Genomic DNA, 72,089 nt, shown 5'->3' on the forward strand with positions numbered 1-72,089 from the left:
ATCACAATGAATTTCGTTTCAGGTTTGCCGCGAACACAACGAGGGCATGATGGGTGATCGTCGACCGGTTAACCAAATCGGCCCATTTCTTGCCGGTAAGCATGAAGTATTTCATGGACAAAATGACCCAGGTGTACGTGGATGAGATCGTAAGATTACATGGAGTTACTGTGAGCATCGTTTCGGATAGAGATCCCCGCTTTGTATCTAGATTTTGGCAGAAATGTTAAGAGACTTTGGGGACTAAGCTTAACTTAAGCACCACCTATCACCCTCAGACGGATGGACAGTCGGAGCGAACAATTCAAACTCTCGAGAATATGTTAAGGACCTGTGTTCTGGATTTTGGAGGTAATTAGGGTCAACATATGACCTTATTAGAGTTTGCTTACAATAACAGTTACCATTCGTCAATTCAAATTGCACTCTACGAAGCGCTATACGGGAGGAAGTGCCGGTCACCGATCTATTGGGACGAAATCGGTGAGAGAAAGGTGCTAGATCCAACCACTATTCCATGGATGGAGAATGCTCGAGAAAGAGTCAAGTTGATACGACAAAGTCTCCAAATAGCTCAAAACCGAAAGAAGAGCTACGCGGACAATCGAAGAAAAGATCTGGAGTTCGAAGTTGGGGACAGTGTTTTCCTTAAAGTCACACCATTACGAAGTGTCACGGCGGGTAGAGGAAAAAAACTTCAACCGAGATTCGTCAGACCTTTCAAGATTCTCCAAAGAGTTGGTAAAGTAGCGTATCGACATAAACTACTGTCAAGTCTATCCAGAATTCACAACGTCTTCCACGTCTCGATGCTTAAAAAGTATTATCCTGATACGTCTCACATCTTACAGCCAGAGGAAGTCGAGATAGATGAATCCCTCACCTACGAAGAGAAGCCAGTACAGTTGCTTGACCGAAAGGTTAAAGAGTTGAGAAATAAACGAATACCTTTGGTGAAGATTTTGTGGAGAAATCGCGGAATTGAGGAGGTTACCTGGGAGGTGGAAGAAGAAATGAAAAAGAAATGCCCTGAACTGTTTGAAAATCAAGATGAGAAATTTCGAGGGCGAAATTCTTTTAAGGGGGAGAGAGAGTGTGAGAACCCGTAATTTTCTTATTTTCTAAGTTTTATTTTATTTAATTGCACACTAATTCTATGGTTTCTTTGTTAGAAAAATTTTCTGGATAATTTTTATGAGTAAATATGGTTTTTAAATTATTTTTCTACTATAAATTAGTTCATGAGATTTTCGACAGGGGTATTACCAATTATTGATTAGGAAAGAAGATATCCCGAAAACTGCTTTCAATTCGAGATATGGGCACTACGAATTCGCAGTCATGCCCTTCGGACTAACCAATGCCCCTACCGCCTTCATGGATCTAATGCATAGAATTTTTAAACCCTACCTGGATCGATTTGTCGTTGTCTTTATTGACGATATCTTGGTCTACTCCAAGACTTGTGAGGAGCATGAACAGCACCTAAGAATTATTTTACAAACCCTAAGTGAGCATCAGTTGTATGCCAAATTTAGTAAGTTCGAGTTTTGGCTGAAAAGAATTTCTTTCTTAGGGCACGTAATTTCCCAAGAGGGTATCTCGGTTGAGCCGGCGAAAGTAGAGGCCATGACTAATTGGAAGAGGCCAGAAAATTCCATGGAGATTCATAGTTTTCTAGGGTTGGCTGGGTACTACAGGCGTTTCATTAAAGATTTTTTCAAATTGGCCGGTCCTTTAACTAACCTATCGAAAAAACATGGTCGATTCGTGTGGGATGCTCGGTGTGAAGCGAGTTTTCGTGAGTTAAAGAAAAGATTGACCATGGCTGTGAGAACCCGTATTTTCCCTAATAATTTTCCTAGGGTTTTTCCCCTTTAATTGCATGTTTTCTGCATTTTCTGGCTTAGGAAAATTTTCTTGGTGGATTTTATGCGTTATTATAGTTTTTAGATGATTTTTCTAGCATTGGGTAGTTTTTGAAAAATTAAGGATATATAACGGACGTGGGACCCACTAGTGCGAAAAGTTCGGAAAAATTCGGCCAATAAGGTTAAGTTCCAGATACTGAGTGAAATTTATCGGGTGTTAAGAGATAAGTAGAGGAGGTGAAGTGATTGATGTGAGAGGAAAAGAAAGGGATATGAATGCATTGAATGGAATGACAAGTGTCACTCTTCCATTGGTTGAAGCCTAAGACAACTATTCACCTTTTGACCTTTCTTTACCATTTGATTAAATATCACAAAATTACCACAAAAAAATCACCATTTCTTTCTCTATGTTGGCCGGCCACCTTGAGCTCAAGAAGGAAGAAACCTCTTCAAACTTTTAGCTAGCATCTAGTGCAAATCATCCAAACCAATTGCTGAAATTTGTTTCTACTCCATAAAATCCTTCCATTTGGTGCTAGTAAGTGATTTTCTGGAAGTGTTCAAGGAAGCTAAGGTGTCCTGACGAGGTTGTCTTAGCGTTGGATGATGAGTGTTATCACCTAGACCAGACGGTCGAGACTTTGCGGGCGCAGCTGGCGGAGGCTAGAGAGTTTAGCCGCTGGCAGGCGTTGCGCGTTAGAGACCTGGAGCGGGATCTCCGAGACACACACCAGCACCTCTTCGCTATGAAGAGGCAGCTCAGGGAGAGGGCCCGGAGTATCACGTTTGATTGTGGGGTCTTACTAGATATGGCCGCGGAGGCACCCCCACGAGCTACCGGGCCAGAGCAGATAGGTGAGATAGGTACTTTAGGTTCCGTAGGGAACCGGGGCCCTAGGGGAGGCATTTAGGGTCGCTTTCGTATTTTGATTAGCTGGCAGATTACTTTTGTTAGAACTGGCCTGGCTAATTTCTTTTGTTATCTGGTTGGTTGACTAGATTTTTGGAGCCGGAGTGCTCGTGTGTATATTGGGTTTTGACCCGACTGGAGGTCGGGTAATTTGTATATCTTTTGGTGTGACTTTGTATTGTACCTATCCTTTGCGTGCCTTTCGTGTATCTGTTTTGTGTTTTGTGTTTTCGTGTATCCTTTACGGCAGGTTTCGAAGGTACGCTTTGACCACGGATTGAATTTCGAGGACGAAATTGTCCTAAGTGGGGGAGATTGTGAGGCCCCAGTCCGTTCGTAAGCTGATATGAGGGTTATTCGGTAATCGGTGGGATGGAATTCGGGTTTTAAGGCTAAGGAGTAAAACCCTAACCTCGGTTAAGGTTGAAAACCCTAGTTTATTTTATTAGAAAGTTTAAGTGGGGTTTTTGTTTCTTTTCTTTATCGCCCGCCTTTTCTACATTTTTCTTTACTAGAACTTTCTCCAGATAATTTTTATGAGTAAATATGGGTTTTAGATGATTTTTCAAGTATCGGTTAGATTTTGAGAAAATAAGAACGTATATCGGATGTGGGACCCACTAGTGCGAAAAGTTCGGAAAAATTCGGCCAATTAGGTTAAATTCTGGATACTGTGTAAAATTTATCGGGTGTTAAGAGATAAGTAGAGGATGTGAAGTGATTGATGTGAGAGGAAAAGAAAAGATAAGATTTCATTTAAGGAGTGACAAGTGTCAACCTTTTATTGGATTTGACTTATGGAACACTATTCATGTTTTTGACTTTTGACCAAAATGGTTAAATATCTTAAAAATTGCACAAAAATTACCATTTCTTACCTCCTCCATAGCCGGCCCTCTCTCTTGCCAAGAAGGAAGAAAACTTCTTCAAACTTCAAGCTTTCAACTAGCTCAAATCATCCAAACCAATTGCCTAAACTAGTTTCTACTCCATACAACCTTTCCATTTGGTGTTAGTGGTGAGTTTGGTGAAGTTTTTGGAAGAGCTAAGGTGGTCTACAACTCCTTTTCTCTTGTATACTAGGTAAGTGATGATTGAACATACTCCTACACCTAATGATGCTTAAGTTATGCTTAGTAGTGGCTAAAGTGATGATATTTGTGATTTATTTCTTGATTTGAAGTGATTTGGTTAAGTTTTTATATTTTTGAGGAATTTTCTGGTTTAATATGAATGTGATGTTGTGGTCATCTATGATGGTTGATAATGAGGGGGAATGACTCTAGTAGGTGTGAATTAGTGATAATTGCAACCAATTTTGGGTTTGGATTGAATTGTGGAAAGTTAGGGTTTTATCACCCCTTATTCTGTCCGGTTTTGGATCATAGGGTTAGAGGCTGAATTGGATTTTTCTTAAAACCTGAAAGTTGTAGGTATGGATGTGTTTGAGGTGCCTGTAAAATTTCAGGTCATTTGGATTAGTGTAGAGTGAGATATGTCGATTTTACTGTGGCTGTTCTGGGTTGATCAGGATGGCAGAACTGCGTTTGTATTTGGCTATTTTGACTGGAATTACTTTGGATTTGGATGTTGGTGTCTTCTGATGAAATATAGAGGAATGTTTTAGCTACCATATACCTTTTGAATCAATGCATTTGGACTTGTATAGACTGAGTTGGACTCATTACAGCATTATGTGATTTGCAAACCTGTTTTGGTAATTCTGGTTTCGTATTTTGCATATTTGACCTAGTTGTACTAGGATTTGGACTGAGTGGCCTTCTACATTGTTGTAGCCCCTTAAGTCCTGGATATGCCTGTAAAATTTCAGGTTAAACGGATTAGTATATCCTGAGTTATAAACGAAATACTCAGACCTGTTTTGACCGTCAAATTCTGTTACGTTTTTGGAAAGTTTCTGACCGTGACTTTTCGATTCTGATAGAGTACGATCTGGGTGTCGACTATGTCATAAGAAATATAGATCTTGGCCACAGATTTGAAACGCTATAAAGTGCGTCAAAATCCGAGTTCCGTAGCTCTAGTTATGATCGAAATAAGAATTCATGTCAGGATTGTTCTTATATCCGGACAGTTTACGACTGGAACTTTGGCTTCACATTTGACTGGGTTACAAGCTGTTTGGGCTTGCGACCAAAACACCAAACTTATAGCCCTATATCAAAGCTTTCTAACTCCCTTGGAATTTCATGAATCGGATTTATAAAACCTGAGATATAGCCGAGCAAACAAGGCCTGCCCGTGGAAATGACCATTTTCTGGTCAGATCTGTTTTGGTCCTGATGACCAATTTCCGTTCCGAATTTGGATTGCCAACCTTCATGAAAGTTGTTCCATTTGGAATGAACCATCTAGCTGCCAATTTTCAGCTCTTTTGACCATGTGTAGCATGGACAACAGGTTGCACTCAAAACTGACCATTTGTGCATTGGCCAGATTTCGTAAGTGATTGTGTTTGGTTCATTTGGGACTGAAGCCTCCAGTTTCAGTTCTGGATGTCTTCATAACAGTTGTTGTTCATCCTTTAAGCTTCGATATGGCATCTCATACGCCTTAATCCGATATTCGTAGCTCAACTTATGAGTAAACTAGAAACGAGTGTCAAATCTGTCGTTTCCGCTAACGGCCGTTTCCGTTTCCGTCCGTCATATTTACGTGCGCGCGTGTCGTTTTTTCCGTTTTGCTTGTTTTAGGAACGATAGTAGCCGTTTGCGATATTATGTGACACAATCTTCTATTTCAGACGGTAGTGAGTTGGGCGGAACTGGTGGGGCCCACTACTAGCTGTTCATTTCGATCCGACTTCGTGTTTTTGCTATTTCAGATTCTGAGTAAGTATTCAGGCCAGTTTGGTGTGTTTTCTTTGCTATGTGTTTGAGATATGTGAAAAGGGTACTTAGGCGAGGGTGTACTTTATCACACTCGACCTAAACCCTAATTTGGCTGTATAATTGTACTTGGCATATGTATATCAACCTTTTGGAACCAAAACCCTTGAGCTTGTGGCTCGGGGCGACTTTCGAGTAAAGTTTGTGAAGTTTGCAAAGTTTGTGAGTTCGTGGGCCCGATCTAAGACCTGTATGGACTGTTCGAGCCGGTTAGGGCTTGGTCGAAATCAGTCCAACTTAGTCTGAGGTCACCAAGTTTGTAGGTTCATGTTATGAACCAATTTTGTGAATCCGGTTCACCGAGAAGGTGACCAAGTTTGTGACCCGAGCTTGTGACTCAAGCTCAAGTTTGTGATTTCGTTCGCCCGGGCAAGTTTGTGAGGTGACTGGCCAGTGAGGGTGATAAGGTGTCGGTGGGTGTACAAGTGAAGTTCTACGGACCATTGAGTGTGGTCGACGGAGTGTCGGCAGGAGATCACACATGGCATATGAATTGGCTTTGGAGCCACCTGTATCCTTATTATGTGATGTTACTTTTCTGCTTTTGCTTTACTCTTACTGTGTAACTGTTGTTACGTGAAATTTATGCTTTCGCCCCTGTTTACTTACTAAGCATATAGCTTACCCCTTTCCTTTTGTTTTCCTTAGCAGGGGCCGACGCAGGGACTTTTGGCTCGTACACTAGTATAGTTAGATTGGCTTGTATTAGTTAAACAGTTAGGATGTTTGTTTTAGTTTTGGTGGTTTGTATAAGGACCCTTCTTAGGGTCTATCTTCTGCTGGTTGTGGTTATAGTGTTTTAGAGTGGTTTGACTCGAGACTTTTGAAGATGTAAATATAACTTTTGGGATTGTATATATTGTATATAGTGCTCTTTCGATTTATCTAGTTTTATTGCTTTAAGTTTTGAGTCCTGGCGCGAGCTAGGCAGGCGGCCCGCCGATACCCTTGGTTTCGCCCTTGGGAGAAGTGGGGTCGTCACAGATGGTATCAGAGCCATATGCCGACGGTTGGGACTCTACGTCCTTTTACTGGAAAGCCCCGAGCCTCTCGTTCGTGAAGAGTCACGGAGCGAAACTCTCCGTAGGAGATGCCCGCGTGCGGGTGGCAAGCTGATAGGTACCTTGTGATGTGACCCTGAGAACTGTCACAGTTGGTATCAGAGCGCCTAGGTTAGAGGACTTGGGCAATTGTGGGACATACGTGATAGGTTCATTAGGATTACGTGATTCTCTTTAAGTTGAATGATATATTTTAAGTTGAAATGTCGGTTAACTAACGAATTAATGTTTGTAGGTATGGATTTGGGCAGTTCTAGCGGCGTGGGACCGGGACCGAGACCTCCGAGTTGGAGGGGCCCGGATGACCGGATTCTGCGTAAGCGGGCGATCCGCTATCGGAGGAGGCTTGGGAAGCCCTATACTTTGTATTCTCCCTTCGGCCAGGTGTCGCGCCGACCCTGTGCGTGCTGGTATACCTATAGCTATCCTGACGAGGTTGTCTTAGCGTTGGATGATGAGCGTTATCACCTAGACCAGACGGTCGAGACTTTGCGGGCGCAGCTGGCGGAGGCTAGAGAGTTTAGCCGCTGGCAGGCGTTGCGCGTTAGAGACCTGGAGCGGGATCTCCGAGACACACACCAACACCTCTTCGCTATGAAGATGCAGCTCAGGGAGAGGGCCCGGAGTATCACGTTTGATTGTGGGGTCTTACTAGATATGGCCGCGGAGGCACCCCCACGAGCTACCGGGCCAGAGCAGATAGGTGAGATAGGTACTTTAGGTTCCGTAGGGAACCGGGGCCCTAGGGGAGGCGTTTAGGGTCGCTTTCGTATTTTGATTAGCTGGCAGATTACTTTTGTTAGAACTGGCCTGGCTAATTTCTTTTGTTATCTGGTTGGTTGACTAGATTTTTGGAGCCGGAGTGCTCGTGTGTATATTGGGTTTTGACCCGACTGGAGGTCGGGTAATTTGTATATCTTTTGGTGTGACTTTGTATTGTACCTATCCTTTGCGTGCCTTTCGTGTATCTGTTTTGTGTTTTGTGTTTTCGTGTATCCTTTACGGCAGGTTTCGAAGGTACGCTTTGACCACGGATTGAATTTCGAGGACGAAATTGTCCTAAGTGGGGGAGATTGTGAGGCCCCAGTCCGTTCGTAAGCTGATATGAGGGTTATTCGGTAATCGGTGGGATGGAATTCGGGTTTTAAGGCTAAGGAGTAAAACCCTAACCTCGGTTAAGGTTGAAAACCCTAGTTTATTTTATTAGAAAGTTTAAGTGGGGTTTTTGTTTCTTTTCTTTATCGCCCGCCTTTTCTACATTTTTCTTTACTAGAACTTTCTCCAGATAATTTTTATGAGTAAATATGGGTTTTAGATGATTTTTCAAGTATCGGTTAGATTTTGAGAAAATAAGAACGTATATCGGATGTGGGACCCACTAGTGCGAAAAGTTCGGAAAAATTCGGCCAATTAGGTTAAATTCTGGATACTGTGTAAAATTTATCGGGTGTTAAGAGATAAGTAGAGGATGTGAAGTGATTGATGTGAGAGGAAAAGAAAAGATAAGATTTCATTTAAGGAGTGACAAGTGTCAACCTTTTATTGGATTTGACTTATGGAACACTATTCATGTTTTTGACTTTTGACCAAAATGGTTAAATATCTTAAAAATTGCACAAAAATTACCATTTCTTACCTCCTCCATAGCCGGCCCTCTCTCTTGCCAAGAAGGAAGAAAACTTCTTCAAACTTCAAGCTTTCAACTAGCTCAAATCATCCAAACCAATTGCCTAAACTAGTTTCTACTCCATACAACCTTTCCATTTGGTGTTAGTGGTGAGTTTGGTGAAGTTTTTGGAAGAGCTAAGGTGGTCTACAACTCCTCTTCTCTTGTATACTAGGTAAGTGATGATTGAACATACTCCTACACCTAATGATGCTTAAGTTATGCTTAGTAGTGGCTAAAGTGATGATATTTGTGATTTATTTCTTGATTTGAAGTGATTTGGTTAAGTTCTTATATTTTTGAGGAATTTTCTGGTTTAATATGAATGTGATGTTGTGGTCATCTATGATGGTTGATAATGAGGGGGAATGACTCTAGTAGGTGTGAATTAGTGATAATTGCAACCAATTTTGGGTTTGGATTGAATTGTGGAAAGTTAGGGTTTTATCACCCCTTATTCTGTCCGGTTTTGGATCATAGGGTTAGAGGCCGAATTGGATTTTGATTAAAACATGAAAGTTGTAGGTATGGATGTGTTTGAGGTGCCTGTAAAATTTCAGATCATTTGGATTAGTGTAGAGTGAGATATGTCGATTTTACTGTGGCTGTTCTGGGTTGATCAGGATGGCAGAACTGCGTTTGTATTTGGCTATTTTGACTGGAATTACTTTGGATTTGGATGTTGGTGTCTTCTGATGAAATATAGAGGAATTTTTTAGCTACCATATGCCTTTTGAATCAATGCATTTGGACTTGTATAGACTGAGTTGGACTCATTACAGCATTATGTGATTTGCAAACCTGTTTTGGTAATTCTGGTTTGGTATTTTGTATATTTGACCTAGTTGTGCTAGGATTTGGACTGAGTGTCCTTCTACATTGTTGTAGCCCCTTAAGTCCTGGATATTCCTGTAAAATTTCAGGTTAAACGGATTAGTATATCCTGAGTTATAAACGAAATACTCAGACCTGTTTTGACCGTCAAATTCTGTTACGTTTTTGGAAAGTTTCTGACCGTGACTTTTCGATTCTGATAGAGTACGATCTGGGTGTCGACTATGTCATAAGAAATATAGATCTTGGCCACAGCTTTGAAACGCTATAAAGTGCGTCAAAATCCGAGTTCCGTAGCTCTAGTTATGATCGAAATAAGAATTCATGTCAGGACTGTTCTTATATACGGACAGTTTACGACTGGAACTTTGGCTTCACATTTGACTGGGTTACAAGCTGTTTGGGCTTGCGACCAAAACACCAAAATTATAGCCCTATATCAGAGCTTTCTAACGCCCTTGGAATTTCATGAATCGGATTTATAAAACCTGAGATATAGCCGAGCAAACAAGGCCTGCCCGTGGAAATGACCATTTTCTGGTCAAATCTGTTTTGGTCCTGATGACCAATTTCCGTTCTGAATTTGGATTGCCAACCTTCATGAAAGTTGTTCCATTTGGAATGAACCATCTAACTACCAATTTTCAGCTCTTTTGACCATGTGTAGCATGGACAACAGGTTGCACTCAAAACTGACCATTTGTGCATTGGCCAGATTTCGTAAGTGATTGTGTTTGGTTCATTTGGGACTGAAGCCTCCAGTTTCAGTTCTGGATGTCTTCATAACAGTTGTTGTTCATCCTTTAAGCTTCGATATGGCATCTCATATGCCTTAATCCGATATTCGTAGCTCAACTTATGAGTAAACTAGAAACGAGTGTCAAATCTGCCGTTTCCGCTAACGGCCGTTTCCGTTTCCGTCCGTCATATTTACGTGCGCGCGTGTCATTTTTTCCGTTTTGCTTGTTTTAGGAACGATAGTAGCCGTTTGCGATATTATGTGACACAATCTTCTATTTCAGACGGTAGTGAGCTGGGCGGAACTGGTGGGGCCCACTACTAGCTGTTCATTTCGATCCGACTTCGTGTTTTTACTATTTCAGATTCTGAGTAAGTATTCAGGCCAGTTTGGTGTGTTTTCTTTGCTATGTGTTTGAGATATGTGAAAAGGGTACTTAGGCGAGCGTGTACTTTATCACACTCGACCTAAACCCTAATTTGACTGTATAATTGTACTTGGCATATGTATATGAACCTTTTGGAACCAAAACCCTTGAGCTTGTGGCTCGGGGCGACTTTCGAGTAAAGTTTGTGAAGTTTGCAAAGTTTGTGAGTTCGTGGGCCCGATCTAAGACCTGTATGGACTATTCGAGCCGGTTAGGGCTTGGTCGAAGTCAGTCCAACTTAGTCTGAGGTCACCAAGTTTGTAGGTTCATGTTATGAACCAATTTTGTGAATCCGGTTCACCGAGAAGGTGACCAAGTTTGTGACCCGAGCTTGTGACTCAAGCTCAAGTTTGTGATTTCGTTCGCCCGGGCAAGTTTGTGAGGTGACTGGCCAGTGAGGGTGATAAGGTGTCGGTGGGTGTACAAGTGAAGTTCTACGGACCATTGAGTGTGGTCGACGGAGTGTCGGCAGGAGATCACGCGTGGCATATGAATTGGCTTTGGAGCCACCTGTATCCTTATTATGTGATGTTACTTTTCTGCTTTTGCTTTACTCTTACTGTGTAACTGTTGTTACGTGAAATTTATGCTTTCGCCCCTGTTTACTTACTAAGCATATAGCTTACCCCTTTCCTTTTGTTTTCCTTAGCAGGGGCCGACGCGGGGACTTTTGGCTCGTACACTAGTATAGTTAGATTGGCTTGTATTAGTTAAACAGTTAGGATGTTTGTTTTAGTTTTGGTGGTTTGTATAAGGACCCTTCTTAGGGTCTATTTTCTGCTGGTTGTGGTTATAGTGTTTTAGAGTGGTTTGACTCGAGACTTTTGAAGATGTAAATATAACTTTTGGGATTGTATATATTGTATATAGTACTCTTTCGATTTATCTAGTTTTATTGCTTTAAGTTTTGAGTCCTGGCGCGAGCTAGGCAGGCGGCCCACCGATACCCTTGGGTTCGCCCTTGGGAGAAGTGGGGTCGTCACATTTATCACATTTGGATGTGTTATATGAATGCAAACCCTAGACCTAGGGGGAGTATCGGGGGGCCAAATTTCTCTTCAAAGCTTGAATGGTACCAATCACATTAATTGTGATGCCCAATGCGGATTCTTTGGAGAGGTCACGAATGATGCTAATGACGTAAAAATGATTGGAATGAATGTATGCAATGTGAAAATATGAATTTGCGTGAAGTGAATAAGTAATAGAAACAATAGTGTATAAGTGGAAGTGTGCAAATGGATGTGCAAAGTAAGGTGAGTAAGGTGATAGTATGAAGTGCGTGTGTGCACGTGATAGTATAAAAATGCGAGTGATAGAGTGAAAAAATGTACAAAATAAGAGTTGTGTAAAATGATAGGGGGTAAATGAAATGCATGAACCCTAGAAGAATGCAAGCAAGATGGGTACGGGGAGACCCTAAGTCGTGACTTTTGATTTACCTTTTGGTTAGAAAAAGAATGAGCGTTCTAAGGCTATGTATAGCCAAACTCGTCCATCCCCCTTACCAAAAGGGTTTATTCCCTAATCTAATCAAGCAAATGAGCTAATCTAAATGAAAATGTAATCCTAAATATGTAGGGGAAAGGGAGTGAAGGGTCATGCAAAAATGTAAAACTAAAAGGAAAGAATGAATGAAGATGTAATGAAGGCATGCAAGTATGTGCTAGCGCGGGGACGACCCTAATGGGTCTAGCATTGGACTAGCCCTTCACTAACGCTTTTCACAAGCATTGGACTTGCGAGAGTTTAAGGGGGAAGACCATGACTAGCATTGGACTAGCCACGGTGACGTACATTCATCTATATAAGCAAATATAAATAAAAACAAGTAGACATGCAAGGCACGTATTTTCACATAACACATAGCACATAAGCATGATTATCTAGATGCCAAAACCTAGGGAAAGCGATTAAACACATAGTACCTAAGCAAGCAAAACACATAAGGCAATTAAGGCCCTAACTATTACATTCTTAGGGGGGAAGGCCTACTACAATCTAAAAGGGGAAACGGAATAATAAAAATGATAACCTAGCTATTACAACTTTGGCATTCAAGTGCCTCCCAAATGATAAAATTGAACTAAAATTAAAACAAAAACTAAGCAACTAAAGGAATAAATAAAGTGAAAATGAAATAAACACTTAAAATCATGCAATTGCACACATAAGGCACATATACGCACATAGGCCAAATAAAGTCAAAAATAAAGGGTAAGGTGTACCTCTTTTGAGTCGGGGCTCTAGTGGAATGAAAATTACTTATTTACCCTCCAAAATAAAAGAGAAGGTCAAGGCATCTCAAATAATCACGTTAATACGAAATTGAATCATTAAATGCATTCAAATGCCTAAACAACCCATATTCACGAGATTAGGATCCAATTGAAAGGAAAAAGAAAGTTCAAAGGGGGCAATTTGATTGATTTTTAATCTATTTGGGCCATAGTGAAACAAAGGGAGACTTAGTGGCCAAAGCACAATTTTTCGGAAATTATCCATGCATGCAAATGAAAACTTCAAGCAAACTGACGCTCTCCTTGCTTCTGCCATTTTCTGCTGCGAATTTACAGCTTGTGAGCAAACCAGAGAAATAGCAACCATCATTGACACAAGATTTAAACGTACAAACAAAGTGATGAAACCAACTTGTGAGCTGTTGCGGGAATAAAAACATGAAACTAATGCAGCTTCATGCAAAATAATGTGAGAAAGGCTTCTGCAACAAAACAAACCAAACTGCTGCATTTTTTTTTACTTTCAAACACCGAATTCAGACTCAAACGCATACTTTAATCGAAGTTTTCTTGATCTAACCTTCAAACTTTAAACTAACAACACAAAACAGTAATTTGGCATTCAAAGAAACAAAATATAGAAGGAAATCATGCAAATAAAACACAAAGGAGCTCCTGCATTTTGCAAATTCCAGCCTGCTGTGACCTTGCACCTTACAGCAGATTATACTCAAACAGCCAAACAAACCAGAAAATTAAACAAACCAGAGCTTCATATGATCAAGCAATGCACTCGGCAATACTACTGTCACAAGCAGTTTCATGCAAAGAATGAGCTTCTTGCAACCGAAAGAGGTGCTGCAATTTTTACTCACTCGACCGAGATGACATTCATGCAAATGACTCAACACATCTCCACTCATTCAAACACAAAAAAAGACAAAGACTTGCAGCAAAGGTAGGCATGCCATCCCAGTCAAGTAGCAAACTGAATCAAGCACTTTAAGCAAACTAAAACTTTCGGCCAACTAAAATACTTAGCTTCTTATCATTTCTGCTGCAAATTCACAGCTTGTTAGAGACCCAGAAAAATGGCCAAGATTATAAACAGAGCCCAAGGTGATCATGCAAACAAGGTGAGGTAGCCCAGCCTTTGGGCTATTGCGGGACAAAAGAAAATGGCAGAGAAACATGTGAGAAAAAGTCATGATAAGCATCTGCAATTTTCCTTGTGCAAAAACTCCTGACAGGGGAGGCGAATGAAAAGAAATGCACGGCTAGCAGGAAACAACTAGCATGAAGGAACCAGATCTAGCATGCACATAACCCTAAATCCAGATCTACAAATGATCCTAATCAAGACAAGACCATGCAACCCCAAGCTTCGAACAAAAGGATCGGCAAATTAAGCTAGCATGGAGGAACCAGAAATGAATGGAAACAGAAAGCGTAGACAGCAACAGCAAACAAGAAATTCAAAACGACGATTCAACAAAGAACGAAAAGGAAAGGGACTAAGACACCAATCTAGGAGAGTACCTGCCCAAGCTTTTTTTGGATCAAAATCCGGACAGGAGAACGCCGTGAACGAACTGCTGCAGTCGTTCCTTTGCGGTTTCGAAACCGCACCAGTGAAACCGAGCTGTGGATTTTGGAGCTGAATTTGGGAGCCTTCCCCACGTTGTTTGTGAAAGTAATCGCGAACTGTGCCGAAAACCAGCCCGTTCGGGTGCAATTTTGCAGAAAAATATTTCTGGTTCTGGTTTTTCCCCTTCCAAACTCAGCCGTCGTTCTACTCTCGGACTCTCCCTCGATCGTTTCTTTTTCCTCGGCCCAAAGTTCCCTCATTTCTTCCCCAGCTTCCTTGTTCTGTATCTCTCTCGCTCAGTTCTCCTTTGCTGGTTTTTCTTTTCTTCTCTCATACACACATTCCCTCTCGCTAGATGTGACGCCCCGTATGACGGAGGGTTTTTATTTGATACATAGCGTTGTTGTTCGAGCGGAGTAGCAAAGGTTTTCAACTCGGAAAGGAAAAAGAAAATTTTCGGAAAAATGCAGGGGTCAAATCCGGCCGAGAATCCGGCCAGTTTCTGGCCGGATAGCTGGCCGGATTGCCTTGCAGTTTTGAAAAAATTTTGAACAGCCTCGGCCTTGAATCCGGCCAAGAATCCGGCCGGAAATCCGGCCAGATTCCGGCCGGATTGTGACGTGTCACAGCCGGTCAGAAGGTTTGACCGGCTGTTTCCTTCATAAATATCTGGTTTTTGTTGTCTTTTCTTCCATTTTTTGTTCCTGCTCAACCGAGGCCTTGAGAGAAAGAAAAAACTCTTCAATTTTCTAGCTTTGATTTCTTACTCAATCTTGAGTTTTAACCAATGGTTTTGGACAATATTTCACACAAGGGTTTGCTATGGTGGATTAAAGCTTTTGATGGATTGGTTTTGAAGGGGAAGCTTTGGTTTGATTACTCTCTTGAATTTGAGGTAAGTTGGATATACAAGTTCCTTTTGTTCTAGTATTGGTGAATTAATGATTTGTGGTGGCCATGTGTGTTATATTATGGAGTATTTTATGGGTTTAAGGAAATATTGATGAATTTCTGATTTATTGGGTATTTTTCTGAGTTTAAATGATTATGCTTAGTTGGCTTGAAATGATGGCTTGAAATGGTGTTAAATGAAGTGATTGTGCGTTAATTGTGATTGGTTGTGGGAAATTTACGCTTATGGTATAAATTTCTGGTTTTAGGGTTTCAATTGGGGAATTTTTCCAAGGTTGGCTTATGAGCTTCTAATTGGCTCAATTGAGGGGAATTGAGGCCCTAATTGGATATGTTTTATCGTTTTCGAATTGTATGAGCAAATGTGGTTAATTGCATGTGATTGGGTTTGTTTGTAGGTTGGAAAAATAAAGGAATTAAGGGGAAATGCTGTCCGATTTTGGATAGCATTGGTGACTTTTGAGTTAAGTTAAAAGGCTTGGACTTGAATGATGAAATTGGCTATATTGGACGAGAATTATGAGCCGTGGAGGTGAGTGACCTTAAACTCTTTCCAACGGTACTTTAAAATGTTTCTTGCATCGTTTCTTTGATTGCATATCCTGTGTGCCGGCATATAAGTTCTTGACATGTTTTGGTTCAAATGAGTACTTGGAATTCGTGTGCTGGACCCCGACGTCTCCTCCACCGTTTAATGTTCCTGTAGAGCACCAATGGGCTCATTCTCACTGTTTAATGTTAAATGTTCAATGATAAATGATTGTGTGGAGCGTTGGCCGTCTAAGTACCATGATTTCACTGGCTCACGAGAGAAATGAAAGTGCATTGATTATTGAAGCATGGCATTATTGAAATGAATGATTGTGAACCTGATTTGATAACTGATTTTATTGGTTACTCGCTGAGCTTCTAGCTCACCCCAAAATGTTTTATTCCCCTCCACAGGGCTCATGGCGAAGGAAGGGCTTGTAGTGTTTATTCATGGATTATCTCAATTGATGGATTGAATTTGTATTTCCTTTTGTGTAATCATTCCTATTGGGTTTGTATCGAACGTTTAGAATTGATTGGATGTGTAATGGTAAAGATTTGGATTTCCTCCTGTATTATAATTGTGATCAAGGATCAGAGTGGCGCAGTGGAAGCGTGGACGCTTCGCTTTTGATTTGTAAATATTGGAATATTTGATATATATATTTGAGATTTTATCCTGTATTTGTTTGAGGACTGTAGTGATCGACTGAGTCCCGGCGAGAGCTGGGCAGACGGCCCGTTGACCCCTCTGGTTCGCCTTTGGGGAAAATGGGGGCGTTACAGTTGGTATCAGAGCTTAGGCTTCAGATCTCTGTAGCGTATCCTAGGCCTTGAAGTTTAGGATGCCGGACTGTGGGTATGGTTTGACACATAAGTGATTGCTTGCAGGATTGAAACTTAGACGAGTACGTGTTGGTTGAATCTTAGTGCTTGTTTGGATGCTTGAATGACTTTTCTTGACTTGATTAGTGCAAGTGGAATGTCGAGGACGACATTCGTTTAAGGAGAGGAGATTGTGACGCCCCGACCAAAGGAGGGTTTCCTTTTATACAAGTTTTGTTGGACAAGCGGTGTAACACAGTTTGCAACTCGGAAAAGAAAAGAAAATTTTCGGAAAAATGCAGGGGCCAAATCCGGCCGAGAATCCGGCCAGTTTCTGGCCGGATAGCTGGCCGGATTGCCTTGCAGTTTTGAAAAAATTTTGATCAGCCTCGGCCTTGAATCCGGCCAAGAATCCGGCCGGAAATCCGGCCAGATTCCGGCCGGATTGTGACGTGTCACAGCCGGTCAGAAGGTTTGACCGGCTGTTTCCTTCATAAATATCTGGTTTTTGTTGTCTTTTCTTCCATTTTTTGTTCCTGCTCAACCGAGGCCTTGAGAGAAAGAAAAACTCTTCAATTTTCTAGCTTTGATTTCTTACTCAATCTTGAGTTTTAACCAATGGTTTTGGACAATATTTCACACAAGGGTTTGCTATGGTGGATTAAAGCTTTTGATGGATTGGTTTTGAAGGGGAAGCTTTGGTTTGATTACTCTCTTGAATTTGAGGTAAGTTGGATATACAAGTTCCTTTTGTTCTAGTATTGGTGAATTAATGGTTTGTGGTGGCCATGTGTGTTATATTGTGGAGTATTTTATGGGTTTAAGGAAATATTGATGAATTTCTGATTTATTGGGTATTTTTCTGAGTTTAAATGATTATGCTTAGTTGGCTTGAAATGATGGCTTGAAATGGTGTTAAATGAAGTGATTGTGCGTTAATTGTGATTGGTTGTGGGAAATTTACGCTTATGGTATAAATTTCTGGTTTTAGGGTTTCAATTGGGGAATTTTTCCAAGGTTGGTTTATGAGCTTCTAATTGGCTCAATTGAGGGGAATTGAGGCCCTAATTGGTTATGTTTTATCGTTTTCGAATTGTATGAGCAAATGTGGTTAATTGCATGTGATTGGGTTTGTTTGTAGGTTGGAAAAATAAAGGAATTAAGGGGAAATGCTGTCCGATTTTGAATAGCGTTGGTGACTTTGAGTTTAAGTTAAAAGGCTTGGACTTGAATGATGAAATTGTTTATATTGGACAAGGATTGTGAGCCGTGGAGGTGAGTGACCTTAAACTCTTTGAGCCGTGGAGGTGAGTGACCTTAAACTCTTTCCAACGTACTTTAAAATGTTTCTTGCATCGTTTCTTTGATTGCATATCCTGTGTGCCGGCATATAAGTTCTTGACATGTTTTGGCTCAAATGAGTACTTGGAATTCGTGTGCTGGACCCCGACGTCTCCTCCACCGTTTAATGTTCCTGTAGAGCACCAATGGGCTCATTCTCACTGTTTAATGTTAAATGTTCAATGATAAATGATTGTGTGGAGCGTTGGCCGTCTAAGTACCATGATTTCACTGGCTCACGAGAGAAATGAAAGTGCATTGATTATTGAAGCATGGCATTATTGAAATGAATGATTGTGAACCTGATTTGATAACTGATTTTATTGGTTACTCGCTGAGCTTCTAGCTCACCCCAAAATGTTTTATTCCCCTCCACAGGGCTCAAGGCGAAGGAAGGGCTTGTAGTGTTTATTCATGGATTATCTCAATTGATGGATTGAATTTGTATTTCCTTTTGTGTAATCATTCCTATTGGGTTTGTATCGAACGTTTAGAATTGATTGGATGTGTAATGGTAAAGATTTGGATTTCCTCCTGTATTATAATTGTGATCAAGGATCAGAGTGGCGCAGTGGAAGCGTGGACGCTTCGCTTTTGATATGTAAATATTGGAATATTTGATATATATATTTGAGATTTTATCCTGTATTTGTTTGAGGACTGTAGTGATCGACTGAGTCCCGGCGAGAGCTGGGCAGACGGCCCGTTGACCCCTCTGGTTCGCCTTTGGGGAAAATGGGGGCGTTACAGTTGGTATCAGAGCTTAGGCTTCAGATCTCTGTAGCGTATCCTAGGCCTTGAAGTTTAGGATGCCGGACTGTGGGTATGGTTTGACACATAAGTGATTGCTTGCAGGATTGAAACTTAGACGAGTACGTGTTGGTTGAATCTTAGTGCTTGTTTGGATGCTTGAATGACTTTTCTTGACTTGATTAGTGCAAGTGGAATGTCGAGGACGACATTCGTTTAAGGAGAGGAGATTGTGACGCCCCGACCAAAGGAGGGTTTCCTTTTATACAAGTTTTGTTGGACAAGCGGTGTAACACAGTTTGCAACTCGGAAAAGAAAAGAAAATTTTCGGAAAAATGCAGGGGCCAAATCCGGCCGAGAATCCGGCCAGTTTCTGGCCGGATAGCTGGCCGGATTGCCTTGCAGTTTTGAAAAAATTTTGATCAGCCTCGGCCTTGAATCCGGCCAAGAATCCGGCCGGAAATCCGGCCAGATTCCGGCCGGATTGTGACGTGTCACAGCCGGTCAGAAGGTTTGACCGGCTGTTTCCTTCATAAATATCTGGTTTTTGTTGTCTTTTCTTCCATTTTTTGTTCCTGCTCAACCGAGGCCTTGAGAGAAAGAAAAACTCTTCAATTTTCTAGCTTTGATTTCTTACTCAATCTTGAGTTTTAACCAATGGTTTTGGACAATATTTCACACAAGGGTTTGCTATGGTGGATTAAAGCTTTTGATGGATTGGTTTTGAAGGGGAAGCTTTGGTTTGATTACTCTCTTGAATTTGAGGTAAGTTGGATATACAAGTTCCTTTTGTTCTAGTATTGGTGAATTAATGGTTTGTGGTGGCCATGTGTGTTATATTGTGGAGTATTTTATGGGTTTAAGGAAATATTGATGAATTTCTGATTTATTGGGTATTTTTCTGAGTTTAAATGATATGCTTAGTTGGCTTGAAATGATGGCTTGAAATGGTGTTAAATGAAGTGATTGTGCGTTAATTGTGATTGGTTGTGGGAAATTTACGCTTATGGTATAAATTTCTGGTTTTAGGGTTTCAATTGGGGAATTTTTCCAAGGTTGGCTTATGAGCTTCTAATTGGCTCAATTGAGGGGAATTGAGGCCCTAATTGGATATGTTTTATCGTTTTCGAATTGTATGAGCAAATGTGGTTAATTGCATGTGATTGGGTTTGTTTGTAGGTTGGAAAAATAAAGGAATTAAGGGGAAATGCTGTCCGATTTTGGATAGCATTGGTGACTTTGAGTTAAGTTAAAAGGCTTGGACTTGAATGATGAAATTGGCTATATTGGACGAGAATTATGAGCCGTGGAGGTGAGTGACCTTAAACTCTTTCCAACGGTACTTTAAAATGTTTCTTGCATCGTTTCTTTGATTGCATATCCTGTGTGCCGGCATATAAGTTCTTGACATGTTTTGGTTCAAATGAGTACTTGGAATTCGTGTGCTGGACCCCGACGTCTCCTCCACCGTTTAATGTTCCTGTAGAGCACCAATGGGCTCATTCTCACTGTTTAATGTTAAATGTTCAATGATAAATGATTGTGTGGAGCGTTGGCCGTCTAAGTACCATGATTTCACTGGCTCACGAGAGAAATGAAAGTGCATTGATTATTGAAGCATGGCATTATTGAAATGAATGATTGTGAACCTGATTTGATAACTGATTTTATTGGTTACTCGCTGAGCTTCTAGCTCACCCCAAAATGTTTTATTCCCCTCCACAGGGCTCAAGGCGAAGGAAGGGCTTGTAGTGTTTATTCATGGATTATCTCAATTGATGGATTGAATTTGTATTTCCTTTTGTGTAATCATTCCTATTGGGTTTGTATCGAACGTTTAGAATTGATTGGATGTGTAATGGTAAAGATTTGGATTTCCTCCTGTATTATAATTGTGATCAAGGATCAGAGTGGCGCAGTGGAAGCGTGGACGCTTCGCTTTTGATATGTAAATATTGGAATATTTGATATATATATTTGAGATTTTATCCTGTATTTGTTTGAGGACTGTAGTGATCGACTGAGTCCCGGCGAGAGCTGGGCAGACGGCCCGTTGACCCCTCTGGTTCGCCTTTGGGGAAAATGGGGGCGTTACAGTTGGTATCAGAGCTTAGGCTTCAGATCTCTGTAGCGTATCCTAGGCCTTGAAGTTTAGGATGCCGGACTGTGGGTATGGTTTGACACATAAGTGATTGCTTGCAGGATTGAAACTTAGACGAGTACGTGTTGGTTGAATCTTAGTGCTTGTTTGGATGCTTGAATGACTTTTCTTGACTTGATTAGTGCAAGTGGAATGTCGAGGACGACATTCGTTTAAGGAGAGGAGATTGTGACGCCCCGACCAAAGGAGGGTTTCCTTTTATACAAGTTTTGTTGGACAAGCGGTGTAACACAGTTTGCAACTCGGAAAAGAAAAGAAAATTTTCGGAAAAATGCAGGGGCCAAATCCGGCCGAGAATCCGGCCAGTTTCTGGCCGGATAGCTGGCCGGATTGCCTTGCAGTTTTGAAAAAATTTTGATCAGCCTCGACCTTGAATCCGGCCAAGAATCCGGCCGGAAATCCGGCCAGATTCCGGCCGGATTGTGACGTGTCACAGCCGGTCAGAAGGTTTGACCGGCTGTTTCCTTCATGAATATCTGGTTTTTGTTGTCTTTTCTTCCATTTTTTGTTCCTGCTCAACCGAGGCCTTGAGAGAAAGAAAAACTCTTCAATTTTCTAGCTTTGATTTCTTACTCAATCTTGAGTTTTAACCAATGGTTTTGGACAATATTTCACACAAGGGTTTGCTATGGTGGATTAAAGCTTTTGATGGATTGGTTTTGAAGGGGAAGCTTTGGTTTGATTACTCTCTTGAATTTGAGGTAAGTTGGATATACAAGTTCCTTTTGTTCTAGTATTGGTGAATTAATGGTTTGTGGTGGCCATGTGTGTTATATTGTGGAGTATTTTATGGGTTTAAGGAAATATTGATGAATTTATGATTTATTGGGTATTTTTCCGAGTTTAAATGATTATGCTTAGTTGGCTTGAATTGATGGCTTGAAATGGTGTTAAATGAAGTGATTGTGCGTTAATTGTGATTGTTTGTGGGAAATTTACGCTTATGGTATAAATTTCTGGTTTTAGGGTTTCAATTGGGGAATTTTTCCAAGGTTGGCTTATGAGCTTCTAATTGGCTCAATTGAGGGGAATTGAGGCCCTAATTGGATATGTTTTATCGTTTTCGAATTGTATGAGCAAATGTGGTTAATTGCATGTGATTGGGTTTGTTTGTAGGTTGGAAAAATAAAGGAATTAAGGGGAAATGCTGTCCGATTTTGGATAGCATTGGTGACTTTGAGTTAAGTTAAAAGGCTTGGACTTGAATGATGAAATTGGCTATATTGGACGAGAATTATGAGCCGTGGAGGTGAGTGACCTTAAACTCTTTCCAACGGTACTTTAAAATGTTTCTTGCATCGTTTCTTTGATTGCATATCCTGTGTGCCGGCATATAAGTTCTTGACATGTTTTGGTTCAAATGAGTACTTGGAATTCGTGTGCTGGACCCCGACGTCTCCTCCACCGTTTAATGTTCCTGTAGAGCACCAATGGGCTCATTCTCACTGTTTAATGTTAAATGTTCAATGATAAATGATTGTGTGGAGCGTTGGCCGTCTAAGTACCATGATTTCACTGGCTCACGAGAGAAATGAAAGTGCATTGATTATTGAAGCATGGCATTATTGAAATGAATGATTGTGAACCTGATTTGATAACTGATTTTATTGGTTACTCGCTGAGCTTCTAGCTCACCCCAAAATGTTTTATTCCCCTCCACAGGGCTCAAGGCGAAGGAAGGGCTTGTAGTGTTTATTCATGGATTATCTCAATTGATGGATTGAATTTGTATTTCCTTTTGTGTAATCATTCCTATTGGGTTTGTATCGAACGTTTAGAATTGATTGGATGTGTAATGGTAAAGATTTGGATTTCCTCCTGTATTATAATTGTGATCAAGGATCAGAGTGGCGCAGTGGAAGCGTGGACGCTTCGCTTTTGATATGTAAATATTGGAATATTTGATATATATATTTGAGATTTTATCCTGTATTTGTTTGAGGACTGTAGTGATTGACTGAGTCCCGGCGAGAGCTGGGCAGACGGCCCGTTGACCCCTCTGGTTCGCCTTTGGGGAAAATGGGGTCGTTACAATGTCAGTAAAGGAAAAACAGATTGGCAAAGAAAGAACCATTATATCAGATCACACGGCAAGAGCAAAGAGGAGATTTTAAAAGATATGCAGAATATGATACCTCACACACATCTATACTAATACTGGTAGGCAAGTTCATTTGGTATTCAAGTTTTCTTGCTTTGATTTGCAACTTATGTACTACAGTGCACATAAGAAGAGTGAGAACTCTTAATATAATAGTAAAAAGTGCCACTTCAAAAGGAAACAATTCGCAAAAGTCACATACACTAGGCAAAACATTATTAAATAATTAAAGAAGTCTACATGAAGATGGGAAAACAGGAGACAAAGCAAGTGGTATGATTGAAGGATACTCACGTATGTGTTGAGTTGGCAATTGAAGCTCGAAAAGTTGTTGTGCCTGAAGTATTTTCCAAGAACCTCAGCAGCAAACCTGTGAGGATCCCACACAATGAAGCTGGTGCCACTGGAACTCCAAGATATGATGGAATCTGTCTCAGGGTTCTTCACTATGTCATAAACCTTGAGCAAGAAGGGAGGTGGGGCTCTCACCCGTGAGGATGCACCATTAGCATAACCTTCTTTCGCAAGGGGAGTTGCAGAAACTGCAGTAGCAGCTGCAACAATAGCATTGCTACTGCTTTCACTAACATCAGTTCCCATTGGTATTGTTGGATTCACTCTCTCTCCCTCATTCTCACCGTTTTTCAGCTCATATTTGGTAGAGTTTGTTACCTCACCTGTCTCCTGGTTTGTTGCTTCCATAATTGGCAAGCAGATTTCTTTGTTCTTTTGGGAAAAAAAAATTACAAATATCTTTTGATAATAAAAACTGTAGCAACTCAGCAACTTGACATTTGCTAATGGTAGCCAACCCAATTCTCCAGGATGAACCTCTGAAACAAAGCTTTTGTTTTGAATGCCAAACATGCACTAGTTACTATATCATTTTCTCATCCCCAATTCTATGTGAAATGTTTCGAAGCATCAGAAGACTGTAACTCACCTCATATTCCTTGTACACCACACAACCTTCACTTGTTACTCTATCTTGGTAAAGAAGCAGTACTATCTGTCCTTCATATTCCGTTTTTGATCGTGCTATTCCAAGTGTACATGGATAATCAGTCCGCTATTTGGTTGTAAAAGCTACACTTTGTTCAATGATTATATATTAAAGCAGCTCTATTTCTTCCGTGATCTAAACCGCCAAAAAATTCTAAAATAGGTACACAGAATTTTGCTTTTTTTATAATTATTTATTTATGAAGTATTATTATTATTATTATTCTTTTTCTTTTAGTGGGGATAGGGGGTGATAGATTGTATATTTATTTAGTGCTATTGCGTGTAACCCAAGAGGACAATATGATTAACCGAATTGAATTGAACAAAAACATTTTGTTTTCTGTTGGTGAACTTAATGCTTAATAGCAGCATTATCCCATTCTTTAACAATAGCTACTAATACCCTGCGGGGGAGAAATGTTTCTGGAGTAGACGACATTCCCATCCAATTGTTGCAATTCCAACAAATTTATAGACGAACGGATGTCTTGACTTTTAACAACCTTCACCTTCACGAAGCTGAGGCTAACTTACGAGAGATGACTCGTTCAATTTTGCCCCAGTCCATAATCACAGCCTTCTCTTATCTTTATTGTTTATGGTCATTTGAATTCTCCTGCATAGGCAGGTAATCTCAACATGTATCTACAAGTCTCTTAAAAGTCAAAAAAAAAAAAAGAGAGAGAGGACCTGGACTTGGAAAAGTAACACATCATGCACGCGTCGAGTATAATAAGCAAGCAAAAGCATGAAACCAATTAAACAGAAACAAGAACGCCGCTTAGTCAATATATCTCTTGGTAAAAACACCCACTTTGTTGCCTTTTGGTTCCTCCGCTGCTTTTGTAACAAACCAAGGAGATTATGTACCCCTATAAACCAACATTTAGATTTAACACCACCAAACTAGCTGCAAAATTGTGATCTCTAATGCCTTTGTTCCAAAACAATTGACACCAAGTTGCTCAAGACAATTGGGAGAAAAATTTGAGATAGATTAATAGCAAAATTTCCAGGTTGGGGCAACAAAATCCCTTGTGAAAATATGAAGATGTTCTAAAGAAACATGTTGCTTTTGCAAATTGATACATATTTTGCATCCCTGTATATAGACATGTCAATAGACAAGGTTTGAGTTGGATCCCTCTGATCCAGTTCTAAACCCATTAAATTTAGTTAGGTCCAGACCCAAATCCAAACCCTTATTGGTTTGAAAAAGTAAATCTAGACCTGGATCCTCATAGGTTTCGGTATTCGTGGATATTTTTCTGAACATACACTGAAGAACTAAAGTAAAAATATTTTGAAAATATATAGAGTTAAAAAATAACATAAATGTCATCCAATTTTTATTTTCAAAAAATAAAATTAGCATTCAAGATGTTGAATTTAATATTATAAACTCAAAGAAAGAACTATTATCAACTAAAACTATTTATTTTCAAAGTTTCATCTACATCTACATTCAATCTTTCATTTACTTGTTTTTATTTTTTCTCTTTTTCCTGAAAACATTTGTATTAATTACTATGACATACAATATTAGTTTAATTTATAAATTTACTTTATATATATTTTTTATAAGTGGGTCTGGGTAGGATCTTGTTTGGATTTGGATTTGGATTTGGGTTTGGATCATCCAAAACCAAACCCTTCCCAGATCCATGACTCTCTTACAGGGATTGGGTTTAGGTAGGATCTAGATTTGATGAATTAAATTCAAACTCTTTCCAAATATATTAGGTTTGAATTGAATTTGGATAAAACCCAACCCATTGACATGCCTACTTATATATGTTACTACATGAGCCCTGATTGGGGCAATATCATTTAGTAGATAGAAATTGAAATTCAATGCAATCAATGTTGGGACTAAAAACTTTTGGCAATACTATTTAGTAATTAAAATGTGAAATACAATGATAATCAATTTTAAGACTAGATTGTCTTGGCAAGATTTGTATGTAAGTAATTACAACGTCAAACTAGTCAATCAATAACTCTCGTATTTATGTAAGTATGTTGGGCATTAAATATGAATTACGTTCTTATTTACTAATATACCCATGCATGCATCACTTTCATTTTCTTTCTTAAAGACGGACACTATGATTGAAGCACAATAATGGTTTGTTATGGTCGATGTGTTTAGGGAAAAAAGTCTCAGTAGCCCTCCAACTTTTAATCGGATGAACTTTTGACCCTCTAACAATTAAAAGTAAACTTTTGGCCTTCGGTCTATCAAAACGTAGAGCTGTAAACGAGCCGAATCGAATCGAGTATCTCATGTTTGAGCTCTGTTCGTTAAGCGATTTGAACAACGTTTGTGTTCGTTCATTAATTTTCGAACTCCAAACATGTGTTCGTGTTTGACTCGTTAAGCAAAGTTTGTGTTCGAATTCGAGTTCGTGTTCGGCTCGTTTATATTAAACGAGCCGTTCGCGAACATGCTCGAAATGCTCGAATCCAAATTATTTCAAGCCTTAAATATGCCATGCAAATCATTAATCATTCTAAAAAATAATTAAAACACTAAGTGACTAAATTCTATTATTCATTAACTATATAACTAACATTAACATAAAAACAACAAATAAAACAAAGCAATTTGTCCTCCAAATATAAAATCCAGCCATAAAATTAACCCTAAAATTTGTCAAATGATAATTATGTCCATGTTCGCGAACGTTCATTAAAACTCGTGAACATGCTCGTGTTCGCTCGATTATTAATCGAACAAAAAAGTTTGTTCCAACTCGGTTTGTTTAAGGTTTCAAACGAGTCTTTCGCGAATACGAACGAGTCGAAACGAACTGAGCTACCGAGCAGCTCGGTTCGTTTAACAGCTCTAATCAAAAGTGTAAATTTGTCAAATGATAATTATGTCCATATTCGCGAACGTTCATTAAAACTCGCAAACATGCTCGTGTTCGCTCGATTATTAATCGAACAAAAAAGTTTGTTCCAACTCAGTTTGTTTAAGGTTTCGAATGAGCCTTTTGCGAACACGAACGAGACGAAATGAACTGAGCTACCGAACAGCTCGGTTCGTTTAACAGCTCTAATCAAAAGTGTAAATTATTGGTCTTTCTATCAAATTCAACAATTATGAGTGATGGAAACCATTATTACGTGTGATGCATGAGGAAATATGAAGGGCATTTTAGTCCACCCTAAAAGCTAGAAACCAACACGTCACTTTGCAGATCAGTTAGACTCATGAATATCATCTACTCTGCCAATATTTTTAATCAACAGGGACAGATGGGAAATCAAAATCTCTTATTATATACAACCTCTTTAGGTTTCCCTCCCTCTAGATTAGGATAGATTAGGTTGTAGATATGTTATCGTTGCCGTAAAAAAAAATGGAAAATTGAGTCAAATGAAAGCTGCTTCAATCTCTCACCAAGCCTATTTTAATTGGCTTTTGCCAAAACAAGAAGTTGTGATGGTTCAGGAAGCTTTAAGGATTTCAAGATGTTAGAGATTGATGGATGATGACTCCATCAAAGGAGAATCAATGCCCTAGATTGATATACAAGCAATCATGAGTACCAGCAGAAGTGAAATAGACTGAAATTTTATGAAGAACCAAGGTCTTGCTTTCATCATATCATTGTCAATTCCATTAGACATACAACAACTATTAGGTGAACTGACGGATTTCGCTTCATCTATTCCTTGTGCAATTCCTTCACACGTGTCTTGGCTAATGGTTTCATTAAAGGTTTTTGGTTCCTCTTTTTCTTCAATAATCCCTTTGAATGATTCCTCTATAATGGGGTCACTAATGGTTGGCACCGGAACTTTTTTGCCTAAAAATTATAGTGAAGAAGAAAAACCAGAAAAATGAAGATATTTTGAATAGGGAGAAAAAGGAAAAAGATGGGCCTAGTACTAAGTCATATCAGTAACAATTAGTTACAGATCTAAAACTACCTTGTCTTTCCATGTGTGGATGATGTCTAAGAAATAGAGGTTTAAAATTTCCCAAAAAAAGTAAAAAGGAAATAAAGAAAGTCAACTGGTAATTAAGGAAGCATTGTGCTGGAGCGGGGCTAGAGGTGGATCTCCAGTGGTAGCGACAAGAGCGCATCTGTTGAGATTGGTGGCCACAGCAACAAAGATCTATTGAGTGGGCAAGTAACCTAACCGAAATCGACCATTTATCTAGGCAATCTCAGTGGAATACATGAGTGCACCTGGAAAGCTACCTCACCTTGAGTTTCAAATCTATGTGGTCTAGGTAAATGGTGCACATCTTCTATGGATGACAATCATCTTCTTAGTTCGATGATGGTGGTGATGATTCCGGTTCTTCTTCTCGTTCTCCTCGTTGGAATTTTCAGCAGAATCTCATGGGCAAACGAGAATGCCCCTGCTAATTCGTCGTGCATCACATGTGAGGTTGTTTTCTGTCATTCTTAACTGATGGAATTGATGGAATGACCAATATTTTGCATTTTTGATAGATCGGGGATCAAAAGTTTACTTCTAATTGTTGGAGGACTAAAAGTTCAAGGACCACTGAGACTTATTTTCCATGTATTTATTCATTTACAGACGCATCTTTATTAACACATCCATGCAATCATGTAACATTGTAGACTAGTTATGCATGCCGGTACACAAAAATATGCATATAAAGTAGATAAGTATGGTATTTATAACGAATAATCATCATATTGCAAGAAATCAAGCAAATATACACAATCTAAAAATTTTGGTTCCTTCAAATAAATTTACTTTGATTAAATTCTACATGATTAGAAGTAGTTAAGAAGATTACATTTAAAGGCCGGAGATCTTAATTTGCAACAGATGATGTGTGAAGTACAAGCTATCTACTTAAAATTATCCATGAATCCAACTTCTAATAGTCATCCATACAAGCCTCTATGTAAGAAACTTCTCTTGCTAGATTTGCTTAAACTAGTGAAGTGTTAACCTTGTACCAAGTTCTCACCATGCACAAGTTGATAGAAGAATAGAAGAAGAAGACCTTAATTTGTGAGAACCTATATAGTTTTACCAAATAGAATAGAGAGAGAGAGAGAGACAGAGAGAGAGAGGATTTTTGCTCTCTTTCTTAGGCCGAATTTTCTCCACTTTCTCTCTCTAGGTTTTTACTAAAATCTCACATAATTTGAATTGGTACTATGTCTTTCAAGATTAAATTATGAGTATGAGATTATATATAAACAAATTAGGTGTTCCAGTTCCTGTAGAAAATGCCTATCAATTTTCAAAAGAATTTAGTTTCTATTTTCTAATACTACTCTTGTTTTAGAAGAATTACTCTCATTTACATAATAAATTTTTTAGGTTTAATTTGTTTCACAAATTAAATTATAAATTTTAAAAACTTATCGTTCAAGCCTCTACATGAATATTTTTTAATCTTGCATATGAAACTTTTAATGTGTATAACCCAATAACTTCTCTACAATGTTCAAGCCTTTATAATTTTTTATCTCTCAGTTTTAAAATGGTACATTTTTTAAAAAATGGAATAATTTGATTCTTCACATATGTGAAATGCACCATTTTCATCCCCATTCTATTTAAGTTATATTTGCATCTACAATTCTAATTTTGACCTATATTGAACCTAAGTTCAAAAAAAAATATATTATGGAGATACCTAAATTTGTTCTACGAATTCCAGATTATTATTTTAAGAATTGAAAGTTCTTAAGATCAAGTGTAAACTAGGGATAATTTCAAAAAGCTCCCCTTAGGTTTATGACTATTTCACTAGCTACCCTTCAGGTTTTAAAAACTACACTAACCTCCCTTGAAGTTTATTATCTTATAATATCTAGGTCTAACCAATAATTAAAAAATGATATTAGGAGAGAGAAGATGATATGATTCCACCATTGCCCCTCATCTACTAAATTGTTTAATTAATCTAATATCAACCCAAATATTAAAGAAAACACTAAAATTTGTTGTTTATCATCAAGGAATAAATGACATATGGAAACAAAAATAGTATATCATTCTATATATTTCACTTAATGTAAAATCTAAATTACTCTTTTCAATTACAAACCCATTGTCAAACATGATTAACAACAAATAATCAAAAAAAATTGTAACCAAAATATTACAAAGAGCGATTAATAACATAAAATCTCAATAACTAACCTTAATATGCTGACAAGAATAGTTATGATGTTAAAGTTTGTTCTGTGTAATATTTGGTTGCAAATTTTTTAATTATTTGTTGTTGATCATGTTTAACAATGACATATAACTGAAAGAAGTAATTTGGTTCTTGTATCAAGTGAAAATTATAAATTAATATACTATTTTTTAATATTATACATGATTTGATCCCTGTGATACCCCGACTTTTAGGATAATGCTTTTGTTTAGTCTCAAAGAGGATATTACGGTTTCTTTATTTTATTTTTGTTTTAAAACATTGTTTTATTTTAAAGACTAGAAACCCTACTTGTACTTTAAAACCCTAGTTTACTTGTGACTAACAGGTTGTGTTTAAATCCCTCATATTTGACTCAAAACCCTAATTTTATTCTATGGAATTGTAAAATTCATCACATTTTTCTTAAAATTCCCTTTTATTTGAAATACATTACCTTATTATAGCTATACTACTTATTTACATCCTCAAGGGTTAGAATAAAGAATAGAATTAAGAGTTTTACCCTTAGTTTTATAATTCGGGTAAATTAGAGTTTTCACGTATTTTGGTAATGTGATTAAGTGTGGAGGTTTGTGTACTAAATTTAGTAATTAAGAGTGAGTTTTAGATGAGAAATAATATGAGATTAGAAGTGAGAATAATAAGTTAGTGAATTATAAGTAAAAATCCTAGTACGTGCGAGTTAAGGAAAAACGGGTAGAACCGACGTGCACCGTTTGTTACCGAGTGAGTGCACCACGTGAACACCACTTTATTACCTTAATACCCTTGCTATTAATTGAGTCAAATCAGCCCCAAAATATCTGATAAAGCAGCCGAAAAGTTGGACAAAAAACAAGAGAGAGAAAAGAAAATTTTGACCACCAATCAAATTGTGACATGTGTTAAACTTTGACCAAACCTTTTTCTTGCTTTCTTATCTTTCCTTGGGCTGCATTTCTTCTTCATTTCTGTACATTTGGCTGTGAGAGTGAGGAGAGAAAAGGAGAGAAAGAAACACTTCATTCCATCTTGATTTCTTGCTCAATCTTGCAAACTAACCGATAGATTCACTAAATAATCTATGGAAGTTGCTTAGGAAGGTGGATTGCCATCTTGGAGTGGAGAGTTTTGGTGGTTCAAGCTTCCTAGAGGCTGTTGTGCTTCTCCAATACTAGGTAAGGAAGGTATTAGTTCATGGTTGTACTACTTAATGGTTTACAAGTGAAAGTTATGGTTTGTTGGGTAGATCTCATGGTTTAGTAGTAGATTTGGTCAATTCCAGCTTTGTAGTGTAAAATTTCAGCTTTGCGTTTGAATGATTTTCTTCTTATACTTGCTGTATGGATGGTATATGATGTATATAAGCTTGTATATGAGGTTGTAGTGCTGGTTTCAAGCTTAAAATGAGAGTTATACCTTGAATGGAGCAAATTTCCAGAATATTGGTTTCTTATGGTTCAGTTCTGCCCGTTTCTGTTTGAGTATGTTAGATACCGAACCAGCCTTAGCTCAAACACATGAAAGTTGTAGAGAATGATGTTTTATAGTTTTCTAAAAAATTTCAGCTCAATCGGAGCAACGTAGCCTGTGAAAAGACCGAAATACCCCTGACTCTCATAGGTTTAGTCCAATGGACAATTTTGATATTTCGCAACACTAACCGTGTCTGTTCACCATGATCCGTACTGATTTAGCATTTGGCCAAAACATGAAAGTTGTAGTGTTATGTCTTAACTTTCCAACGCCCCTAGAATCACCTTTATTGGACTTCGGTAGCCTGAGTTATTGTCATTTACATATAGTGCGGTTAAGTAGCCTGAGTGTGAGATTCAAGTTCTGTAATTTGAAATTTTGACCTAGCTACACTACGAACTGGACTGAGTGGTCTCATCAAAGTTGTAGCTCTCTGCCGTAGCTTCTAAATGGTATAAATTTCACCCTAATCCAATAAGCGTAGCTCCGGTTGCGTCTGTTACGCAAAACAACGTCAAATCTGCCTTTTGTTTCCTAACTTAAACTTTATTTCCGCACATGTTCTTAGCTTGATTTTGTACTTGTATGACCTTGAGCCTATTGGACGGCTAATGAAATGAGATTATGTTGTGTGTAACTTTGGGTTTGATTGAGGAAAAGAATGAAGCCATAAATGGCTGGAAAATAGGTAAATACAAAGGGCGTGCTGCCCAAATTTACGCTCGAGAATTAGGTAGATATGCTTGCGACTTGAGTAAGGTTTGAGAGCGAATACCACTTGAACCATCTAGGATATTGCACCTTCTCTTATTGAGGTATATAAGTTAGAACTTGGCCGACCTTGTACCCTTGGAAAAATGAAATTTATGACTAATAGATATATTTTTCTCCATTTTGTCGACCTAAATGGTATTTCAAAGTATAATTGTTTCCAAGTTTCAAAGTCTTAAGAGCGAGCATGAATTTCTTAGAATTTGATAAGTATCTTGAATACTATTCAAACGAGTTGCATTTACTTGATTTTCTTGAAGCGAAACTCCTATGTTTCGAACTCTAGAAAATTTTACATTCGTAAATGATATTTTATCGCAGATTTGGACTCCAACCAAAGAGTTGGACCTGAACGTGTTTTTGAGAGGCACTAGACTTTTGGTGAGTGCTTCCAAATATTTGGTTGAACTTGACACTTGTTTTGATACTTGATCCATGAAAATACATAATACGAGATTTGTTGATCGGGCAAGGGTGTACTTTATCACACTTGCCCTAATATGATATCTACTTATTTATTGTTGCAATTAACTTGATATACTTGTACTTGATTTGTAAGTGTGGAGCGGTAGTATGTACCACACTTTATCCGAGTGGGAGGTGCCTCTCATTCCCGTCTCCATACTTTTATTTTAATTCAGTCGATTGGAGTGTTACCTCATCGACTTTTGGGGACCCCAAACCCCACTGGCTAGTTAATCGAGTCGAGCCGGCAAGGGCTTGGTCGATTAGATAACGAACCATGGGTAGTTAGTAATGTCGAGTGGAATGTTATCTCCTCGACTAATCGGTATACTCGAGTATTACCACCAATATTTATTGAGGATTTTGGGCCCAGTAGGGGGTGTGAATGGTGGACGGAGAGTAGTGTAAGTGGTGCTCTACTGGATTGGTTACTTACTTGAAGGTTGACGGAGTGTCAACTATTACTTGATCAAGCTCTGGTGATGCAATGGGAATTTGGCTCCTGAGAGCCATCCGTATCCTTATACTTTGGAGTGATTATTGTTTATTGGATTATTGTTTCTTTTGAAAACTTTTACACTCGCTCACTTTGAGATTTGCTACTTGAAGTATTATTGCTCACTTTTATGAACTTTTCATGCTTATTACTTTGTTACATGATACTTGCACTTTTAAATAAGAGTTAACTTGCTATTTGGAACCTCACTGGACTTTTAACTCATTCCACGTCATTTGTTTTCCTTACAGGGGGTACGAGCGAGGCGTGAGACGTACAGGCTAGCGTAGTCTAGTTATTTTGACTTTTGGAATTGTACTCACACTAGTACCCGACTAGGGTTGATTGTACTCATATTGTAAACACTTTGAAGTATTTTGGTGTGTAGAAACTTTGTATCTGGATTTGAGCATCAAAGTATATATATTAAGTTGAAATGGGTGTGTTATTTATTTTCTAAGGATGTGCGTTGTTATTTTTTTTTTCTTGAGCTATGAGTGAGTGAGTCCTGGCGAGAGTTGGGCAAGCGGTCCGCCGAACCCTTTGATTCGCCTTAGGGTGAGGTGGGGCTGTCACAATCCCTAATGATGAACAACAAATTTTAGTGTTTTCCTTTAATGTGTGGGTTGATATTAAATTAATTAAATAATGTAGTAGATGAGAGCAATGATGAAATCATATTATTTTCTCTCTCCTAATATTACTTTAAAAATATTGAATGGAGTTAAATGTTACAAGATAATTAATCTCAAGGGAGGTTAGTGTAATTTTTGAAACCTGGAGAGAGGCTAGTGAAATAGTTAGAAACCTCAGCGGAGGTTTCTGAAATAACCCTTTAAACTAAGCAAAGGTAAAATATTTAATTTAGTATTTAAAATTTATTTGAGGTGTTTTCAAGGCACAACAAGAAAATTTCTTCACAATAACAAATTTTGAGTGATTTTCAAGAGTTTTCTAACCTATTTTCTTTTGTTTTTAAATATTTTGAAGTTTTTGTCTAAATGTTGCACTTAAACTAAGGCAATTCCTACTGCAATTAGCTTCAAATGGTAATAGTGCTAGTTTTTGTGATTTTTTTCATGATTTTACACATACAATAACAATATTTTGGCATATTGGTTTTTGTTATTTCAAGTGAAAATTTTATCAAAATTCATTTTTGGGATGAAAATGGTATATTTTTGTGTATGTAAAGGGAAGGGACTAAGGTCGTCATTTTAAAAGTGAGGAATTAAAAATAGACAAAATTAAAATATAAGAGATACATTCTTGTTGTTTTAAAAGTAAGGAATTAAAGGGTACAAGTTCAAATGTGAGGGCTATTTCTGTTGTTTTCCTGTAGTAAAGTGGAAGAAGCACCTTTACAGTCGAATGTAAGGTTAAGATTTTACACTTGTTATGTAGTGCAGCAGTATGGGGAGTAGGGCAGGAACAATTCTCATTACAGCTGTTCGCAAATAATATAACACTCTTTGAACAATTTGTAAGTCTATGTGAACTACTTATAAAATTTCGTAAAAGACATGCAATTATTATGTATGACACCCACACGAATCGTAACAAAATATTATATCATAATTATATTGTAAGATTATGCAAATAATTAAAAAGGAGTTACAATTTATTTAGACGGTGTTACACTGTTCATCAAGAATGAGTGCCCTAGTCTAGGTGTCTGATAATGATGATTGATATTCAAGTAAACGTTGCTGTCCTGTTAGTTATCCTGTAATGCCTCGTTGCCTATTGCGTATTTGGTTTTAGCTGTTCTACTGGTGAGGTGCACAATGCATGCCTTCTGGACAGAAATTTTCCTACTTGTCATGTATATTTGACTTATAACCCTTCTACAAAGTGGGGTACATAACGTTTGGATTGTATTTTTTAGAAGTAAACTCTTAACACTTTCTTAAGATGTGATGGATATAATATAAAAAGATAGTTAAAAATTGTGTTTAAGAAATATTTTCAAAAAACTCAAAAAAATTATAAAAAGAGCAACAATCCAAAATTTTGTTTGAAATGTTTCTAAGCAAAGGTGCATTGTCTTAAAAAAATGCAACTCAGTATTGATAGCAACTGCAATTGGATAATTGGATGATGATAACTTTTCTAATTCTACTCTCAAGTCCTCTTTGTCCCTTTCTCTTTACAAGATTTAGAATCTCCTTAAACTTTAACACTCTAAAGAAGAACATAAAAATTGAGTACATGGAATTATTGAATTCCATAAATTCAAGAGTATTGAGCTGAGATATTGGGATGAAAGTATGTAAACTTAGATTCACTTATTTCTTTCTCAAAATATTGATTGAGCAATAAATAGTCGCGGATTAGATTGTTAATAAATTGAGTGGCCAATAGTTCGGCCAGAGGGCAAACTTTTTTTTGGGTTAATTACACCTAAACTCTAACCTATTGAAAGAATTTTCTTTGAATGTATAATAAGAATTCTTAAATTCGTCTACTTGGTTCTTCATATGTCTGATCAGAGAAAATGGAAAACTCCATTTAATGCAATAAATACTAGATAGAGAAATTTTATCGTATTTGCCCAAAATAGTTTTGATACTTGAAAGTAAATCAACAATTCCTCGTGAAAAACCTAAGACCTAATTTAGTCAAATATGACAACATTGCGATCCATGTTTCAACTCTCAAACTCTCCCCTTTCTCTTTCTTTCTTGTAAAACTTGAAGTCTCATCTCTCAAGTTGGTAGGGCTACAAATGAGGCTAATTAAGCCAAATACCATAGTGTTTAAACATATTTGATTAATTTAATAAATTTAAATTTTGTTCAAATTTGACTTATTTATTTGTTGAACTGAATTTGACCAAACTTTTTATCGAATTTAAATGCTATTGAACATAAAATGCTTTTCAAATATAACTTGACTAATTGACGATCCAATTTCGAACGAACTCTTACCAAATCAAGATCGATTTGATTCGAGTATCAAATAGATTGATTCATTTTCAATCCTCCTAGTTGGATACTTCTTTGTCTAATTGATAATACTAGATTGGTGAGAGACCAATTACTAGACTTGCACTTGCTAGTCTAGTCCAGTTGGATCGACATAAATTTCTTGTGATTACAAGGTATCTCCCTTCAAGCCAGAAAAACAACATAAATAAACACCACTATGTGATAATTTCAATAAATTTCAACATAAAGTTAAATTTGACCAAAGAAACATAAATCCGACGGAGGATGAAGAAACCTAATTTGAATACACCGATCATTTTATATCCCCTTACTTTAATCTTAAAAATTGATAAAAAAAAATTAGCATAAAGTTAAATTTGACCAAAGAAACATAAATCTAACGGAGGACGAAGATGCCTAATTGAATACATCGAACATTTTATATCCCATTACTTTAATCTTAAAAATAAAAAAAAGAGAAAAAATTAGTTTGAAAGCACAAACACAATAAATAAATAAGGATCTGTATTGGACATTTTTCAAGATATATATATTTATATATATATATATATTTCAAATATCATATTTTTTAAAATATTCCCTAGAGGATGTGGTATATTTTGAGCCATCACTTAGCACATAGGCCCTTGTGACCCAGTAGTTGCAGGCTCAGACACGTTACTTGCTTATTTGCTTAATTAGTAATTAATATTGCCTAGTTGGATAATTACAGGTTGTTTTCATTATTTTCCTTTTTTTCTTTCTGTTAAAGAATTATGACAGGTTCAACGCTTCGAACCAACTCTTGGGCCTCACGCAACCTTCCGCAACTTGCTCCCCAAGAAAAACTCAATCCGGCATTCTTTTGAGCTTTTATTATTAAAGAAATATTTCTTGCTCTCCTAGAAACTTCGGAATATTCCTAAATACTCCCCAGCTTATCTTTTTTGAATATTCTAGTCAAATTAAGTTACGGATTAAGATGATAACAAAAAAAGCCCACCTTCTATGTTTAAGATATTTACTCTTTCTTTGGTCCAAATTCCAAATGCATTAAAAAAAAAGGTCCATGATATTGATTTTATTTACTTTGATTTACTTTGCATTTCAACTAGGTTATATTCTCACGCAAATATATTTTTTTGTTCAAATTCAAAGTAGAAACTTTTTAATGAGTGCCCCAATTCATGTCAACTCATTAATACACCCTAATTTCCGTATAATTTATCATTTGATTATAAAAACGCGTACATAAGCTTTTCCAAATCTAGTTTTATATTTTCAAAAAAATTCAACACGAGAGGACTCTCAAGTGTCCAATGTACATCTGTTAGACAACACTAGATACACGGAGAGTTTCACGAGATTTCTTTTTTTTATTATTATTTTATTATTTTCTTCTTTTTTTTCTCCTTTTTAGGGGACAGATTTTACTAGTATCCAAAGTCAAAATTGATCTCATATTATGATACATTTCTAGAGAGAAGTTTTAGAAGTTTTGGTCATCATAAATTAAAAGACCATTTTGACCTTTACCAAACCCTCTTTGTGATGATATACATATGTTAATCCTCAAAACCTTCTAGGCAATTTAGTCCTTTGTTGCATCTCTAGACTATAGTCAAAGAGGGTAGACAATTAAATATATGGTCATTTTCCACAGACAAAAAGGAGAAAAAGAAAACAATAATAGCAACAAAATAATAATACCATTTTCCACCGCCATACAAATTACCATAAACCAACTCATGCACGTGACCCATAAAACCATACTATAAAATCCCCCTTCATCACACAAGGGGGGAAAAAACAAGAAAATTCTACGCCTCAAAAATTTCTTTCCAAAGATCTCGTAAACCTTAAAAACATCAAGAAATCTTGTTCTTCTTTCTCTCTTGAAAGAAAGATGATGAGCCGTGGTGCAACAAGGGTTGCCCGGTCGGTGATCGGCCACATGGGGCCGCGTTATTTTTCCGGTGCAGCCATGGGTCCGCACGACACCAGCTTGGGGAAACTTTTTGCATGTGGAGCCACGGGTTTCTTGCATGGCAATCCAGCTAAGCCGTCGGAGAACGTGATGGTGGCGTGGTTTGGGTATGGAGGAATTGGTTCACGCCAGGCGAGCACGTTGGCTTTGGGTGATAAGAAGGTGGAGGATGAGGAGGAGGTGAAGGCGGTGAAAAGTGGTGCAGCTGGTGGTGCCACGGCCGCGGCGGGTGACGGTGGAAATGGGAATAAGGAGGTTGTGAGTTATTGGGGTGTTGAGCCGCCTAAAGTTACCAAAGAAGATGGTTCTGAGTGGAGCTGGAATTGCTTTAGGGTATGTATGAGCCAAAAAAAAAATGTTAACAAGGGATGAATTTGACTTTTTTTTTATATTTTTGTTCTTTGGGTTTTTTATGTTGGATTTATTTTGATTTTTGATTGAAAATAATATTTGTATGAAGCCCTGGGAGACCTACAAGGCAGACCTGACAATAGATCTGGAGAAAAAACATGTGCCAGTGACATTCTTGGACAAGTTTGCACTTTGGACCGTCAAGACCCTTAGGTGGCCCACCGATTTATTCTTTCAGGTATTTTCTGATAAATTTTTTAATTTTTTTAGCTTGATTTTCTTATTTTTCTCTTAACTGTTCCAAGAAATTTGTAAATCTCAATTGCTAATCTAGATCTAATTCCCTTATTGAACTAAGAAAAAAAAAATATTAGAAGAAAAAGGAAATATATTTCGTTATTCTCATATATTTTTCTAAGGGACTTTTTGTATATCTTTCACAACATAGAAAAAAAATGAGGAAATACATAAAGAGTGTGTGTGTGTCATAAAGTGTCATAATTGTTGGGCGATTGGATCTTCAAAAACCAGAATTTTGAATTGATGGCATGTTAATCAGTTGCAATTGTCCAAGTCAAATGGCATACAATTGATAGTTCAGAGTTGCAGTGGTAACAATTACGTGCAAATTCTTGATGGATGTAATTGCTTGATTGTTTCTTGATGGTCTACCATAAAACAAACAAAGAAATTGAAAAGGATAAAAGGGAAAAAAAAGGAAAAAAAAAAGGATCAAGACATCAGGCAGCAGGGACCTGCAATAATCTCAGAGTTGGACCTAACTTGTTGCAAATTGAAACAGAGGAGGTATGGATGTCGAGCAATGATGTTGGAAACTGTGGCAGCAGTCCCCGGCATGGTTGGAGGGATGCTGCTTCACTGCAAGTCATTGAGGCGATTTGAACATAGTGGAGGCTGGATCAAGGCTTTACTTGAAGAAGCCGAGAATGAAAGGATGCACCTCATGACCTTCATGGAGGTTTCAAAACCAAGATGGTACGAACGTGCACTCGTTTTCACGGTCCAGGGAGTTTTCTTCAACGCATACTTTTTAACATACATTCTCTCACCCAAATTGGCTCATCGCATCGTGGGGTACTTGGAAGAGGAAGCAATTCATTCCTATACTGAATTCCTCAAGGAATTGGATAAGGGCACCATTGAAAATGTTCCTGCTCCTGCTATTGCTATTGATTACTGGCGCATGCCTCCTGATTCGACTTTGCGCGATGTTGTTATGGTTGTCAGGGCTGATGAGGCTCATCACCGCGATGTTAACCACTTTGCATCGGTAAGGGCACTCAGAATTGTGTTATTTCATGATCCGTCATAGTCATGCTCTTCAGATTTTGTTGCCTGCAGGGCAGTGTTAGGCCTTTTCTTGAGGCTTGATTTTGAATTGGATTTTGACGCAGGACATTCATTATCAAGGACATGAACTGAAGAAGGCTCCAGCACCACTTGGTTATCACTGAAGGAAGAGCAGGTCTGGTGATGATACACAAGCAGATGGTGTTTGTCTTGTGGCATAAAAGGCTGAGAAATAATGATATAGTTAACTATTATACTGAACTACAATCCTGACTTTTTTTCTAGAAGTACATATTACAATACAGCACGAGCCAGAGTCTGAGTTGTTTGATAACTTCTTTTTTTCTGGTTGGATTTAAGTTTTTTGGGCAGTAAAGTTGTTATAAAAAGTGTACTATTGTGGTTTTGCTATTTATTTTCAGTTTTATGCATCTTTGGAGTTGTATTACTATTGGATGCTAATATGGTGTTCCATTGTTCTTCTTGTCTCCAAATGGCAGGGTGATGCCCTGCTTACAATTTCAAAATGTTTGGAAAACTACAGAGGCTCAGTATGTTTCCAAACAATTAACATCAATTTCTGCTGCTTCCGCCGATAATTGTATCTGGTAAGAGAACTGGAAGGAAGCTTGCTTGCAATATATGTCACTTTTCAAGGCACAGAAGATTTGCAAAATTGGCAGACTTTTTCCACAAGGAAGATTCTTGAATGTGAGGTTGTTTGACCAATTTGTGCACAAATTTAGGAAGAAAACTTGATCCGTTATATGGAATTTCAATAGGATTATCATAAAAAAAAATGTTGCAAAGAACTTTTCAAGCTTCCTGATAAGTTCTGAGGGGAGACAAAGTTGACGACTGGACAGAATAGTTCTGTCTAACATCTATCAGATGTCTCGTTTCTATTAACCTGAGCCTAAACCATGAGGAGCTATGCCATACTATTAGCTAATTGCATGAAATTCTCTCAGAAGCTAGCCAAGGACGGGTGAATGAGGTTTATAGAAACTATTAGTAATAATTACTAATGTCAGAGCATAAAAGCTAACATGGAAAGGGTTGCAGATCAGGGGCTTGATCAAGTCACGCAGATTGGTTTTTTGCAATATATCAAGGGAAGTTTGGTGAATCTTGTTTGGTGATACATATTAGGAGCTTGATTTCTGGGCTTTTATAGGCAACTGAGCTTATGCCTGGAGGAGAGAAAACAGGGTACACCATGCAGGAACAAAAGTGTATATTGGAGCAATTATAGTCTAGATTTTGATCATTATATTAGGCAGCAAGTCCATAGCAGGGGAACAGTTTTAACATATGAAGACATGAGAGGTTGAATTTTCAAAGGAAGAGGAACAGTTGGCAGGAAAATACCCAAAGCAGTAGCCCCTAAGTCAATTGACTGTTCCCAAAATGAAGAAGCAATGGCTTGAGCTGAAAAGGAGAAACAGAAAATGATGTTGGCTGGCTGTTTCTCAAATTTGCGGTTGGTGTAAGATCAAATAATTGGCTTATATTCTGACCTCGTGAGGCAGAGTCAAGGCTAAAAAGTTATAGCCTTCTAGTCCAAGAATTGGCCGAGAGATCGGCCTGGCTGAAGCCCAGAGAAGTGAATACAAATTTGACCGTGGTTAATAAACTCGGGCGACAAGGAACGTGGCACAGAGATAAGGTCAACGACGTCACTGGTTGGGTCTACCTGTGGACATTAATTTAATACCTATAAATATAAAATAATAATTTTAATATACATAAAATATCTAATAAAGTGCTGTTAGATACCACTTAGAAAGATATATAATGAACATATAAATATTAATACAAGATTTAATTTCATTTTATTATACTTTTACATAAAAAAATAATATAGTCAAATATAAAATAAAAATGTGTCACTTGGTTTTAAAGATATAGCATCATTATTTTATTTTATTTTTTATTTAAAAATAAAATAATTTTCCAACTACTCAAATATTGTCATTTTGAAAATTAAAAGGATTAATCTATAATAAAAAGTAAACAAGTTTATTTAAAAATTATTCAGTTATCAAATAAAAAGTAAGCAAGTGGCAAAGTTTTATGCACATTTAATGAAGATCCAATGTACAAGTCTTACCAAAAATATATATACATTTTGTTTCAAAAATAAAGACTCGATAATTGTATGCATTAATTTTTTATACACTAACAGTATAGTGATTTTTTTATATTAACATTTTTGGATGAATGTCACATGTGCATGATTTAAATTTCAAATTTAAATTCATATTATATGGTCTGATCTAAACCTGCTAATATAACAAAAATTATACACTAAAAGTTATTCTAATTCTATTAAAAAAAGGTCAATTTGAAAACCGAACTAGTTCTCAAATGAGCCAGCGGGTCAAATGGATTTGACCAGATTTAATCGGATCAACTCCTTGTTTGATCAACTAGAGATGCAACTTAGCCTGATGCTTAGGTCACTAGGCCAACAAGTTCAACTAGAAGACGGGTTGGGTTTAATAACTATGGTTTTGATAGCCTCCACATTCAATTCAGATTTATTTATAGAAAAAAAAAGACTTTTGGTAGCACCAAATTGTTTTTAAATAATTTGCTTAAAAGAAAAAAGGTTTGGATGACTAGAATGCAACAAAGGCAACAAATTTAGGTTAGATACTAAGGGGTGAGTGCCCGCACACTGCGCGGGTGTTTGGTGACTGTAGTTGAAAAAGATTTTTCATTGAACAAATAATAGTATATTTTGCAAAGAAACAGTCATCAAATATGACAAAACAAGTTTGGAATTTATTGTCCAACTCTAAAGAAGCTAGAATCTGATGCTTTATGTAAAACGTGTTCAACATCAGTATATAGCATGAGTATTTGTCCGCGCATCATACTTATGAAGTCCTAAAGGTCAGAAGAATCAAGTATGAAGAAACAAAAGAAAGTAGATGTGATCAAACAAAAACAAATAGTAATACAGTAGATTAAATGTTTAAGTTCGGTGGATTTTGAGATTAGGTTTGGTGCATTCAAATGTTTGTACTATAGGCAATTTGAGACTTTGTAGCGGCGGTATGGTGCCTTTATAACCTGAAAGGAACAAAATTAAGACACCTACAAAGATTTTGCAGATTTACGAACAACCACAATCTCAAATTTAAGGATATGAGCTAACACTGCTGCTACACACCAGAAGAACCACCCATATAAACAACAAAATTAAGGTTCAAAACTCACCACAAGCTGAACCACCACGAATAGCTGCAACTGAAGACCATGCTTGAATGCTGAGTAAAAAGGCAACAAAAAAAAATAATCCAATCCCGGAAGCCGAAAGGGGAGAAACTGAAGAATGTGAAAGAGGAGGCATTGGAACAACCATAACCGATGCTCAAACATTAATTCATTAACATACCCACATTTATGGCTGTTAAATTGAGATGTAAATGGCAGAGAAATGGGTTGTTTCCTACCTGAGCTTTAACATTGTTGGGAGTTGCGCAAGTGATTAGACATAAGTTGTTTCAGACAAACGAATATCCTCAAACAGTTATCTTTGTTTTAAAAGTCACACTTCAATTAAATGTATCTATAATACCATTTTAGCAATTACACCAACGTATAAACTTACATGAGTTGTAGCAAAGTAATTACACATTCCATAAATACCCAGTTGTCTCCATAAATCAAAGCTTTAAATGTATCAAAATAAGGGCATTTTAGTCAACATACCCAAATACATGCCGTCCTCAGTTGTACCAAAAAGTTTAAAAAAATTACATAACATTCCACATTTCCAGAAAGCCCCTATCCATGCGATTGAAATTGAAAACCTCTTTTGACCACAACTCATTTTATATAGTATAAGGAAACATCTTATAATCAAGAATAAATTAGCACCTACTAAAGACCAAATTTGCTTTCTTTTAATCTTTTTTTTCATTTAATTGAATACTTTAATTTCATAAATTTTTTCTGTTGGGATTAGTCTTTCAGTTAATGCCAGTGTAAGATTTTGTTCAACAAACTTAGAGGTTATATACATGTGCCATGAATTCCTTTGGTTCTCCTATTTATTATGTAATTAAAATAGAGGGATCGAAATGGAAAACATTTACTATCAGTTTATATGGTACAATATATTTCTAGTCGGACAAGATTTTTCTTTCTTTTTTTTTTTAAGTTGCTAAACAGCTACTCCTAAACATGAGAAGATGAAATCCATAGCATAGAGCTCATTGTCAACTTTCTTAGCAATTATTTTTCTGGCAGGAAAGTTTATTAGGCAGCTTTCATGGAGAGTTGATAATTGTGATCTGTTTATCATGATCCAGCATAAATCTTTCTTCACAATTTTCAGTCAAATTCCAAGCCACATTAACAAAATATATTTCTAACTTCTACTAGTTTTTTATATGATTAATTCAAGGAAAGAACAAGAAATGAGATGAACTCGATAAAATCAAAAATATTTGAAGCATACTTCCATAAAAAACTTCAAGTAAAGGAATATTGTTGAATTTCTTTTGTTACTAAACATGCATGAAAGATGGTGCTGTCAGAATTATTTGCATCCAAAGGTATTAGAAAGGAGTCCAGAAAATACATTTTGTTGGGAGTACTACTCAAAAAGTTCAAATGAGGTACCAAGAATCAATGTGATTAAGATTGGTAACTTATACACGAGAAATAACAATACAGCTACTACTCTTAAGTATCCTTCAGAAAACATGCCATGAAGGGCTGGCAAGAAATACAGCAAAAAGCAGTACACATCTCCATCCATATTCATCTCTGCCTCTCTCACGGTATACTGGACCGCTCTCTTGGAAAAATCCAAGAGAAGGTAGATAAATACTTGAAACATTATGACCAGGATGATAACAAAAGGTTTGTTGATGCATATTAGGGGCCTGATTTTGAATTTTTAGACCACTGGGCATATGCGTGGAGAAAAGGAATCAGGGAATGATATGAATCCAACCGCAATTGGAAGAACTTGTATCCCGCAAAGCCCCTGATCTAGATGAATAACTAAGTTGGAGTTGCGGAAACTCTTGGCCTTTCTAACCCACGAAATTGCAAATCTTGAATTTAATCTCAACTCACAACTTAACAAGATAGTGAACCAATATTTTTGATAGATCACGTGACAATCAATTATGGTTTATTGGTTGATAAGTCGAAAAACACTCAAGAATAATTCTAAAAGTATTCAATTGAAGGTCTCTTAGACAAGAGAGTTGCGAAACATACGCGTGTTTGCTGAAAATTTTCAATCGTATTAATCTATCAAAATAACGTTGGTATAAGGCCCTATTTATAGCCTTTATAAGTCTTAAGAAATCTACTCAAATTTGGAAACAAATTACTACTTTCTTAAAATCCTAATTCAGCCTTGTCATTGGTCAACATGACCTGGCTTTATTTTCTTAACTTAACGACTCAACTAACTCTTAAACTAACTCTAATTTATCAACTAACAATGCTGAAAATTAACTAAACAAAGAGACAACATGAATTAAGTTTAAACAATTTCGGATCTTCAATGAACTTGATTACTTGCTTCATGTGAAACTTGAGCATGCGAAATTTTCATGGACTAGAGTAGGGAAGGGGGATCTGGATTATATCAGGGAACACAATTCAGGAACAGAATCTATTATCATATAAAGCAGAAGTCCACAGCGGAGGAAGAGACTAACACATGATGAAATGAGAGGTTCAATTTCCAAATGAAGAGGAATAGCTAGCATGAAAATAAAGAAAGAAGTAGCCCTTCAATCTACTATTTTTCAAAATGACAAAGCAGTGGCGTGAGTGAAATATAAATCTGGAATTAAACATTTAACTGACTTTGGTGGGCAAAGAATCAAAAGATGCTTGTTGTTTTTTCTCATTTCCCCTATTAGGCCAACGTGACATCACTGCAAAGTTTATTATCAGCACAGAACAGGAAAGCACCCGTTAGAAGTTATGCACAACCTGTAACAAACAACTAAGAATAAATTCGATACTTAGTTCATAATTTTAAGAAGCAAGAAATGAATAAAGTTGATCGCATTTGGGATTGCTCAAACTCAAAGCAAAGAATAGAATCAGTGTACCTAATCTTAACAATAGAAAAGTGCGAATCCTAGCAATGCATAGTGATTTTCATCCCCTGTCAACACCATTAGTGTGTGGGTTTTCTTGGTCATTTCGCACGCATTTTACGGTGATGGGTTGCACGTATTTTTGGCTACAATTAGTTGGTGTCTTTTTGCTGACCATCCTACCCTTGGATTCCATTTCTACCCAGCATGGAGTAATTATCCACAACAAATGTAGCTAGCTTTGTGGTCTCTTGCCTTGATCCACCTCTTTCGGCAGCTGTATTATGACATGGCTCAAGTTCCAATTCAAAAACTTGGCGGGATCTATAATGATCAAGTATATAATATATTGCGTTACATCTATTACTTACCCATTAAACATACTTGCACTTTTCCATCTCTCTCTCTCTCTATATATATATATATATTACTTTACTCTTCTTACTTTAAATTTTGTATATATTTTTAGTGCAATTGTCACAGATTACTTAGATCTTGAACGATAATATCTTCCTATCTATTGAAGTTGTCATGGTTTCCTGACTTTCCATGTTCCAATTTCTTATTTATTTCATTTGCCTATGAATAAAACTTGACTTTATATACAGTTGTAAACACACTATTGGTGAAAAGTAGTAAACACATGACAGGGTTCTTGACTTTTATAATTCTTAATCTCTGAGTTAACATTTAACTATACATTTTTCCATAAAAAGTCCTAAAAATAGCGAAACAAGAAATTTTATTGCCACTAAATTCTTTGGGGCAGTATCCTTACTTTGTGAAAGTAGTTATAATTGTGGCTCGATTCGTGCCATAATGATATATACATTTGGGATGATGGAGTGTCATTATATAGGTCTTAAATCATTGCATGTATGGTGCGAGAGTTTTACACTTTGGTTGTGCAAGCTATGATTGTATTATCATCCTTTAGATTACCATGTGCGAAGGGTTTGGCTGCTTGCAAGCTAATTTAAATGCATTGTTGTGATTAAATTTGGTTTCTGGTGTGTACAAACTTTAAAGGTAAGAAAGGAAAAAAAATCTCAGTTTTCATTAGGATTTGATTTGCGAGCTAGAAAAGATGGTTTTTGGTGCGTACAAACTGAGCTATTTCGAATCTTAGCTTTTAACTACTTTATTTTATACTACTTTTACATATTTGTAATCACAACAACACCGTATTTCAACGGGCAACGTCATGCAATATGCGGAGAACCTCGCACCTCGCGCGACGCTAATTATGTCTAATTCTCTTTCATTTTCATCCTTGTTTCAACAATCACAAATGGCCGAGCCTATTGTATCATTTCTTATCGAAACCATCGGCAAATTGTCAGTTGAAAAAGGACATTCTTAAGTGGGTTGACAGAAGAAGCTGAGCAGCTTCATTCAGAGCAAAGATTATGCGGTCTGTGTTAAAAGATAATGATGAAAAGCAACAAGAGGCTGCAGTTGTTAAAGAATGGCTTTCACAATGCAGAGATCTAGCTTATGAAGCTGAAAACGTGCTTGAGACTCACGCTTTCAAGCTTGCATCAAGACTGAGCGCAAGAGGCACTAGGAATGTCATTAGAAGATACGCTTGTATTTTGAATGAATATTGTTAGGACTGGCCCAGGATAAACAAACTAAAATTAGAACAAAATAGACGGTATAACCGACCATATAATGATTAGGCGGTAGACACCAGTCATATAATAATTAGGCGGTAAAATCGACCATATAAAAGGGTTGTGGCAACCCAATAAAGACAAATAATAAAGCAAATAAAAGACACAGAAGATTTACGTGGTTTGATCAAATTGACCTACGTCCACGGGCGAGAGAGGAGCAATATTTCTACTATGAAAAAGAAATACAAAAACCGTAGGAAAGTGATTCTTAGGCCAAAATGGCACTTACTAAAGGTTTAGGAAACCGTAGGAAAGTGATTCTTAGGCCAAAATGGCACTTACTAAAGGTTTAGGAAATATTCCTAAATTCAAAACAAGAGAGCCTAAAATATTTGACTAAATGGGCTAGATGACCCAAGAAACTAATAGCCCATATAATGCTCTTTTGAGTGGTGCAATTCAAATCTTCATAGGACCTTCTATTTATAGGCTCTCCAAAGGAGCCTTCCTGCTACTGGCTTCGATGTGGGATGAAAGGAAGAAAACTTCCTTACGCAGCATCTGATGTGGGACGAAGAATTTTTGCCACACAAGGTCAAATCTTGCGGCTCAACAAATCTTCACCTTGGCATAATTTTGAGTCCCACCATCAATAATAGTAAAACTGCTCCACCTTCTCCACATAAGCCCCAATGAGCCTAAATCACCAACAACGAATACCAACCAAATCCAAGCACTGCTTGAACTTGTAAAGTGGAAGATGTTTTGTAAACATATCGGCTGGATTGTCCTTAATATTGATTTTCTGAATAAGGACATTTCCCTCAGTAATGATATCCCGAATGAAATGATATTTCACATCAATATGTTTCGTCCTCTCATGACACATCTAATCTTTAGTCAAGTGTATGGCACTTTGACTATCACAGTGAATATCAGTAACACCTTGATGTAGACTAATCTCGCTAAATAAACTCCTCAACCACAAGGCTTCTTTGATTGCCTCGGTCACAGCCATATATTCTGCTTCAGTAGTAGACAAAGTTACAACAGGTTGTAGAGTAGCTTTCCAACTGACAGCACAATCGCCAATGTAAAATACATAGTCTGAAAGTAATCTTCTCCTGTCAAGATCCCCAACGTAGTTTGAGTCTACAAAATCAACCAAAGTGTTATTATTTCTTCCAAACTCCAAACATGCATTTGAAGTATCTCGCAAGTATCTGAGAATTCACTTCACAGCCTGCTAATGTGCTTTACCAGGGCAAGACATATATCTACTAACAACACTGACTGCATGTGAGATATTTGGACGAGTACAAACCATTGCATACATAACACTGCCGACTGCATTGGAATAAGGAACCCGTGCCATATAATCTTCCTCTTCATCTAATTGTGGTGATTGAGCAGCCGATAGTCGAAAATCGCTAGCAAGAGGAGTAGATACTGGTTTAGCATCTTTCATGCCAAAACGCTCCAAGACTTTCTCAAGGTAATTTTTCTGGGTCAAGAACAACTTCCCTACTTCTCGATCTCGATTGATATCCATGCCAAGAATTTTCTTAGCTGCTCCCAAATCTTTCATTTCAAATTCACTATTTAACTGCAGTTTCAAAGTGTGAATTTCTGACAAATTCTTGGCAGCAAAGAGCATTCATCAACATAAAGCAGCAGATAAATGAAAGAATCATCATCTAACTTTCGGAAATAAACACAACTATCATACATGTTTCTTGAATAACTATGACCCAACATAAAGGAATCAAACCTTTTATACCATTGTCTTAGAGACTGTTTCAATCCATATAAGGATTTCTTCAATAAGCAAACATGGTCTTCCTTACCTTCAATTTCAAAACACTGGGGTTGCTTCATATAAATTTGTTCTTCTAGTTCGCCATGCAAGAAAGCTGTCTTAACATCAAGCTGCTCTAACTCCAAATTATACATGGCAACTAAAGCAAGCGAAACACGAATAGAGCTATGTTTAACAACAGGTAAAAAAACTTCAATAAAATCAACACCTTGTACCTGACCATAGCCCTTTGCAACTAATCGTGCTTTATACCTTGCATTTTCAACCCCTGAAATACCTTCCTTTTTCTTAAAGACCCACTTGCATCCAACAATTTTCTTAGCTGACGGCGGTTTTACAAGAATCCAAGTTTCATTCTGATAAAGAGATTCAATTTCTTCATTCATCGCAATCAACCACTTTGCAGAATCATCACAAGAAACTGCTTCTGAATAGGTGGAAGGCTCACCAACTGCATCAGTTTCTTCTGCAACAAACAAAGCATATGCAACTAAATTTGCATATCTTTGTGGTGGTCGAATGTCTCTTCTTGCTCTATCTCTGGCTATGGAATACTCTTCTTCTTCTGAACTATCTTCAACAGTAGATTCAGGTGCATCTACTGGCATTTGTTGAATAGAAGATTTAGTCTGAGAAGGACCCGAACTGCCAATATCAAGGTCCACCTGCTTCTGTGTACTATCAGTAGTACAAGAACTAGAAAACTCCTTCTTGGAAGATAACATAGACAATTCATCAAAAGTAACATCTCTACTGATCACAAATTTTGGAGATTTGGAATCAGGACACCATAATCTGTATCCTTTCACCCTAGAAGCATACCCAAGAAAAATGCACTTTTTAGCCCTAGACTCCAATTTTCCATCATTCACGTGCATGTATGCTGGACGCCAAAAAATTTTTAATTGGAGTAATCAGCAAGAGTTCCTGACCAAGCTTTCTCAGTAGTTTTGAAATCAAGAGATGCAGAAGGAGAATGGTTGACAATATAACAGGTCATATTGATCGCCTCTGCCCAAAAGTCATTTGTCAACCCTGCATTGGAGATCATACATCGTGCTCCTTCCAAAAGCGTTCTATTTATACGTTCGGCCACACCATTTTGTTGAGGCGTTATCCTGACGGTGTGATGCCGAACAATTCCTTCATTTTTGCAAAATCTATCAAATTCACCTCCACAAAATTTCATGCCATTATTTGTTCTCAACCGCTTAATATGTTTTCCTGTTTATTTCTCAATCAAAACTTTTTATTGTTTGAAAGTTAAGAGAACATCATTTTTATATTTAAGAAAATAAACCCAAACTTTTCTTGAACAATCATCAATAAAAGTTAACATGTACCTGACACCACCTTTAGAAGGAGCACGAGAAGGACCCCATAGATCTGAATGAATGTAATCAAGAGTACCTTTTGTCTTGTGAATTGCTGGTGAACTGAAGTTGACTCTTTTTTGCTTCCCCAAAATACAATGTTCACAGAATTTCAATGGCCTGGTACTTTGTCCACAGAGAAGTCCTCTTTTGCTCAGTATGCCCAAGCCTTTTTCGTTCATGTGCCCCAAATACATATGCCATAATTTGGTAATATCTATATCTGACAAAGATGATGTTGAAACAGCAGCAGTACCTGTAACAGTAGATCCCTGCAAAATATATAAAGTATCAGATCTGTGTGCCTTCATAACAACAAGAGCTCCTCGAGTGATTTTGAGAACTCCATCTCCACCTGAATACCTACACCCAATAGACTCAAGAGTGTCCAAAGAGATGAGATTTTTCTTCAAATCTGGAACATGTCTAACATCTGTGAGCGTTCTCACAATACTATTGTACATTTTAATCAGGATTGTGCCTTTGCCAACAACTTTACAAGCGGCGTTGTTACCCATTAAGACAACTCCACTTTCAGTTGATTCATATGTTGAAAACCAGTCCCTATTGGGACACATATGATATGAACAATTCGAATCTAAAATTCACTCATTGTTAGACCTAAAAATATTTTCTGTTGTACAGAAAATGGTTCCATCATTCTCATCAACTGCTATACTAGTTTCAGCAGATTCAATATTTTTCTCAACAAATTTTCCTTTTTCCTTTTCTTTATTTTTCAATTTAAAGCAATCAGAGATAACATGGCCCTTCTTTTTATAATAGTTACACACCACATTTTTATGTCTGGATTTGGATCTACTTCTATTTTCTTTGTTTCTCTTTTCAGATCTACCCCGAATAAACAAGCCATCGGCTTGACTCCCACTAGTTTTTCCAATAATATCCCTATCTATCTGCTCTTTAGATTTTAATGCAGATTTAATTTTTCGATACGAAATTATTTTCTTTTCATAAATCATAGTATCATGGAAATATTTAAAGGATTGGTGTAACGACCCCACCTCCCCCTAAGGCGTACCAGAGGGTTTAGCGGGCCGCCTGCCCAGCTCTCGCCGGGACTCACTCACTTACTACATTCCTCAAGTAAATTACAAGGTACAAATCAAATAATACATCCAATTCTCCCAAAATTACATATCATAAGCGAAGCGGAAACTAGTTCTAAGCGTAAAATGTAGGTTTACATCTGATTCAATTTCAAATATTTATACAAGCCCAAAAGTACATAAACCAAAATCAAAACTAAACTATACAAGATGTACGCCATCCAGCCACACAAAGATCCAAAAATAAGTTCTTCCTTTACTTCGATCCCTGTGGGGAGAAAAAGATAATAGGGGGTGAGCTAGAAGCTCAGCGAGTGACCAGTAAAATCAACAGCCAAGTATATTTCACAATAAAGCATTGATATGATGTCATGATGCAGTAATCAAATGTTCATTTATTGCTCATGTGAGCCAGTGAAGTTCTTGTACTTAAATACCCAATGCTCGTTTAGATCAAGTAACCATGAAACAGAAGTAAGGAGCCATCGTGCTCCAAAGAATGTGTAAACAATAGTGGAGACATTGGTTCTAAGCACAAGACTCTCCAGGAACTCATTGGAGCCAAATTATGTCATGGCACACACACAAACACAATGATATGCAATTGTGCAATCAATGCAAGAATCATTTCAAAAGTAATCTTTGAGAAGTAGTGGAGGGATCACTCACTCAAACTATAGTGCTTCAAGTAGTCACGTTCAATTATACTCCAGGTTTGGAGTCCAGATCTGCGATAGAAATCCAATTTGAGAACTTTGAAACACGAGTAAGATTTGAAACTTAAACGTTCCGTTCATAAGAATCAACCAATTGAAATTTATTTGAAAGGCATTCGTGAAACACTTGCTCGCTTTTCAAATCGTAAGGTTTTTGTAGCATATATACTTGGAAACAATACTTGAGTTGAAAGTACAAGGAAATACAAGTTTACATTGGCCATTATATCTTTTCCTCAAGAGTACAAGTTCGTTTAGATTTTTAACGTATAACCATCGATAACAAAGTAGCAAAAGTTCTCGCTAGTTCAAGTGGTAATCACTTAACCTTCACTCAAGTTGTAAATATAGTTTTCTAGTTCTCGAGTAAAAATTCGGGCAGCATGCTCTTTGTGTTTACCTAATTTTCCAGCCATTTATGCTTCATTATTTTTTCTCAACCAAAACCCAACATCACATATATCAGCAATTCATGACAAGAGCCGTTTCATAGGCTCACAATATCATAATAATAAGATTCACAACGATAGCAAGTGCAGAAATTCAATCTAGCACAAAACAGATTTGACGTATGAAAGCGGAAATAACATATCCGAGGCTACGCTTATCGGATTGAGGTGCAACCTATGCCGTTTCGAAGCTAAGACACAGGGTTACAATGTTCATGAAGGTCACTGAGTCCAGTTTCTAATGTAACTTGGTCAAATTCTCAAATTACTAAACCAGAAACCAATTCGTCGGCTGTTTAAACGTAGAACACTGTAATGGTCATAACTCAATGTACAAAAATCCAATTCAGGTGTTCTTAGAGGGATTTTAAAGCTACTTCAGAACACTACAACTTTCATGTTTTGGCCCAGAGCTAAATCAGAATGGATCCTGGTCAAAAAACGTGATAAACTGGACTTAACTGAAGAAACGGACTGCTGGGATATACTTAGAACAATAAGGGTATTTTGGACTTTTCACGTCCTACGTTGCTCCGATTGAGCTGAAATTTTGTAGGCACCTATAAAATGCCATTCTCTACAACTTTTCTTCTTTGACCTAAGGCCAATTCGGCCTCTAACACACAGATACAAATTCGGACAGAATGTTGGGAAAATTTTCCAGATTTTGGAATTTTGAGTTTCTAGTGTAACTTTCCTTAATTTCTTGGTCTAATCACTACCACAACACCTTATAAAACTTCAATTGCAACATATAAGTATCATACAACAATTTGGGCAGAATTTCCACAAACCCTAGTTCATCAAATAAATTGGGGAAAACTACTAAAACATGATAATCATCCATAATCTCACCACAAGATCAAGTTGCCAAGCTTAATTGAACAAAATTGAAAGCAAAACTTGGAGAGATAAGCTCTCTTACCTTGACTAGAGGTTACTACAAGTAGCCCAAGCTTTCTCCTCAAAAAATCACACCACAAGCCACTAGCTAATCACTCAAGAACAAGTTTAATCGGTTTACTTTGTTTGTTTTCTCACTAAGTTGTTGGATTTGAAGATGAAATGGAATGTTTTCCTTTGGGTTTTTCTTCTTGCTTCTCACGGCCAGCAACAGCAGAAAATTGGGGAAGAATGAAGCTTAATTGGTCTTATAAGAAGACAAGAAGATTAGAACAAATTGTGTCCACAAGTTTAGCCAACACTTGGCTTGATTTCCACCACAAAATTTTTCTCTTTCCTTCCTTGCATTTTAGCCCTTTAATTTCGGCCAAGATGTCATCATGAGAGAGGAGATATTTTGCTCCATTAGTAATAAACTTGTATGGCAAGAAAGTGGTGGTCAAGAGGTGCGTTCAATCGGTAGTGCGCGGGACCCGCCGGTTCGCGCCGTTTTTCTTAAAAACTCACGTACTAGTGTTTTTACTTTCCATTCACTAACCTTATATCATTGCCACTAGTCACATATTATTTCGCACTTAAAAGTCACTTTTAATCTCCAAATTTAATCCTTACTCTGTACCAAAAATTCATCCGGCGAAAAATCGCGAAAACCCTAACTTTGCTCCAAACTTCAAACCGAAGTGTAAAACCCTATTTTCTAGGTTTATTTACACTTATGTGAAATAATTGGGTAGTGGGCTTTGATAAATAATAATTTTTAAATAAAAGGGTATTTTAGTACTTATTGGGCCTTATCGGAAAGCCTTAAAGAGCTGGCTCTTTAAGCTGTTTATGCGGACCGAATTTCTTCCAGATTTATGTGGGCCGGATTCCTCACAAAACTCTATTCACCAGAAATTTTTTTTCCTTTTCTTCTGCCTCGGGGCGTTACAATTGGAAGGGAACACAAAAGTAATAGGGCTTGATCTTTATCATCAATTTTCGAATCTATATTTTCCAAATTCATAATAATGGAATCAAATTTATCAAGATGGGAGAGTATAGATGTACCTTCAGACATCCGAAGCATATACAAACTCTGCTTCAAATATAGCCGATTCTCGATTGTCTTCTTCACATACAAGACTTTCAATTTATCCCACATAATCTTGGCCGAAATCTCCGTTGCTACCTCACGCAATACTTCATCGGAGAAATTTAAGATTATGCTGGATCTGGCCTTCTTATCCATATCGGCGAAATCCGTATCCTTTACATTTTCTGGCTTTTTCTCGATTCCGTGAATCGCTAGATCAACTCCGTCTTGAACAAGAATGGTCTCCGTCTTGAGCTGCCACATGCCGAAATTGATATTCCTGTCGAATTTCTCGACAACCGTCTTTGTTATCGTCATTGTTGCCACAAAATTTATAACTTGAAACTTGTCTCAAAAAAACTGGTCAAACAGATATGCAAGTCTCGTGAGCGGGCCTCACAGGGTGAGCGGGCCCCACGGATAAATGGACCCCACAGGATAAGTGGGTCCCACAGGATGAACGGGCCCCACCAGATGAACCTGTCTTGCAAAATATATCAACCAACTCTGATACCAGTTTGTTAGGACTGGTCTAGGAATAAACAAACTAAAATTAGAACAAAATAGTCGGTATAACTGACCATATAATGATTAGGCGGTAGACACCAGCTACATAATAATTAGGCGGTAAAACCGACCATATAAAAGGGTTGTGGCAACCCAATAAAGACAAATAATAAAGCAAATAAAAGACACAGAAGATTTACGTAGTTCGGTCAAATTGACCTACGTCCACGGGCGAGAGAGGAGCAATATTTCTACTATGAAGAAGAAATATAAAAGCCGTAGGAAAGTGGTTCCTAGGCCAAAATGGCACTTACTAAAGGTTTAGGAAATATTGTTAAACTCAAAACAAGATAGCTTAAAATATTTGACTAAATGGGTTAGATGACCCAAGAAACTAACAGCCCATATAATACTTTCTTGAGTGGTGCAATTCAAACCTTCATAGGACCTTCTATTTATAGGCTCTCCAAAGGAGCCTACCTGCTACTGGCTTCGATATGGGATGAAAGGAAGAAAACTTCCTTACGCAGCATCTGATGTGGGACGAAGAATTTTTGCCACACAAGGTCAAACCTTGCGGCTCAACAAATATTGTATTCGTCACAGAGTTGGATTAGAGATTCAAAGTCTTAATACCAGAATCTCTAATCTAGCTCGACGTTTTCAAGAATATGGAATAAGGGCTTTGGCAGAAAGAGAAGGATCAAGTTCCCTGCAGCAACAACTAAGGATGACATACTCGTATGTTGCTGATAAAGAAGATTTTGTTAGATTTAGACCTTATGTTGAGGTGCTAGTGCAGATCTTGGTGAATGAAGATACATTTCTTGGCTCTTATGGAGCTGTTTCCATCTACGGCATGGGAGGCTCAGGCAAGACAAGAAAGGTATACAATCATCCTAATGTGAAGCATCCTTTTAATAGTTTTGCATGGGTTTGTATATCCCAAAAATGGCAGACAAGAGAGATCTTGCAAGGGATTTTGGTCATTTTTCTCCCGAACAGAAGAGGGGAGATTTAGAAATGGAGAGATGATGAGCTAGTCGAGCAACTTCTTCGAGTTCAGCAAAATAAAAAATGCATTGGCGTTCTTGATGATATCTGTTCCACAAGTTGCATTTCCAATTGGAAGGAAGGGCAACAAGATATTGCTCACAACTTGGAACAAAAATGTGGCAATGCGCATTGGTCCAAATGGCTTCCACTACGAACCAAGATTGTTAACCAATGCTGAAAGCTACGAGCTTCTGCAAAGTAAGGCATTGAGAGGCCAACCTAACCAAGGTTAGTTTTTCCTTAACCAATATTCTTGCACCCCAACAATGAGCTGTAATTTTTATTGTTATCATCGTTCATCATGCTATTAAAATCATAAACTTTCTAGGCTGTCTGGATTTACATTTCCGAATAGAGGGATTTAGGGAAAATGACTATAACGGGTGAAAGAGTACTAGTGATATGGTTCATACAATTGAACAATCTTGCAGTATGGTCATACTTGGTCTGAACAACCTAAATGTGCCTTATGTTTCATATTAATCAACAAACATGGACCAATTAACTTAAACTAATATCTACGGCAGTCATTAAACTCATGCTACTTAAAAATGGATCAATTTTAAGATGGAATATTGATCACCTAGATTTGCCAAGATTTGAACTTAACTTCGGTTTAAGTTTCAGACTGCTAGCAATTTGTTGAGTTTTTATTTTCTTTTTTATTTTCATGATTATTACTAGATCTTGAAAAAGTGAAGATTTAACAAATATAGTGATGATCTTCTTGACCATTTCTCATGAGAAGTACACACGAATCCTATCTAGTCTTTTAGATAGATATAAGCGCGGAATAAATAACTATTGATATATCAAATACACAACAATTTAATGACAAATAAGTCACAAGTATAAAAGATAAATGACACACAATATTTAATGTAGTTTGACTCCACAATTAAGCCTACGTCTACGGAGAGAAACCCGTTCTTTATTATGAGAGAAAAACCTTTTATAACAATACAATTTGAATCCAAATCCAATCTCTTGTATATCATTTTTCGTCTTTCAAAAGCTCTCTCTCATTCCCATGTATAAGGCTACATATCGCCTCTTGTGTGCCCTTGTGTATCTTTTTGTAGTATGCTAACCCACCAATTTATAGAGAACATTATTTGGTCAAAAACCAAATAACAATAGAAAACTAATGCTAATTTCTAGACTTGTATAAAATGGGAAATAACTTTTAAATTCTAAACAAAATAGGAAAATTTTTTGCTACTATTTCAAGTAACTAAAATCAATTGGGAAACTAGTTATTTTTACACAAAATAAAAAATTTGGCTAAAAGAAATTAAGCCAATTTCCTAACAAATCTCCACCTTGACGAATATTTTTTTTAACAACCATTTGCCTTCAACTATTAAATAATATGATACTAAATTGCACATATGAATCAATAGAGTTCTGATATCCAATTGATTTAATTGGCAAATGGACATCTGTAGTTACCTCGAGTCTAACCTCCATTGACTCGCAAGAAAGTATTTCAATTCACCATCTCCCTTTGTAAGATTTCTTCTCACTACCATTTGCAATTCGGGATCCCATTCCGTGAATTCTATTTCTAACCATTGAAGCAACCAAGTAGTAAAATCATTATATTTCTTCCCATCTTCAGAATTGTTTTGTCACGTGTGATTATCAAGATTCCACTTGTAACAGAAAACTCATAGACATCAGAGTTTTCTGACGTTTGAAAATTAGATTCCTTTATTTCTTTAAGACACATGCCACACCACCTAAAGAATATAATCTGAATCTAAAAACTATTTGAGATGAAATATTAACCGTTAGAGTTATGAGAATATCTCCACCGGTTCATGTTCAAAATCAACATTGGATCCCACCTTTTCTTGACCCTTGAATCACCTGCCTATATTCACCGTCAAGTATCTTTATGCTTTTCGGTTTCCCATCCTTTACCTTCAATACTTCTTGTCGATCCCTTTAAAAAAGAATACCACCTATTAAATTATTCAATTGGTAATAGCCACCAACCTACTTGATCTTAATTAATAGTTAATCAGGATCCAACCATGAATACCGCTCTGATACCAGTTTGTTGGGATCCAAACACTTGTGAGCAGTCCAATCTCACAACCAAGTTGTGATACCACTTATTAGAAAAAACATCTCGAGAGAGCCCATCAAAGAACTCAATATATAAGTCATGAATTCAATTTTGACCCAAAAGTTCAATATGTAAGTTAAGAACCAACTCTGACCCAAAAACTTAAGTTTTTGGATCAGAATTGGGTTCCTAACTTACATACTTAAGTTTTTAGGTCAGAGTTGGGTTCCTGACTTAGATATTGGACTCTTTGATGGACTCTTTCGAAATGTTTCTCCCCTAACAAGTGGTATCAGAGTTTTAGGTTGCGAAACTGGGCTACTCATAGGCAAGTGAATTTTGTTTAGAGTTGGACCGGCGAAAATTTGAATATTAAAGAAGAGTGGGTCCATGATTGGGAGAAAATGTGGCCTTAGGTGTTAAGGTGGGTTTGCATTCAGTATTAAAAGTGAGCTCAAAAAAAGGTTTGAGTAAAAGATTATGTCCCACATTGATTCGAGAGATGAAGAAAGAGCACTTAATATGCAAGTAAGGACTCAAAATCTAATTGCTTAAATTTTTGGATCAGAGTTAAGTTTCTGACTTATATATTGAGTTCTTTCGAGATGTTTCTCCCCTAACAGTATCGTAGGCTATGTTTGGTTCACTGTTTCTCAATTTTGTGTCATAGAGACTGGGTTTTTTAAGTCCCTATTATATCCCTGTGGACCTATCCAACAAAAATTAATTTGCTAAAAAATGGAAAAAATAAGTGACAACATAGAAGAAGATTACTTATTTCAGTTTTAAGTCTTTAAGCTACTTCACAGGGTTCTAAATTAACCTGTTCTTGAACCCCAAAGCCTTCAAATTGTTTGATTTATTAGACAGATTAATGTTGTCCCTGGCACTTCTAAACTGAAAAATGAGTATTAAAAGGTTTCCCTACTCTTGTAGAAAAATAGAAAACATTCTTGTATTTGCCTATATGTCATTGGGTTGGATGTTTCGAGCAATGCCGAGTCAAATGTACGAGTAATTTACAAAATTTTCATACTTTGCTTCTCAGGAAGTGGAGATATGCCTAACCTGGAAATGTTAGGCAATGGAAATGGTCAAATTTTGTAGAGGTCTTACCTTAGCTGTGGTCGTTCTTAAAGGAATTCTTGCAACAAAACACACCTTCAATGAGTGGAATGTGGTGTATACAAATTTCAAGTCTTACCTAGGACAAGGAGAAAGTATTCAACAACATCAAGGTGAAGTGCAAAAGATTTTGGCATTGAGTTACAATGACTTGCCATACAAACTAAAGCCTTGTTTTCTTTACTTGAGTGGATTCTCAGAAGAAGAAGATATAGAGACAAAGACATTGTATCTGTTGTGGATTGCTGAAGGAATGACCTTTGCTGAAGACTGAATAGGCGAGGAGTCACTGGTGGATGTTGCTGAACGCTATTTGGGAGAGTTGGCAAAACGGTGCATAGTCTATGTGAAGGAAACAAAATATTGGTAACCATCCAGGGAAAGTTTGAATCATGCCGCCTTCACGACCTTATGAGAGACGTGTTTGGCGAAGGCAAGTGAAGAAAATTTTTTAAAGGTCCTAGATTATCGCCATGGAATGAAATTGATGATTTTGAAGTAGGTTCCACTTCAAAATCAACGGGTAATATGCATAGACTCATGATTTCCTTGGGTGATGAGGATGCCCAAAATGTACGCTCCCTCTGAAAGGAAAGTAATGGAGCATCTCCACACATTTTCAATTCGTGCTAGACCGCCTGCTCATTTGACTGCATATTGGCAGAGTCCCAATTGAATAGGTTCAAGATGCTAAGATCTTTGACAATCCAAGGCATGATTACTAGGGATGGCAACGGGGCGGGGTTGGGGCGGGGGACCCCTCCCCCATCCCCCCCCCGCACGCCCCCCGCCCCGCTCTCCCGCCCGCGCGCCCCCGCCGCTTCCCCCACGGGTGCCCCCGCGGGGCTAATAGAAAATTGTTATATAATTTTATTATGGTTAAATTTTAGCAATTAATCAAGTACTAAAATATCAAAACACCATCAAATTATTACTCATTGTAATTTTACAATTGAAACTTATAAAAACAATCAAATAAAAATTATTTGAATACAATCCAACATGATGAAATAAATATAACTAAAGTAGTCAAGTTTTCACTTTTGGCACAAATATAATCACTAATTCATTATTGTGCTTGTGCTTTTTTTAAGAAAAAAATGTTATTATATTAAGTGTAATTAGGAATTTAGTATAAATGTATTAGTAAATTTAGTATAACCAATTAATAATTTGTATTAGCACACATATATAATTATTAGTATAATTAATAATATCAATTATATTATATATACTAATAGACATTATATAATACATATAACTAATAATATCATTATCATAAGTTTGTAACTAATTGAATTATATATAATTATATACATATATATTTTATATATTTATTTTTTTAAAGAGGGTGGCGGGGCGGCGGTACACTCCCCCGCCCCCGCCCCAGCCCCGTTTCTAAGAGGGGTGAAAAAAATTCCCCCCGTCCCCGCCCCAACCCCCTCCCCATTAGCCCCACGGGCACCCGCCCCGTTGCCATCCCTAATGATTACTCTAGGGCTAGAAAACGGTGTTTAAAAGGTGAAGGCATTGAGTACGGCATTTTATGTCTGACCAGTCGAGGTGAAAGCCCCACAAATTTTTATTTTTAAATATTTTAAAAATATAAAAATACAATATATATATATGTATGTGTGTGTGTATATATATGTATAATGTTAAAATGCCAAAAAATGATTAGATAAAATAAAAAAAAAATATAACCTTATGTCTGCATAAGAAAAGTAAAACTTGTTTGTATGACTAAAGTAAAACCTGCTTGTGTGACTAATGTTATGCCATGAGCGGAAATCCAACAAACCACTGTAAATCTCGATGATTATATGCATAAAAGATTTGATGTCATCCCATAAACTAATAGTCACAATTGCCAAAACTCTTTTCCAGGACACTAGTAAATGATATTTGTGAGTTTTGACTATCAAAGCAACTGTCTTTCCCCTATTTCTTTAAAGAATCCTCAATATAAAGTACAAAGTTTTGAAATTTCACCTCCTTTGTATCATTAAATTCCAAACTAACATCCATATTTACCAACTTAAATTTGTAGGCTAATATAAGAAAAGTTTTTCAAAAATTGCAAGTTCACCTTGAGGGTCTCAACTTCCTTAAACAAGTGAAGAGAAAATCCAGTTTAGATATTCTTTTGGAGCTTAAAAAGGGGAAAATTGCTGAAATTTTGAAGGCATACGTTTTTACGCCTCAAAGAAAAAACTCGCTCGAACACCTGGGTATTCGCCCCAAGGATCGGGACGAATGCCCCATGACACTAATGCCCCATTTGACCTCCCAGGGGCAAATGGGGAACATCTCGCCTTAGGGCTCGCCTTGAACTCGCCCCAAATACGCTTTTCAAAACACTGCTAGAAAACATCAACGATAACATGAATAGCATCCTAGATGATGTTTTCAAGTTACCAATAGGTAATCTTATTCACATGAGATACCCCAGGCATTCCAAATTGGTCATCTCACCCTCGTCCATAAACAGTCTGGAACACTTGGAAACTCTAGATTTATCTGCGGCCACAATAATGTGGACAAGAAATGTGCCATTAAGGATGCGGCGATTGAGATATCTATATCTTCCTTCCGGTGATGACTCTTTGCACATCTATGCCTCCAGTAATCTTGAAATATTATAAGGTTACAGCCTTGGAAAAGTTGTTAGAAACAATTCTGAGGTAACTGATCTTCACCAGCTATATGTATACATGGGAGGTGTTGGTGACATTTCTGAGGTAACAGGCCTAGAAGAAATCATCAACTGCATTGCACATTCGCACAAGCTAAATCATGTTGCTCAATTATTTGGCCCTGTAAAGGGACTAGCAATTCTCCGGCAATTGTTCTGCAGCAATATCTGATTCTTGTTGCGCGCTACAAGGACATATATACAAGTTACCGGAGTATGATACCCGCTTCTTTGGGTACTGCGATTAGGAGAATCCAGACTTGAAGAAGATCCCATGGTAGTGCTAGAAAAACTTCCAAAGTTACAAAGGCTCACGCTTTTCAACAGGGCTTTCATGGGAAAAGAAATGGTTTGCCATTCAACTGGTTTTCCTCAGCTCAGATTCCTTTTGCTCCACGAGTTCTATCTGTTAGAGAAGTGGACGGTGGAGAAAGGAGCCATGGCTAATCTTCTCGTCTTGAGATTCAGTCCTGTGAAAGATTAAGAATGATTCCGGATGGATTGAGGTTCATTGAACCATTCAAAGAATTGATGATAGGCAGAATGCCTGAAGAATTTCAGAACAGGATTCGATTGGTAAATGTCGAAAAGGAAAGGATGTCGACAAAATTTGCCATATTCCTTCAGTAATTATCGATGCGCCTCCACTTTATCTCCAAATCCCCAAAATCTGCCCATTGTGGCCATTCTGGACACCTTTCATTATGTCATGTAATATTTTTACGTGTTCTTCCATTTCAGCTTCATTTTTGACTAACTTGCGGCAACTATGTTTGGGATTTTCGTATAATTATCCAATTGCTATATTTCTTTTACACAATATGTTGTACGCTTATATAACTTTGTCAATTAATAGTTTTACGTGTTGTTCCATTTTAGCTTCATTTTAGACCAACTTGGGGCAACTGTGGTTGGAATTTTCATATAATTATTCAATTATTATATTTGTTTTACACAATATATTGCACACTTATATAACTTTGTTATACTTATAAATTTTATTCGTGTATGCTATTTCAATATATAAATACAACTGTAATTGTAAAACAAATATAACAATCATACTCAACTATATCAAACCTGATCGTACCTATCTTAATCCCATTTTAGATCACCACTATTCATCGTTCCTTACTTCTTTTGCTCCTACTCTAACCAAAGAAGAAAAAATCCTGAAAAGGCCAGACACTGTGAACTGGGTTGGGTTTTGGGAACGTTCGTCTAGTATTTTTATAAAACAAGCTAGTCTACGCAGTTTGTTGTTGTATTTGTCTTAAGCTTGTTGGACGTTTGAAGGAGCATGATTGATCTCTATTTTATAAAGGGTTAATTTTAGAAACCTTTCTTGAGGTTTATCCTAATATCATCTAGTACCTCTGAAATTTCAAAAATCTCACATAGTTCTCTTTGAATGACAATTTATGTAACATCGTTGCCCTTGGAGGAAAGAGATTATATATTATCTTTTCACTTTTATCCTTATACAATTTGATTTATGAATTTTCAAATATGAACAAAAGACAAATAAGGTGGAGTATTAAATTTAGAATATGAGAAATGTAAGTATAATAATTAATAAATTTAGTTGTTTCTTAACTAGAGAACACCATTGTGTACAAGGGTAACTTTTGAAACTATTTTAATATTATAAAAAGGAAAAAACTTTAAGAGATTGGTCGGAACAAGGAGGAATAAGAGCAAAGAAACACATAAAATTTGCCACAAAGACGGAAATTAGAGTGAAAATTTCAAATGATCGATTATAGCAAAGACGGACATTAAAAATAGAAATTTTTGCAACAAAGAGGGAGAAAAATATTTTAGATGGTATTCTTGTTATTTGTTGTTAGATATTTTAGCTTGTAGGATTTTTTTTCTCAAGCTTTTGCTACTTGAAAAAGTAGGAAAATATTGGGGGTAAGAATGTCATTTCAACACCTCTAATTGGGACATCTAATCACATTATAGTAATAGGAAAGGTAAGTGAGATTTTTGAAAATTTGAAAGTGCTAGCTGATGTTAGAATGAGTCTTGGGGGAGGTTTCTGAAATTAACCCTTTTATAAATTATTTTTAGTACACAGTGTTGAAGTTTTTCACCTGCTGGGAACATAATCTATCAAATGAATTTTCCTAAAATTTTGTGGATTCTTCTAAACAAATATCTCAACAATAATCCGTATGGTGGTATTATGAAATTAAGTCAAGGATCAACATCATAAACACTGCAACACAGCTAAGAAGACAAATTTTAATTGAATTAAATTTCTACACGTTGATATTATATATTTTTTAATTATTATATATATGATACCTAATTTGAATTTGAATTTAAATCTAAAAAACAATAATGAAGAAAAGAGACAAATAACAAGAACTTGAATGAATCTAATTATTAAACTCCCTTTTTAAAGATTGTCGTTAACATCATAGTTGGTAGTTGGAACCATCGAGCTAGTTCCGTAGGATTGACTCTTTAGCATCATAGTCAATCCAGGAATCTGGGTCCCATGGCTCCTTAACAAGCTGGCCACGTCAACATAAATCTGGTTTATTTGGCTTCCCATTATGTGGCTACGGCTTCCATTCTACTTCTCCGGCTCCTGTCTACTTTCATTGAGTGGGAGCCAGCTGACTGAATCGGCACAGCCTCGGCTCTGGCCGGGTCAAATTTCTTACCAAACGCTCCAATCCGTTAGAGAAACTCGTAGGCCATGTAACCGGCTAGAAGCCGATTATATGCAAAGCTGATTCGTCCAGCCCCTGTAACGATGTTGCTGGATTAGCTGCTGTTACTTCACGTGATAGTTTTATGGTTAACGATGTGTTTTAAGAATCGAATCCTTCAAAAAAAAGAATGGGATCGGATCGATCAGTTGGACCGCGAATTAATCATGGTATCAATCAAAATTCAAAATAGAACTTGATCGGTTTCATTTATTGAATTGATTTTCATTAATTTTTGTGTCGAAAAAAAGAAAAGAAAAGAATTTTGATTTAGGACTTGGACCCTTTTTATGGGCTACCCACTTTTTTGAACTTTTGGGTTTTATCAAAACTCAACAACTACAATTAATTGTCTGCTACTACAATTATTGATCAGTCATTTTTTTCTCAAATTGAGAGGAAAAAACTTTAGGTGGCCCAACTTAAAAACAAAATAACTAATCCAATTTAAAACTAAAGAAATCCTCTTCCTTCAAGAATCTTTATCTCCGGGAAACGCTCTACAAGTTTTACTCATCTCCTCTTTTATTTTATTTTCTTTTTTCTCTTCTTTTCTATCTTTTCTTTTACATTATTGATTTGTGAAAGTGATAATGAAATTGAACTTGGTAGATAAAGAAGCACACTTGTTTTCCCTTTCTTCTTCTATCTTTCGTTTTCATATTCATGATTTTTCTACCTTTTTTTTGGAGTTAATTTTACAAATCCTATCAGATTTGTTTTTGAGTTGGGAAAGTTAAGCTCGACTTTGTTTAATTTAAGATATTAGATAGATTTGTTCATAATTTTGTTGTTTCTTTATTTTTTATGAAATACTTTTTCTTTTATTTGTTAAATGAATTAGAAGGTACTAGATCAATAAATCTTCTACAGAAGATATTACAAATTTTGGGATTTTGTGTTGATTTTACATGTTTCTACTTATTTGTTATTTTCTTATTTAAAAAAAAAAATCAATGAACTGGGGTTGAACCGGTTAAATTTTGACCTGACCACTTTACCGATTCAATCATCGATCCGAATTTCAAAACATTGGGTTAATGAGAAAAAACTAACATGTTCTTTCTCTCTCTCTTTTGGTCATTCAAACTCATCTTAGTCGTGGGCATTCATTAAAGCACTATGAAAAGGCCACATCAGCCAAAGATCTTTTTTTTCTTTTTTGAGAGTAAAGCAAAGTTTTCATTCGTTCAAATAATAAATTACAACTTTGATTAATGAAACGGGATGTCATTCCTACCAGATAGTTCTACATTCCAAACCAAGAGAAAGTTTTGCTAAAATATGGGTTGGCAAATTTCTAGTTCTACGTACATTACGTCCTTGAAACATTTTACAGAGCATTCGGTCTCTTGTCTAACAGATTGTCAAAATAAAAAATCCACTTCAGTAGAATTCACTTTCTAAACAACATTAATAGGATCACTTACAAGAATTAAAGTCTCAATTCCCACTTCTTTTGCCCATTCCAACCCTTTGATGATAGCTACAATCTCACCAAATTCTGGAGATGTAGCTTTACCACTTCTTTCCGCAAAGGCTGCCATAAGTTGTCCCTCACTATGTCTAACAAGAACACCAATTCCTGCTTCCTCTGAAGTCTATGTTGCATTTACATTAACCTTCAAAAAACCTTACTCTAGAGGATGCTACCATCTAGTGAATTCATTTGTGCTAGCCATCTTACTAGTTTCTTGGCCTTGGATAAACTCTAGCAAATATGATTTTTCCCATTCGACTATCATGCAGGGTTTCACTACCTTTCCTTCAAATATTATGCTATTTCTTGCATATTAGATCATCCACATGATGATGACAAAGAGTTCTTTCTCCTGCTCTTCGCCACTTCGCAATATCGCCTGCAATTTGTCTTTAAGACATGAAGCATTAACTACTCTAACATCCAAACTTAGATCGGCTAGGTCCCAAATCTGTACAGCAAAACCATGTTTATTAGGTTGAGAGAATGAATACCAAAACCAATTTTAAGTTTGGATTCTTGAGGACCGAGGAAGCCTTGGTGTAGTAGTTAAAATTGAAAACTTAAAAATTAAAGGTCTTGGATTCAAATTGACAACTTAAATCTCACATTTTCCCTATCAGAAAAAAATTAAAAGGAAAAAAGTCTTGATGCTTGACAACATAAATTGATTCTCGCTATTTCGCCATATTTATCTTACTCATTTTCTTTTTCTTTTGTCCCCTGCTTCGCTAGTTTCATATTAATCTGCTTTGATACTTTTTTTCAAAAAAAAAAAAATCTTGTTTAATTTTTCTAATGCAAAATCTGATTTTGTTGTGAATTTTATGCAAATAGGTAAGGGAATGACTGAACTTAATATCATGGAAAAATAGGAAAGGAATAAGAGAGAGAAAAAAGAAGACGTGGAATCGTTTGAGTTGATTGTCAAGGACAATTTTGTCATAATTGCTTACGCATTAACAGCGGCTGAAGTAAAATATTACAGACAGTTTAAAAAGCTAAAAAAGGTAAAATTAGGAAATAGGGGTGAAAAGGTAAATTCATATTATGGATTTTTTAAAACTTGCTCAAAAGGAAACGAAGAAAGATTAGGAAATGTTAGAGGGCAGAACTTTGATTAAGATTTGTAAACTAGGGAAAAAATTCATCTTAAGATATATTCAAATTAATGAGTTTTGATTTGCCGAAGAGGTCTTGATCTATTGGCTAATATTGAGACCTCAAAACTTTTAGAGGTTTGAGTTCAAATTCCTTCTTTCCTCTTCTTCGCTTTTTAAATTTTATTTTTCCCTTACTAGAAATTTTTTTTGAAGCTCTCAAGTCTCAACAGCTCTAGTCCAAGAGTTGAGCAGAGAAGCCTTGCTGAAGCCCAGAGAGTAGAGTAGCGAGTATAAATATGACATCCAGTACTCTAATACTGGATATATTTATACAAAACACTTTAGGTAGCACTAAATAATTTCAATCAATTTGCTTAAACGGAAACAAGGTTTAGGATCCCTAGATGCAAACACAAGCCAACAAAATTAGACTAGATAAAAATCTTATAATTAATAAATCACTTATCACTTCCTAAAAATTAAATTTGCTTTCTTTTGATCTTTTCTTCAATTATTTGAGTACTTTGATTTCTTAAACGTATATTTCCTTTGCATTAGTCTTTCATTTAATGCCAGTGTAAGATTTTGTTGAACAAACTAAGAGGTTATACATGTGCCATGAATACTTTTGGTTCTCCTATTTACCATGTAATTAAGATAGAGGCATCGAGCTGGAAAGAATTTATAATCAGTACTTTTTTCTGGTACAATACATTTCTAGTCAACCAAGAAAAAAAAACTGAAAGAAAAAAAAAAAAGAGTTGCTGAGGAGCAACTCGAAAACATTAGAAAATGAAATTCACAGAATACCACATTGAGTTCTCGAGTCTCAACCTTTTTGACACTTATTTTTCTGCCGGGAAAGTTTATTAAGCACCTGTAATGAAATTGTAGAGTTGATATTAGTCATCAATTTATCATGCTCCAGCACAAATCTTTCTTCTCAATTTTCACATTGTCTTTTTTTCCCCCTCAAATCTAGGCCATATTTACCAAATTTATTTCTAACTTCTAGTTCTTTATAGCGATTCAAGGAAAGAACAAGAAATTAAAGAACCCGAAAAAAATAAACGGTGTGAGGCATATTTTCATGAAAAGTGTTAAGTGAAGAAATCCTGCTGAATTTGTTTAGTTACTAAACATACGTGAAAGGTGGTGCTGTCAAAATCTTCTTCATCCAAAGCTATGAGAAAGGAGTAAAAAATTACATTTTATTGAAGTACCAATCATAAAGTTTCTAATGAGGTATTAATCAATGTGATGAACCAAGTTATACAGGAGAAAGAGCAACACAGCTACTAGTACAAGGCCCCATTGGCTAAATCCTTCAGAAAACATTCCATGAAGGGAAAGAAAAGCAGCAAAAAGAAGTATACTTCCCCATCCATATTCATCTCTATCTCTTTCATGGTATACTTGACCACTTCCTCGAAATAATTCAAAAGAAGGTAGATAAATACTAGAAAAATATATGACCAGTATGAGAACAAGAGGGCCAAGAAACATCTTTGTTACTGCATAAATGATCAGAACAATTGCAAGAGGTAGCACTAATGATTGTGTTATTTGATAAACCAGAAGAAGAACTGCAACGGGGACGACCAATAGCACAGTGAAGGCCGAGTTTTCAGCATCTGAGGCTAGTGAAATATCATCCATCAGACTGCGACCATGGAGGAGGATTCCAAGAGTTGCCACTAGGAGAAATGGGATCAATGGCGATGGCCCTGTGGCCATCTAGTTGTGATACAATGATTAGTGATGGTATTAGAAGAAAAGTCACGAAGTCTTGATAACCCTTGTATGCTTAGAAAATTTCCTTGGGATATAGATAGCACAATTTGCAATTCTTGATATGGAGCAGAAGGAAGCAATTGGCAGTTGCTTTGGAGGCAAGATCTCTTAAGATCCATGCGTGTTGTAGGAAAATTTAAGTTGAGTATGTGAGGTAGTTAGTGGAAAGTGACATTTATGTCTTTAGATAGAAGGGTTGATCTGAGTTGCTTATTCAGCTGAACAACTTGGTTATGGTTTGGTGGTGCTAGTTCTCAATAGTTATGTTGCTTGTATAACTTCAGCTAAAGATGTAATCTGATAAATGCAGATGGTGACTTAATTCAAGGAAAGAAGTACATGATTATGAAGCTGAGAAATAAAACAAGAAACAAGTTAAACAATTCTCACCTCAAAACTAGGCAAGTTTTAGGATTTAAAGTGAAGCAAATCAATCTTAAGCAACGCCTCTCTTACAAGAAAAGTAGTTAACCAAAAAATGCAGCAAACAAAGAGGGATAAGAGCTATTTGAAGCCTTTCTTGTAAGACAAGTAGATTACGATTACCTACAATACTGATTTTGACTGTGCCTCACATGTCAAGTGAGGTAAAAAAGAGTCAAAGAAAGGAAGAAAAATGAAATCATACTGAGGTCCATGCTGCAAAATTTGTCGCTTTCATTAAGTAAACATGTGAGCTTTGTAAGGCATAAACTATACATATATCTTTTCAATGGATTGCATGAAAAGAATAAACCCAAAGTAAAGAAATAATTTAAGTGATATTGTTCAACCGCGCTATGTACAAGATCAATCTTTTGAGTTGAGGTATAATGCAACAGGAAAGTTTGTGGAAACTTTATAAGAACTCTGGCAAAATTTTCCTAGCCTCTAAAAAGTTGATGCAGTCTTTAGCAATAATAGTTTTAGTTTTTTTCCCCCCCTTTTAATCTCTCTTGAAGTAGCCACTTGAGCATGTCTTGGGGGATATGAAAGCACCAAGTTCGGCTACTGTTGCAATTCTCACTGGACCGGTTATTGCTGTAATATTGATCAATTTGAGGGGTGTTTGGTTAGGGGTGGTATCGGTTTTATGGTCATTTTGAGGAATTTTCGTGGCTTTTTATTAGGAGTTTGGTCTGGCTGCATTTGTTTGCTGAATGGTTTTTGGGCAGATATGTGACAAGTAGGCGTTGAATCCTCCGGTGGACACCAATCAAAAAAGAAGCAGTCTACATTTATTTTTAATAATATTTTTATAACATAATCTATTATATTCTAAAAAAAAAATAGAAGTCTAAAGAGGCGCAATGATAACATTCACCAACCAAAAGGAAACACTTTAAAATTTAATCTATTTTAATCTATCTTATTCTACAGAAAAGGGGAATCTAAAGAGGCACGATAACATTCACCAATAAAAAAAAAAGTAGTCTAAAATTTAATCTATCTTATTGTACACTGAGGGGGAGTTTAAAAAGGTTGTATAAGAGATTAGTAGGTGTACAGATTTGACTAGATCAAAGGTATGTTTTGACACCCTTTCAAAATCTTTTACTGCAGATGGGTTTCGAACTTTCGACCTATAATTCAAAGAGGGATTTAATCCCTTTTTAGTGACCAGTGAGCTTTACTCACTTTTTCCTCTTTCTTTCTCTCTTCTTTCTCCACCCTTCACTTCTCCACCGATTACTTGGACCACAAAATCATCTTATGAGTTGCGACATCGTCCTCCTCTCTCCCTTTCCCTTTTTCCTCTCTGTCTCTTTCCATCTGCACTTTCGGTCCACTGCCCTAGGAGGAGGGGCAGGAATGATTGTAGGAAGCAACTGTTATGAAAGGTTCATGGCCAAGATTTGGCAAAAAAAAATGTAAGGTTCAGATTGTATCTTGTACATCGTGTTTCATACCATGTGTGGGACCCACAAAATTTTGTTCTATAGTTATACATTGTTGAAAGTGAGTTACACTGTATGCATAAAAAGTTACATCTTATGCATTTTACACAAAACCGGTCTGAACAATTTTTCTGATGACTATTCAAGCCCGGTGTCCCCTAACCTACTTCAACACAATTTGGCCCCTACCCTACCTTTTGGTCCACTTCCAGACAAGGGGCCTAAACAGTTACCAGGAAAATAATGTGAAAAACGAGGTACAAAATAAAATTTGGACCTTACATTTTTTTGGCCATTAACTTTCAGGAATGGTTGCTTCTTGCAACCATTCCTACTCCTCTTCCGTCCACTGCCTGCTTTAACACAATTTGGCCCCCACCCCACCATTCTCTAATTCTTAACCTAATCTTTCCTCCACTCTCACTCCTACTCCAAAGCATTTTATTAGCTACGGCAGGCTTTTTCTGAGGGGCGAAACTGAGACCCCACATTAAGTGAGATCAAATTTTAGTACATTAAAACTTATTTTTTTAAAAAAAAATAAAAACTATTAACCCTATATACAAGTTAAAATTGTACCATGCAAGCATTCATTTTTTTTAAATGCTGTAAAATCAATTCATTATCAATTTTGTTAAATATATCTTTTTCAATGTAACTAAATGAACCTCTTGATTTTTTTTAAAAATAATTTACGAATCTTGATCTTCTACGAATTTCTTTT

The 72,089-nt window shown here is 36.8% G+C and overlaps 1 protein-coding gene across 2 annotated transcripts; it reads left to right on the top strand.

The window, feature by feature from the left end:
- Positions 1 to 37,998: 37,998 nt before the first annotated feature.
- On the top strand, positions 37,999 to 40,723 carry LOC113780987 (ubiquinol oxidase 2, mitochondrial-like). 2 transcript variants are annotated; one of them, XM_027326800.1, is made up of 5 exons: positions 37,999 to 38,489; positions 38,617 to 38,745; positions 39,310 to 39,798; positions 39,923 to 39,993; positions 40,319 to 40,723. In XM_027326800.1, exons 1-4 carry the CDS (start codon positions 38,076 to 38,078, stop codon positions 39,980 to 39,982), a joined length of 1,092 nt encoding a protein of 363 aa, XP_027182601.1. In that variant the 5' UTR covers positions 37,999 to 38,075; the 3' UTR covers positions 39,983 to 39,993; positions 40,319 to 40,723. The 2 variants fall into 2 exon arrangements, with proteins under 2 accessions (XP_027182601.1, XP_027182600.1); XM_027326799.1 differs by lacking the exon at positions 40,319 to 40,723 and having other exon boundaries at positions 39,923 to 40,224.
- Positions 40,724 to 72,089: the final 31,366 nt, after the last annotated feature.

This window comes from Coffea eugenioides, chromosome 8 (assembly GCF_003713205.1).
Source record: "Coffea eugenioides isolate CCC68of chromosome 8, Ceug_1.0, whole genome shotgun sequence".
NCBI lineage: Eukaryota > Viridiplantae > Streptophyta > Magnoliopsida > Gentianales > Rubiaceae > Coffea > Coffea eugenioides.

What these genes read in the sequence shown, in the direction of transcription:
- LOC113780987 (XM_027326800.1), top strand. Translation starts at nt 38,076, where the DNA reads ATGATGAGCCGTGGTGCAACAAGGGTTGCCCGGTCGGTGATCGGCCAC. An exon ending in GGAGCTGGAATTGCTTTAGG is followed by an intron (nt 38,490 to 38,616) that starts GTATGTATGAGC and finishes ATTTGTATGAAG; the next exon opens with CCCTGGGAGACCTACAAGGC. An exon ending in ATGTTAACCACTTTGCATCG is followed by an intron (nt 39,799 to 39,922) that starts GTAAGGGCACTC and finishes ATTTTGACGCAG; the next exon opens with GACATTCATTATCAAGGACA.